The following is a 72089-nucleotide window of genomic DNA, read 5'->3' on the forward strand; positions in this document are numbered from 1 at the left end:
ACTAGTAGCAACTAAATAAATCTTCAAATTCCAGCACTTACCATGCTATAATCTGTTATTATCATGGAAACGTAATCTGAAGGTGTTGCATCATAGTTGGCATCAATAAGAGAATGCAGGGTCAGACTAAGTAAATGACAATTTTGGCATTGTATTATGTAAATAAAAATGCCTCACATCAGGTTTAGAAGTTGTAGATTTTCCGTATTGGCCCAAGCTTCCAAGTGATTGGCATCCTCTTTGCTCTGAACCGTAGAAGTGATGTCTGGATCACCTGTAAGAAAATCAGAGATGCATCAACCTTTTTCCAGACATAAGGCAAGAGCTCACTATAAGGCTCGTCATCTATCATTGTTTACATACCAAGTTCATTGATGCATATAGAATCATGCGGTACCCTTTCATGAAATTTATAAGCCTCACAGCATACTAAAATAGGGACACAGAATGCAAGGGCAACCATTGCAACACAAGCAGTCCCAACTCCTGAATAAATTGTTCCATTAGACAACACTGATGAAGCACCCAGAAAGACTCGGGTAACTTCATTCATTATGTAGGAAACAACATTTATATGAGTGTATGTACAGATACTTGGTGAACAATCTTTCATTCAAAATTTTTCTAAAATTTTGTTAATATAGGTTTCCTGTGATAGACATAAAATACCTTCAGGTCTATCTCTATGAATCTTAATGTCAATGACATACGATGCATCATGCATATTCTTCATGTAAAAATTCTTAGAGAGAAATTGTTTCACCACATGTAACAAATCCTAATCATTGGCTGCAAGTAAAATATCATCTACATATAAAATAAAAAAACATATTTTACTCTCACTGACCTTATGACATATGCATTGATCCATGGAATTTTCATGAAAATCAAATGAAGAAATTATCCCCATGAAACTTAAGATATCATTGACGAGATGTTTGTTTTAAACCATATATAGATTTTTTAAGCTTACAAGCCAAATGCTCACCACTGCTAAAGGAGAAGCCTTTAGGTTGTTTCATATAAACCTCCTTCTCTAAATCACCATTAAGAAATGTTGTTTTCACATTCATTTGTTGCAACTCAAGGTCAAAATGGGCAACAGATGTCAAGATAATACGAAGAGAATCTTTCTTAAATACAGGAGAAAAAGTCTCTGTGTAATCGATTCATTCTTTTTGAGTAAATCCATTAGCAACGAATCTTGTCTTATATCTGTCAATGTTTCCTAATGAATCCCTTTTGGTCTTAAAGACCCATTTACAACCAATGGTCTTTGTCCCATTAGGCTACTCTACAAGGTTCCAAATTTCGTTACTCTACATGGAATTCATCTCATCATTCAAGGCATCATACCATAAATTTGACTCTTTACAATGCATGACTTGATAAAAAGTTTTAGGATCATTTTCAAGTCCAATATTATAGTATGATTCTTGCAAATATACAATGAAATCACTGGGAATAACTAATTTTCTTATTCTAGTAGATCTCATTAATGTTGCATCAATATTTTCTTATGGATCATGTTGTTCAATTGGTTGTTCATCATTTTTTAGAATTTGATGATCAACTTGATCTACTGGATTATCAGCAACAGGTTGTGGAATGTCAGTCATTGATTGTTCATCATCCCTTTGAGCTTGAGGGGTATGAATTACAACCAATCTTTCACTTGATGTGGAAGGTTAAGACTCTATATGATCAATTTTAGAACCTAAGTCCCTCAATTGATCACTCCCACTGATCAAGTCATTTTCAAGAAACTTGACATTTCTTGATTCCACAATCCTAGTAATATGATACAGACAGTAAAACCTATAAACTTTAGACCTTTTGGCATATCTAATGAGATTGATTTACCTTTCTTCTCAAGCCATTCCTAGAATTTGGGGCAATTCTTCTTCATGTGTCTCTTCTTCTTACAGAAGAAACACTTTGCCACCTTCTTAATATCAGTTTGAGGTGGTACTCTACCATTCCCCTTCTAATTAGCTTGAGACTTAGTAGTTTTGTTCTTCCCACAAGCAGTTGTCAGCAATGCACTCTCAGTCATCTTCATTACAAGCCTTTCTTCTTTCTGAACACCTTATGTGTGTTGTAGGAAGTCTTAAACGGTCCATATTCTGATGGAAGGATGTTCAAAATGAAAGCACCAGGAAGGACTCAAACATATCAACCTCCAATTTCTTAAATTAAGCCGAAATATCTCGCATTTGCATTATGTACTCACACATACCTTTTACACTAGTGAGCCAAAGAGAGAGGAAAACTTCATGATCAGGGTGCTTTCTAAAGCCTTATCTAAAGTGATGAATTGGTCATCAATAGCCTTAAGCAAGTCTCAAACCTTTTCATGCTGGTCGATAGAACCACGTATCACAATCGAGATTTTGGTCTTAATGAACATGACATTGAACCGGTTGGATCGCTCTCATTGCTTATATAGCGCAACATCAGCTAGACTACTTTTATCATTGATTGTAGGTGGTTCGTCTTTTCTTATAGCATAGTCCATGTCCATCCACCCCAATTGTAGAAGAATTCTATCCTTCCATATCTTACAGTTATCTCTTTTTGAATTTGGGAACATAACATTGAATATGAGAAAAACTAATAGTTTGAGAATCTACAAAAATCCAAAGGTTTATGTAAAAATTTGAGGCATATTAATCTTTATGTTTTACCAATGTAAACATACTAGAAAATTGAATCTTGTGACATAAAAATTGCCCGTGGGCTAAAATTTTTAATTCAATAAGATACAATTAATGTTTATGATAGAATAATCAAATTGTATACTCAAATTTATGCTTTACAGGTACAACATGAAAATAATTTGATTTTCTATTGCAAATATTTACTTTATGATAAAACTGTCAAATTATATATTACCTCATAACCCCTATGGGTAAACTATAAAAAATAATGACATTTTATCCTAATTAATTATACAAATGTAATAAAAAGTGGGATAAAATTCATTATATAAATTACAATTAATTATCATATTATGTCTAATTCCTTACATAATCTTTAAACAACTTAATATATAATTTTAATCAAATTATAGATGTTGTGACTAATCCATAATTAATCAAAATTATAAAGATCACTTGAACATAAAACTTAGTCATATGAAAATAAATCATATTATGTACTTCAAGATTAAAATATAATACAATGATAAATAAAATTCTCGTATATAATTACATAATTGAAACAAAATATTATGCATAAAATAATTTTTTTTTCAGAATATAATCATACATAAAATAAATCAAAACTGTGCAAATTGTAAAAGTTAAAAAACACATAAGCATGTATGTGGGCAAATGAATAAATATCAAAGAACTTTAAATGGCCAGTGGCTCATGTGACATTTGGTAACTCTAACTCTAGGTCATTGGTTCAATACCTAAACAACACAAAAACCTTTCAACTTTTAAACTAGTGGAGTACTTGATCTTCTAAGTCCAAAATTATTACATCTTCCTTCCCAACCAATCTATTCGGCCGTGTTTTTGTGATTTGAGTTTCCCCTTGTTCGCAGTAAGACTCCTAGACCATCAATGATCGAGTTCATAGCGGTGGCAGCACTACGGAAGTAGCACGCCGGTGAGTCTGCACATGAGGGTCCGTTGGGTGTTAACATCTCGATGATTTCGTAAAGGGATTTTAGATCTCACCCGTGGCTTCAAGAACCATCATGACTCGGTGTTCTAGCCATGGCAAGAGAAGAGGGAGACGCAAAGGAGGGATTGTAGATTTCGTAAAGGTTTTGAAGGCTGTAGACATCCTTTTCTTACTTTCACATTTTACTGGTTGAAATTACAATTCATGTAGCTGGTAATTGCTTTGGTTCAACCAGTGAATAAAAGTGTTATTGGCCTATGGCATTGTTTATGATTCTCAATCTAAAAGAGAGTCATAAATAATGCTTTTTCTTTTGAAGAAAGTATGTTTAAGCGTGTAAAAGATATTGTTCTTAACGAGATGGTGGTAATGAGAAACTACCAAAGAAAACTTCAAAGAAATTGGGCAAGAGCTGGGCTTATTGAAATCATTAATATGTCATAGGACCACCACCTAATCTGGTATTTTCTTCCGTGGAAGACTACAAGCATGCTTTATTTGTTCATAAAATGATTATTTGTCGGGTTGACCCACTAAAATCTGCATTTTTTAAAATATCATCTCAATACTCATAAACTTCTATAGTTTAATTTTTTTTTATTCAAAGGAACTATGTATGATATGTATTAAGTACTCATCTACTTTTTTATAGACAATTCTCTTGTTCTCAACAAATTCAACAAACAATCGTCAATATGACGCTTGATAACAAAATGAAATTTCTCAATACACAAACAAAAGACAATAATATTAAGAAATCAAATGCTTTAATCAATTATCAATATATCCAAAAACACAAATTAATCCTTCAACACAAGTCTACTATAAATTAGTCCTTAAAAGAAATGAAAATTAAATAATAAAAAAAAATCTAAAATGGTGAGTTGATCACAAGTCAATCTATTAAGCTAGAAACAAGCCAAATCAAGTGGTTTACTAGCTAATTAAGTGGGTAGAATTACATAACAATCCGCCCCATTATGTTTTACGAGTTATGTTGTTTGACTTGATGAGTTTAACTTTAACCTGTGTTTGTCACCCTTGTAATCATTTTTTTAAAATGATATCTATTATTCCTAAAAAAAGAAAATACTGAAGTGTGTATAACTTTGTAATATAGTTGTGTAAATTTTTCAATATAATTATATAGATAAATAAATAGATCATTAATAATAAAAGAAATGGAAAATGTTTAGAAAAATTGCACCCAACTTTCATTTGGTATGATAATAACGAATTAGGGACATTAATTACTTTGATGACCAATTAAAAAAAATTAACAATTAAAACTGACCGATAAGAAAAACTTTGATGACCAATTAAAAGCTTCAACTTCACTAAAATAATATTTTGAGATATTCATCTACTAAATTTTATTTAGATCATATATATCATTTTTTTATGCTATACATTATTTTACAAGTTAAGAGATATTTATTTAGTTTTTTTTAATAACTATATTATAGAAGTACCTTTTAATGACGTTCTTAGTTGGTTTAATTTGTTGTATTTTTCACTTATATTATGCCAAAAACATATGCCATTTCTCATTTTTACTTTTGTCCACCGCATCATAGTTGGATTTGACTTTGACCTTACATCACTTGTCAAAGGCCAGGATTAGCAGGCCCATAGTTTTCTCTGGATTGAGGCTCTACTGCAATTCGTCTGCGGCTTACTGGACCTTACCAACATATTTAGGGTGATTCTATTTGATTTGTTTTTTCCACTTTACACCATCCAATTTTTAACATCTCCAAAAAAAAAAAAAATTGATTATTTTTGTATATTTCCAAAATACGGTTTAAATATCTTGGGTCTGTAATACAGGATGATGGAGAAATTGAAGAGGATGTGAATCATCGCATTCAAGCAGGATGGATGAAATGGAGAAAAGCATCGGGAGTGTTATGTGATGCAAAGGTACCGATCAAGCTAAAGGGAAAGTTTTATCAGACTGCGGTAAGACCGGCGATTTTGTACGGAACAGAATGTTGGGCGGTCAAGAGCCAACATGAGAATAAAGTAGGTGTAGCGGAGATGAGGATGTTGCGGTGGATGTGTGGTAAGACTCGACAGGATAAAATTAGAAACGAAGCTATTAGAGAGAGGGTTGGAGTAGCGCCTATTGTAGAGAAGATGGTGGAAAATAGACTTAGGTGATTTGGGCATGTAGAGAGAAGACCGGTAGACTCTGTAGTGAGCAGAGTAGACCAGATGGAGAGAAGGCAAACAATTCGAGGCAGAGGAAGACCCAAAAAGACTATAAGAGATGTTATCAAAAAGGATCTCGAACTTAATGATTTGGATAGAAGTATGGTACTTGATAGAACATTATGGCGGAAGTTGATGCATGTAACCGACCCCATCTAGTGGGATAAGGCGTTGTTGTTGTTGTTGTTGTATATTTCTAAAATTATTTTCGAGATTGCAAAAAAAAAAAAAAAATGTACGTACATTGAGAGAAAATGAGTGAAAAAAATTCTTGCATTCTTATCCATACACGTTGCTGACGATTCATGTTTTCTTAAAGAAAAAATATTCATGATTTATCATTCATTCATCTTCTCTTCCATTACACTTTCACCTCATTTTTCTCTCTCCACATTTTTTATTTTTCTTCCTATCTCTCTTATTTTCATCCGATCCGCCCCATTTTGGGATGTACATGCATCATCGTTACTCTATCGTAAAATTCAATTTTTTTATTTTATTTTGACTAATGGATGCTTAAGAATAATTAAGTTTAGGAAAATAATATTTTACACCACTTTTCTATAGTTGACAACAAAACCCCATAAAATCTACTAATATTCAAATTTCAAACACATAATAATTGGATCCCTTATTCAGTTTTATTATAAAAAACATTAGACTTCATATGTATATATGCTTCACTCTGTAAAATTGTACTGGTGTACTTGCTGTCAAACTAGAATCTCTCAGTCATGATTGTAGCAAAGGGTCATGACGCGTAGTTTTGGCTAAATTAATTTTGGCTTTGCTAATAATGAATGATAAAGGAGATTTTCATCATGGCCTATATAGATAGCTAGGGTTAATGTTTCTAAATTTAAACTTATAAAAGGGTTGTACACCAAGACGTATGCTTTGGTCAAAATTGTCTGATAGTCAAAGAAAAATAAGCTACTATATATATATATATATATATATATATATATATATATATATATATATATATATATATATATATATATAATTGCTGTTAATTAATGTACAAGATGGGGTTCATATTAAATTAAATAAAGGACGTGCACGGTGGCTAGCAGCTAATTCTCGTTTTTTGTCAAAGTTACTTGTATATCAAATATATCAAATTAAGAAAGATAAGTTCTTCTACATCTACACCAAAAATAGGATTTATGAATATCATTTTTCTTAATTTTCTAGTCACGTTCGTATAATTTCAGGATTCGAAATAGCACAATTCAAGACAAAAACAAACACTTACAATTGTATACATGAGTGATTTCGAAATCTCAATATTAGCAAGCCCATACGAAAGTTATGTGGATTGAAAATCCATTGATAAACTCGGAAAACAAGGGAAATTTGTGTATAAAGGTGATTCTGGAATGCATTTTTACCAAGTCATAATTCGAGTAAAAAAGAGTACGTGTAGGTAAAAGTTAACCAAGGTGTGTAGGTAGGTAAGCTGGATTAGGTAAAGAGTGATAAATAACGTGGGGTAGCTGAGCTAGTGATCTTCACATTCTCCTAATTCACATGAGACCCAGAAAAATAGCTGAAGATAGGGATGGGTCATGAACTACGTCTAGCTTACACAAACCAATGAGACAGTGCTGCATACATGTAAACGTACCAATTTCGAAATTTCTGAAGAACATTAGTCAGAATAATATCTAAGAAGATGATTTTTACCCCCAATATAATATTAATAGCTTTGCCGTAGCTGTGTTCATCAGAACACCTTTGCAGGAAGTTAATTTATATTTTATTCCTGTTACATACGGCCCAGAGAGAAAGAGAGACGTACAAATTCAGCAGCGGGGTATCTTCATGCCATGCACTGATCATCATTGTCAATGATGATATCTATAATAATTTTCTAAATTATAAACAACAAATTGCAAAAAACCAAAACTGGTTGAGTCTAGCTCAAGTTGTAACAAGCTGCTTGCATTTTTTAACTAAGTTGAAGGAGATTAACCATCTCTTTGAATAATAGATATTTCGTACTATTATGATGGTAAAGAAAATAATACAATAATAATTTGTAAAAACTACATCATAAATCATCCCCAAATTATATCCATCACTCTCTCTATCATGTCTCAACACTAACTTTTTTTCCTATATATGGTATAGGGACCCAGCAGAAACTTAGCTAGTAATGGTTGTTAGGTAGAGCATGCAGAAGAGATTACCAAAACATGCAGTAATCGGACACTTCTGCAAATAGTAAGTAACCTAACCTCATTTTCTATATACCTCTTACTGTTAGTACCCTCTTTGTTATCTCTGACTAGTGCTGAGGCTTAATTAGATCTTTATCTAAGTCTCACTCTCGCGAGGTTATTGCCACTGTTCTGCTATCATACTGTTCTTTCCAGGAGTTTTACTTGAGGTTATTTACGTACAGCACCAGCTACTTCCATATACTGAATATTATGCCGCTTCTGTTCAGCAAGTTCTTCTTGTAGGTAAACTACAACATACGTACGTTTTAACTTCTTTCTCATTTAATTTGTTAATTTTCTTTGGTAAATTGTACGAGCTAATGAGATCTATCATCTATATATGTTTCAATATGTGTATATATTGTTCAAGAACTTTATTTCTTAATTTGTTTTGTGAGACTGTGAAGACCTAATCGTTGAAGCTATATATATATATATATATATATATATATATATATATATATATATATATATAGCTAGATAATGTACTACATACTGGATGTTCAATCATGTTGCATTGTTTTACTTTGCCTCATTTTCTACTTATGGATGTGGTTTTACCAGGGTATTTTTTAAATCAATATGGGGATTGATGACAACTTCAGCTCGTTTCTTTGATTATAATGTATGAAATGTTAATCGATGAAGTTAAAAACATTAGTTTTCAGTTTTCAGTATCAAGTGTGTGATAATGGATCCAAAATTACAAGGGGAGTTCTTATCCCCCACCCCCACCTCCCTGTATGAGTCTCTTTACTCTTCATTGATTTCATATGAGGATTCACAAGTTCATTGTCATTTTTTTTAATAAAAAAAACCCACATGTATGCATCCTCTAGGTAGTTCTAGGTCATCCCATGCCTATGATGTCAAGCAATCTTTTTGTACACATCATCTATTTAAGCTCTTCAATTCATAAGAAAAATTTAAGTAAAAATACTTATCATTTTTAGTCAAAGAAATTGAAATAACTCATTTGGACCTTTAAAAGATTACACGGTACAATTGAATCAAATAAGTGCTTAAGAAATAAATATTCAAACTGTTGATTATGTGTCAAGATTAATTGAAATTATAATAGCTCACTCAAGTTAATTAAATATTATTATGAGTGATAATTTCTTTTAATTTTTAATATAATTATATACTCAAAATTTGAACTCAATAGTTGATACCACTTGTTGAATCAATATACAGTTTATCGTCATTCAAAAATAAAGAAAGGAACAATATTTTAATGTGAAAAATAAAAATTAAAAATTTAGAAATTATTTATATATTTAAATGATTATATATATAATTTAAATAATTACGTGATTGCTAACTAATTTTAATTTTAACTATCCATACATATTGTTGTGTATTGCCCAACCTTATATTTTTAATTTAGATGATTATATATGAACATCAATATAATAATATATACATATTTTTTAAGAGAATAATACATACTCTTAATAATTGATACTTTTCATTGCTCACTATATTTTCTTCTTATTACATTATATAATATGTTACATCTAAAAAAAATTATGTTCTATCTTTTCATCTCTTCCTTTGTAGATTAACCATTTAACCCAAAGTATCCATCTTGTAAAAAAAATATATCCATCAATAATTTTCCTTCTAATCACTGCGCAGACTCGATCTGTTATATTATATATGCTGTTATGCATTGATGGTATTTAAAGATCGATCTTCTAATTATTATGATTTTGTCTTACTTTCTTTCGTCACTAGCCAAACTGCAAATCTCTCTCTTACAACTTTTCAGGTGAAGATATTGACTTTTTGATGATAGAACGACGAGACAACAGGGAAGCGAGCCATGTATAAAGGTCACTGCAGCCATCTGGTAAGCAATGATTATCTTTTTTTTTTTTTACTTGATTAAAAATACTTTATTCCATACTCATTTTCAGTTCAGTTTTTATTATACGTAAAATTAAACCCTTTTATGAATAAGAATCAAATTAAAAAAAAAAGACAGGATGATATATGTATTAAATATAAAATACAGAATTATTTTAAAGACTTGGACGAGCAAATACTCTTTGGAACAATTTATATTGTTAAAATTAAAAACATCACACATATGGAAGAAAAGTTGAAACAAGCTATTTAATAATTGATATGTTGTGCACGTCAGGAGTTTGGTAAAGTTGTATGCTTTTATTACTGATTAACTGTCGCTGTCTCCGGTTTCCTACTTAATAAAATGTTAGATAAATTGAAATCAGTGTGAGTAAATTGTATTTTAGATTTTTAATTTATATTATAATTATAATAATATTACAATATTAGTTAATTAAGACCATGTTTTACCCCGTGTGATTTGGTTTTATATGTGCTGTTTATCGTAGTTCACTGTGTGTGTGATATTTTATATTGTACAAAGTACAATTAAACTGTGCATTTTGTATGGATGATGGTGGTTAGGTAGGATGCAATCCGAGCTAGCAATAGTAATCTAATGATTTTCGGTGACAATAAGATCATCTCGCCATCCTTACCTTTGAGTACCTAACATGCCTTCAATAGTACTGTACGTTTGTTGCAAACATAATATTTACCAATCTCCCTGTTCTAAATTAATATAGGCTAATGTTAAGTACGAATATCTTCATATATAGTGAAATTTTCACCCAAAAAAAAATCTTCATATATAGTGAAATCAGTCAATTTCTTCAAGCCTTCAACTCTCCATACTTAGCTAGTTTCTGTATTCATGAATTATAATTTTTCAAAACAGCATCCTGGTAACACCGCATTCAGCCATATTTACACTAATTAAACCAACAAAAGTAGTATTATAAACAATCTGATGAAGATTGCCCCCGGTTTATATATGTATGTTAAGTACATTCCCACACTTCCCTACCCCATTTTACACATGCAAAATTGCTTTGCCTTAAACAGGATCTTAAATAGCTCTCTTACATGTGTAAAAGCAATTTAAATAGCCTAAGTCCTTAATGTTCTCCTTTATCATTAAGAGGATTGGTAAATCTGTATAGAGACATAAAAAGAAATACCAGGAAGTAAACCAAAAAAGAATATAAAGAGGGGCAAGCTTAGTTATGTAATTTGTAAAGAAACAAACGCTTGATGGTAATGAAAAGTAGTTTTGCTGTGAGGTATGCAACTAGAGTTCACATAAAGGTCTACAAACAAGCTAATACGTCTCAAACTGTGATATTATAACAGAATGATATATATTACTACTAATGTGCGTGTGTTAAAAGAGAGTACTTTTCTGTAGTAGTAGTATATCTACGTACCCTTCATGTTTTTAGTTTATGTACAGAAAATACTTAATTTGTTTGTGTCTTGTTTGGGTATTACTCTAGTAATAGTCAAATTTCTCTTTGATTATAAAAAACAGGTAGATTCTTTAATAGACCAAGTGTATTATTCAATGATTTATGATATAATGTCAAAAATGAGTATATAAGCACCAGTGTGCAAGTATGATGACCGTAAATCGGTAAGAAAAAAGAGAGTAAAATGGATGCCTCAAGATTGTAAGAGTACACTCCTTTTTGCATTCTAATTTTTGTTGTACACATACACTCTTTTTTATCTCTGGATACACTCTTTGGAGTGTCAAACAATTTTTTTTTAAATTTTTATATCAAAGTGTATTGATAAAGTGGTAATCATATAAAAAATTAATGATTTAAGATTTTACTTTAAGATGTGGTGCTAAGAATATTAATTGATGATAAGTCACTCTTGACTCTTTAATTGAAACAAATTTCGTGTTTTGAGCAGTGTTCACAATAAACCTTGATATTTTCTTTCTCTTGGATTTCAGCAAAACTTCAGATCCAGTTTTGAAGTGTACTGGCCTAAAATTCTGAGTTACAAACAATGAATGCGTGTTATGCATTGACATGAGCTCTACTTCTATCTATGTAAAAAAAAAAAAAGCTTTATACTAGCTATATATATAAAGAAAAACCTTTGTACTAGATTGAGTAGATTCTATTCTACCTATTTTCCAAACCTAGTGAAAGTTCTATCGCTTTTTAGGGTTGTCTAAAATATTCTATTAGACCTTTTTTGCTGGGATATCTAGAGAACATGTTTAGGTGACTGAGAAGGTATATTGTATACACTGTTTTTTTCTCTTATAATTTCCTTACAGAAATGGACCTCTTTCTGTTTTTTTAGTCTGATGTGTGAATATATCTTTAGCGTAAGAAAATAAATAGTTAATAGAATACCTTTGTATGAGGCTAGAAAAGTTATAGGCACCCCTTTGAATGCTGTCTCTGAGCTTATTGGACGCCCAAGTTAATTTCTCCATCAAACGCAAACTATACTAAACTACAGGAAATCTTGATTGGAGAGTGGTATTGCTTTGTTAGAACTACCATGCAGGGGAGATAGGCAAATAAATATATGGATTAATATTAGGCTTCCACTGATATAATTATTTTACTTAGATCTACAAAAACCAGACGTGGCTATAAATTTCTATATATGTAAAGACCAAAGAATTTATGCAGCTTATTGTATCAACCCCACAATTTAGTTTGTTACGCTAGGCCAAGTACTTAACAAGGAAATTTTAAAGTCCGCATTCAGAGTTCTTGAATGTGATCCAGATTCAATTAGTCAGACGGTGATTATAATTAATTTCTTTTTTATATAAGAAGAAAATTATAACATGAACCAGTTTCTGCCAGTAGGTAGAAAATCAGCATTATAGAAAATAGTCTGTCTGACCTGTCAGACAGTAAATTGTCTTAATTTGTAACATGAAATACAAATGCCTATAATCACTACATCAGTAATCTGCTAAAGCAATCTAAGTACATTTCACTTCTTGAAGTTACCAACCTATTATTAATGATTGGAAGAGAAATTAAATAAGATAAAGAAAGTGAATAGATCATTGCTGCTGTTGTAATGAGAAAGGGAACAAAATAAAGATTGAATAGTTGCATCTTGAGTTAGCTCCTTAATTTCTTTCTTGTACTTAGTGAACAACCAGTCAAGGGTGTAGTACTTAATCAGATTGAATATATGATAATATTTATTTTGTTCACCGCTTGATATCGATCCATAAAAGTCTGATATTTTAAAAAAATTCTGACAAAGTCATTGTTAAGTCTTGAGTGCATGGACTCCGAAGTGCTAACCTAGTTATTATTTGGTTAGAATTACAAAATATGTAGCTGACAATATATCATAGTGGTTCATAAATTCAGTTCACTCTGTGAGAAAGAGATGTTACAATAATTACGTACTTGATGCAGCCAAGTCTTACATAAGTTGCAAAGATAAAAACGAATGCAAACTTAAATAAATAGTTATGAGATCATCCTTCACCCTGCTCAATGTGCCCATCAAGAAATACATATTGCTGTCGATTTTTTCTAGCAATAGGTATCTTAGAATTCTAATGAAAAATAACTATTATGTATGGACTGTAGAGACAAATATCCTTCTTAATTTTTTAGTGAAAATGTGCCAATAAAATGAAGACTTATAATTTGCACATGGATTTAAGATGATTCACATGTAAGACATTGGTGGAAATATATTTTTTTAATAAACACAACTAAATTATGTTTTTTTAGAGGAACAACTAAATTCTGTTAAAAATATCAAAATCATTTAATACTTGTTTTCTAAGTAATTGAAAAATTTGATAGTGTATTAAATTATTCTTAATAAATATACTTATGATACTTGTTAGCAAGTATATTAGGGTTGAAGTTTCTCTATTGCTTTAATTGGTGTATGCATTTAGCAAATTATCTTATACCACCAAGCCTTTGGATATTATATAAATTGACAATGATTAAGATGAATAAATTTACAATATGAAAACAAAAGGAATTGTCATATGCTTTTAACTTGAACCTTTTAGAACAAAAGACTGTGTTTGAATGAAGAAAAAGCTTCTTGTACAAAATTAAAAAAATATACAAAAAGAAGCTTACCTTGTGCAGATTAATTACTCTAGGTTTGGACGGCATTCCTGTGTGGTTTTTATTGTATCAGTTGTGAAATTTCTAGGTGGAAAATTTACATTCTTCCATGTGTGTTTCATTTATATTTAAGTGTTATACTATATATATGAATAGCTTTACATGAATTTATTGTCTGAAAATTTTGAAAATGGTTTCTTACAGCTAGGTTGATCGCTAAGGTAAATCAGCAGATGCATGTCTAACATTTATAGTTCAGTACTTCAATCAAAAGCAAAAATATCTTGAATTTTCTTCTGCACATCCTTCTCCTCTTACAATGACCAAAGGATACAGCTACTTTAAAAGTTACCAACAATTACTAATAAATATATATTGTTCATAAACTAATTATATAAATTAAAAACATTGAAACTTACTGGAAAGAAAGGTCGGTTATTGATAAATACAATAGACCCTTATATATAATATCAGCCACACTTAAAATATTGGTCAGAAATTATACACGCAGCATCCTTTTTTGCCAACTGTCACATGCCTTGGCTGAGATCTAGAGCAACAAAAAAATCAGTACATTGTAGAAAGGAAATATAGGACAGAAAAAGTTACAGGTAGAAAAACACAGAAAGATGCCTCCATGACCATGATATTCCTTGGCAAAACACTAGAGACAATCATCGGATAATACTGAAAACTAAGATATTAGCTTGGATGAGGATTGGTGCACTCCTCCCAAGATTTTCCAAAAATTTGAAGCCCTAAAATTCAAGACATATATAGGACTGTAAGTATCACAAAGATCACAAGCGGTTTCATGGGCTAAAAAAAATATCAGCTACTTGTTCATGAAAAAGAAAAACTTATGACTTACCTGTAGATAGATTCATGCTGGCTATTGCACAAAAGGTGGAGCGTCCATTAGCACCATTATTATTAGCTTCCCAATTTGGAGACAGATTGGGGAAGGAGTGGTAGTCACTGTTGTTTACACTTGCTTCCTTAGGGATCACAGCGTTTTGGTGATGAATGGAAGACATCAAAGTGTGTTTCAACTTTCTTCTGATGACAATGGATTCCTCAATAACATTGAAGTCATCATCTCTTGGCACTTCTCCACCCACATCTTGAGGATGAGGAGGCTGAAGGGGTGACCTTAATTGGTTCAGGATTTGAGGGTTTTCAGTTGCAGGGCATTTTTTCTTCAAGTCTTGCACCTTCCCTTCGCTACTTATGTTGCACAATACCTTGCTACTAGTCCTTTGCCTTGCTCTTGCCCTTGCTTTTTCCCTAGATTCCTTCATCTTTGCTTTAACACAATAAGCTGCAGGTTCTTTCAACTTTCCCTCTTCCAAATCTACCCCTTGTTGTTGGTGTAGGTCTTGGTGGATGGTAGAAACCACTTCACCATCCGAAGATGAGGAGAATTCGAAGCTATCAGCACTGTGCTTGCTTCGAGTAAGCTCCTTGATTGCCTTCTTGGACTTTGTGAAGAGCCAGTCAAGGGTGTTGCTGGCTTTGTCAAACCCTAACATGTCTTGAAGATCGAAGAACTTGCGTGCGATCTCAATGGACAACCTCACCCTTCTGTCCCTCAAACCCTGAGATGTGTGAATCTTGCTGTGCCTATCTTTTTTGGTTGCTTTCTTCTCTGGTTTATTGGTGATGCCATAAAGGGCACCACCGAGATCCTGATTCAGTATTGCACAATCTGCAACAGCCCAATTGGCTAGTGTTTCTGGGATTATTGGAGCATGGTAATGAGAGGGTATGTAGGTAAGAGCAAGTGGGTCACAAAGAAAGGTGTTGCTGGAAGAAGAATTTTCAGGATGAAGGAGAGTAAAAGAAGGGTAGGGTGAAGTGGAAGAAGACGATGAAGAAGGGAAACGAGGGTAAGAGCCTGAGGAGGTGTAATTAGTGGAAGGGAACATGTTTACATATGCAGATTTTGCTATTTCCAATGGGCAGAAACCCTAGACAGGTTCTGTGGAATAATGAGGACCACACCAAACACAAGAAGATGGTATCTTATCTATCTTCCCAGTTAGCTTCCTTAGCTCTAAGAATACACCTTTTTTTTTATACAATGTTTTTGTGTGTATATAAGGGAAATTAACTATTTGCTAAATTAATACTAAAAATCATCCGAGGGGGGGGAAGAAAGTGGTTTGAGAAAGTAATGATGGAACTGTGGTTTGCTTTGCATAGATTCCATTATACTGGAAATACAACTCCATATTTATTTATCAGGGTGTGTGTGCTGGTCCAGGACCATGCTCCCTCAAAGGGGTGGGGTGGGGTCTGGAGAGAGAGAGAGAGAGTAACAGTAACACATAGGATAAGACACACATAATTGGTGGATTGTGTGCCTCATTATGTGGAAGCAACGTAAGCAAGAGAGGGTCAAATCATTCAGCTTTTGAGCCCGTTAATATATGTGTATACGTATATGGGTGATATGTGCGTTGGGTTTAGGGTTAAACGTGGTTTGTAGAGACTTGGAAGAAATGGGATAAAATTTAAAAGTAGGTTTAGGTAAACAATAATGATTTCCATTAATCTTTATTAGTCTATGTATATATACTATCGTTTAATCACGTATCTTTTGTTAATGCATGAAAAATTTGTTAAGTTTTACTATAAGCATCTTAAAATTATATCGATAATTAATATTTTCTAAATAGTTGCACTACTAAAAAATACGCTTTTAACATTCATTATTAAAGACTTTTAACATCGATTATTAACCGATATTTAAACTATCAACGTTAATTTATCAACATTAACATCGATTGTTTAAAAATCTATGTTAAAATAACCAATGTTGTTTTACTCTTACCAACATCGATTTTTTTGAAAAATCGATGTTGTCAACAAACAAAACACAACATCGTAAGAAGAAAACATCGGTTTTTTTTCTTCTAAAAATCGATGTTGTTTTATGATTTAATTTTAAATATTGTATTTGTTTTTTTAATTAGCAACCTATAGTAATTTATTCTGATCACAACTTATCATTTAAAATTGTATAAAAACGCATAAATCAGTCATGCACCAAAAGTTATAAACAAAGTATATCAATATATCATGTACCAAGGGTAATTATAAACATTTATAAACAAAATAATATATTATAAATAAAAATTTACAAATTGATAATATATGAGAGTAGTAATATACTTTAATTACAAATAAAGTCAGAATAAAACAAAGTTAGAAGTTGCATTTGTGAACTCAAATATAATTTGAGTTCTAGGAAAAAAATTCTGTGTTTGTGCAAAAGTCTTCCATTCATTTCCAATTTTTGTAGTCTTTCTATGATGATTATAAATTATTCTACACTCCATTCCTTCCAAGTTCAGATGAGTGAATTTTACAGCTTTCATAAATGAGTACACGGTACTTGGCACATCCTGAAATGCAAAAGAAATTCATATTAGATAACTATAGTGGTACAAGGAGTGTCATTTAGGGAAAACTTTTGGTTCAAAGCTGCTTTTGAAGATGGTGAGGAGGAAAACACTCTGTCTATAGTGGGTCAAGGTGACCTAACGATTTCCAGTGAGCCCGTAGAACTCTTTAAGTTGCGTCCATCCAACAACTAGAGTTGGGCTCACCAAATCTTGGTTATATGTGACAGAGTGCATGTTGCCACTAGAGTGTAGCAAATGTCGTGTAAGCTCTAGTTCATCTTTTCATCTTATAGCAAATGACTTACTTCACCGTAAGGCTACATTTAACAAACAAATTAATATAAGCAAAAGTACTGTTATATATCAAGTCATGTTTATTTTATAATAGTCTTAAAATAATTTATAACCTGATCCATGACATGAACATTGTTGAATATTTCATTTGATTCTTTATTAACACTACTAGAAAATATAGATTTAACATCGCTAGGTTAACATCGGTTTTTGACAAAACCGATATTAACATAAACACGGTGACATAATTGTAAATAACGTGTATTAGTTCATATCGATTTTCTGAAAAACCAATGTTAATGTATGATAAGTTAACATTGGTTTCTTCCAGAAAACCGATGTTAACGTTAACATCACTTTATTAACATCGGTTTTCAATGAAAAATTGATGTTGAACTTAAATTTAAAAATATCAGAACACGAGCCCTATTTTCCTCGCGCTCTCTTCTTCTTCGACTCAACTTTGTCTTCGCGGCTCTGCCTCTTCTCCGTATGAGCTCCGTCTTCGCGACTCTGCCTCTCTGTGAGTAGGTATTTTTCTGCTTATTTTTCAAATTTGTGTCTTTCTTTGCATCTTTTTGTGTTGAATACCATGGCTGAGTTTGACTCACTTCGCATGGTTGAGTTTTTGCCAAGTGCCATGGTGGAGTGGCATGGCATTGCCTCGACTATGGTGGCCACAACATTCTTGGCTAGACCTCGCATGGCTGAGTTTTGATAATTACATTTAGCATGCTGTTGTAGTAATAATGTTTGTGCAACAACATGTTTAGGCTTTAGTTATGTGTGTGTATGTTTCTCTTCTCTTTGTTTGCATAACATTAACAACCCCTCACTCAGTCTTTTTTATTTCTGGGTAAAAAGTTTGAGTTAAATTGAGTAATTGAGTCTTGGTTAAAACATTTTTGGGTCTTACGTATTTGAAATATTGGGTTCTTCAATGTCTTTCACTACCTACTGTTGAAATTAGCATATGCATAAGTAGTATTACTAGGTTCTGATTGTATCCTTGCACTTTTATCATTGACAAACAAAAATGATCCATTGGTTTTATTTTATTTTTCAATTTTAATACATATATCAGCCTTTGTTGCTTGTCTGTTCAAGCTGTCATGGAAATTCTTGGTCTTCTACTTGTAGAATTTGGAATTCTCATAGGCTTCTAAACAGATCTCATCTAGCTCACTTAGTTGCAACTTCCTTTCCTCTCCAGCTTGATCAATAGAGAAGTTGTAGGTCTTTACAACCCAATAGGCTCTATGTTCTATCTCTACAGGAAGATGACATGTCTTGCCAAAGACAACCCGATAAGGAGACATTCTTATGTGTGCTTTGTAGGCAGTCCTATGCGCCCAAAGAGCATCATCCAGCCTGGTGCTCCAATCCTTTCTGTTCGACTGCATAATCTTCTCTAAGATCCTTTTTATCTCTCTGTTTGAAATCTCAGCTTGCCCATTAGTTTGGGGGTGATAAGGTGTGGAAATTTTGTGCACGACCCCATACTTTTTAAGCAAGGCATACATGGATCTGTTACAAAAATGGGTGCCTTGATCACTAACGATGGCTCTAGGGACTCCAAACCTGCAAAACAGATTAGATCTAACAAAATCCACAACAACGTTAGCATCGTTAGTTCTGGTGGCTTTGGCTTCCACCCATTTTAAAACATAATCAACAACAAGGAGAATATAAACAAAACCAAAAGAGACAGGGAAAGGCCCCATAAAGTCTATACCCCAGACATCAAACACCTCACAAAACAACATGGGTTGTTGAGGCATTTGCTGTCTCCATGAAGGTGAGTCGCCTGCTCTCTGACAAGGCTCACAAGTGCTACAGATTCTCCACACATCCTTGAAGATGGTGGGCCAATAGAAACCGCAGTCAAGCACCTTGCGAGCTGTCCTCTGTATGCCAAGATGGCCACCTGGTGTGGAAGAATGATATGCCCTAAAACTATATCGTGTTCTACAATGAAGTGACATTTTTCAAAATTCAGCACAAGGTTAGTTTCAATGCATCTATTAAGAACTTTATCCAGACTATCCAAACATGCATCAAAAGAGGATCCATAAACAGTAAAATCATCCATAAACACCTCTATGCAACTCTCTAAAAAATCACTGAAAATGATAACCATACACCACTGGAAAGTGCCAGGGGCGTTGCATAGGTCAAAGCGCATCCTCCTATAGGCAAAAGTGCCAAAGGGACAGGTGAATGTGGTCTTTTCTTGATCCTCAGGAGCAATATGAATTTGTAAATAACCAAAAAAACCATCAAGAAAATAGTAATGAGACTTACCTGCCAAGCGCTCAAGCATTTGATCAATGAATGGCAGGGGAAAATGATCTTTTCTGGTTGCCTGGTTCAGCCTCCTATAATCAATGCAGACTCACCAACTGTTCTGCACTCTTGTGGGGATAAGATTATCCTTCTCATTCGTGATCACTGTGAGGCCTATCTTCTTAGGAACCACTTGGACTGGACTCACCCACTAGCTGTCAGAAATGGGGTAGATGATTCCAGCTTGTAAGAGCTTGGTTACCTCCTTTTTCACCACATCTAGAATGACGGGGTTGAGTCGTCGTTGTGGCTGCCTCACTGGCTTAACTTCATCCTCTAAAAGTATCCTATGCATGCAGGTAGATGGGCTAATACCAGGAATGTCTGCTAAAGTCCATCCAATGGCTTTCTTGTGCTTCTTGAGCACTAGCAACAACTTCTCCTCTTGCTCAGCAGCAAGGGATGCAGAGATGATCACTGGAAAATTTTCCTTGTCCTCCAAGTAAGCATACTTGAGGTTTGCTGGTAAGGGCTTCAACTCTGGTGTGGGTGGTGGCTGAACAGTAGGAGACGAAGAAGGTTCCTTAGCCTGTACCTCATAAAGCAAGTAAGAAGTATATGTACTTTATGCAACATGGTTAGTGCATTCTGACTCTAAAAAATCAACATCAAGAGGTACAACACCCAAAAATTCAAAACCTGACTCAAATTCAAATTTACTTTTAGCATAAAAATCAGAGGCAGGATCAAATTCAAACTCAGATTCAGATTCATTGCATGAGGAATAACAAGTATGCAGATCAGATAAAAATGGATGTTTCCTACCATAAAGAGAATCAAAATCAAACACATAATCATCAACAATCTGATCAAGTATCTCAGCACGAAAAATAGATAGATCCTCAGAGGGGTGTTTGATGGCATCAAGAATGTTAAAATGAACAACAATATCACCAAATTCCATAGATAATGTGCCAGCATAAACATCTATCTTGGTTCAGGCTGTTTTCATAAATGGCCTGCCTAAAATAATTGGAACTAAACCATAGGAAAATCCCTCTTCCATATCAAGAACATAAAAATCAGCAGGAAAAATAAGTTCACCAACCCGAACCAACACATCCTCTATGAAACCTGCGGGGTAAGCAACACTTCTATTTGCCAAATGAATCACCACATCTATAGATTGCAAAGGTCCAAGAGATAAAGAATTGAAAATGGACAGAGGCATGACACTAACTGATGCGCCTAGATCTAGCATGGCATTCTCAAATTTGTTGTTCCCAATAATGCAAGGGACACAGAAAGTACCTGGGTCCTTACATTTCTCAGGAATGTGAGGAACAAATTTACTTATTAATGCTGACACATTTTTGCCCATGCTAATCCTTCCATTGCCTTTGAGCTTCCTTTTGTGGGTGCACAACTCCTTTAGAAACTTGGCATATCTTGGAATTTGCTTGAGGGCATCTAGCAGAGGTATGTTCACCTCTACTTTCCTGAAGGTCTCCAAGATCTCCTTATCCACTTCTTCCATCTTTTTGTTTGGAATTGCTCTAGGTGGAAATGGAAGAGGGACAGGAGGCTGCTGCAAGTCAAAACTACTAGAAGAAGGTCCACCTGCATGAAAAATTTTGTTAGCTCCCTCATGATCAGGAAGCTTTCTCTTTTGTGCAACTATCTCGTCCTATTTTTTTAGGTGTAGAATGAAGCTTGGCAGGTTCAGGTGCAGGTGTTGCTGCTGGTGGAGACACTTCAATTTGCTTGCCAGACCTCAAGGTGATGGCACTCACATTTTTCGGATTCTGCACAGTTTGTGAAAACAATCTGTCAGAATTTTGGGACTAAGCTTGGTTCAATTAAGTAGTCCTCTGCCCCATCTGATTTGTCAGACTCTGAATGAAGGCTCTTGTTTCTTGTTGAAATTGCATATTTTGGATGGTAATTTGCCTCACTAACTCCTCTAAGGAAAGTTGAGGAGGAGCCTCAGTTGCTTGTTGTCTTTGTTGTTACTGTTGCTGCGTTGGAGGAAGAACATATGGCCTGCTTGGACCAGCAGTATTCTGAAAAGGAGGGACAAACTATTGTTGTTGTGGAGGGCTTGCCCATCTCAGATTTGGATGATTCTTCCAACTAGGATTGTATCTGTTGCTTGAAAGATCATAATTATTATTCTGCTGTTGTTGGTTTTGCTGCTAAGGGGGTCTATTATAAATGTTTTCAGCATAAGCTTCAGGTTACTCATTGACTCCAGATTGCTGCAAAGAAGGACAGAGATTTGTATGGTGATCTGCAGAAGAACATAGACCACAAACTTTTGCAACAGGTGCAGATGTAGATTTCTGATTCATGGCAAGCTGAGTTACTAGGTTGACCAAGGCATCAAGTTTTCCCTCAAGCTTCTCATTTTCAGCAGATGAAGATGAATCCGTGGCCACGTCATGGACTCCTCATCATTTCTTGCACTGAATTGTTGGGAGTTGGAAGCCATTTTCTCAATCAAATTCCTAGCCTCAACAGGTGTCATATCACTAAGAGCTCCATCACTGGCAACATCAATCATACTTCTCTCCATGTTGCTAAGTCCCTCATAGAAATATTGCAGGAGTTGCTAAAAAATTTGGTGGTGAGGACAACTTGCACATAATTTCTTGAATCTTTCCCAATACTCATACAAGCTCTCTCCACTAAGTTGTCTGATGCCTGAAATGTCTTTTCTGATGGCAGTGGTCCTAGATGCAGGGAAGAATTTCTCCAAGAACGCCCTCTTAAGGTCATCCCAACTGGTAATGGACCTGGGAGCAAGGTAATACATCTAATTTTTTGCCACTCTCTCCAGAGAATGAGGAAAAGCTTTTAAAAAGATATGATCTTCCTGGACATCAGGGGGTTTCATGGTGGAACAGACAATATGAAACTCCTTAAGATGCTTATGAGGATCTTCACCTGCAAGACCATGAAACTTGGGCAGCAAATGTATTAGTCCAGTCTTGAGAACATATGGAACACCCTCATCAAGATATTGAATGCACAAGCTTTCATAAGTGAAATCAGGTGCAGCCATCTCCCTAAGAGTCCTCTCACGAGGTGGAGGTTGAGCCATGTTCTCAGTATGAAAGTTAGTAGTCGAATACTCAAAATCAGAATGTTCAGAATCACCAGCAACAAAATACTCAGAATGCTTAAAATGCACAGAATGATCAGGATGCACACTATGCCTAAGTAATCTATGAAAGGTTCTATCTATTTCAGGATCAAAAGGTTGTAAATCACCAGGATTTCCCCTAGTCATGCACTGTATGCAACAAATCATGTGTTTCTCAAACAAGCACCAGGGGAGGGTTAAAACTACAACTATAGTCAAACGATATCCAAATGAGCTGGAATTTTGTGAGCAACACCCTAAAATCATGAAAAGATAGCACAAAAATTTTCAGACAAAAATTCAAAGTCTAACTATGAATACTGCCTAAGGAAAGTTTAGAAAAATAGGACAATAATACTTGAAAAATAAAAAAAAAACTTGGTAAATTGCTGATTTTTTGAGTTTGGGAAGCCCCAACCGGCTAAAGCAGGTTGTCATAGTATGGGAAATTTTTTTCTACCCCAAATGCATATATAATAGTAGTCATTTTGATACCCGGAGCAAAAGTTATGGTCGTTTTAAGTTTTGCTAAAAACAAGTCCCAAATTTTTTGTCTCTCTCAAATACAGTCACACCAAGTGCTTCTGGTATTTTTCACACAAAATATGGACCAAAAGAACCCACCACACAAAAAATCAGCCAAAAATAACAACTCTAACTATCAAAACAAAAATCACCAATTAAATTGCAAAATCAGTCGCTAATTCTTAGTCGCTAAACATTGTTCATAGCATTACACAAAAAAATCAACATTACACAAAAAAATCAACATTACACAAAATCAGTCGCAATTTTGTGATCAACTGAAACAGGGAAACGCTAAACAAGGGACGCGACTGAAATGCGAAACAGAACACTACACAAAACAAAACTACACACACTCACACATTAAACAACAGAGCTAGACTCAAAACAACTAAGCACTATTATGAACCTTTGGACCACTGCTCCCCGGCAACGACACCAAATTTGATTGAGGTCGTATCCGAATCAAATAAACATTAAAAATGAAGTATCTAGGAAGTGATCCTAGGTTGTCTCTCAGTGAGCAATGATAAACCAAACGTTCATAACATATGTTAATCAAACAGTAACAAAGTGGGGGGGGGGGGTGTTTGTTTGTTTTTGTAAATTAAACAGCAAGCAAACTTGAATAAGAAAATAATAGAATTAAAATATGTTGTTTCCCCTTGATTCAAAAGCAAGTCTCTTATCCTAGATTACGAAAATTTATCCCTAATCAGTTCAATCACTTAATCCAACCCCAAATTAATTTACTAAGCAAAAATTAACATAAGGCTGTCATTATGTGATTAAGCAACACATACACCAATTATCACTCTCACATGTCCATTAAGCATGAACGAAATTGTTCATTAAGCATGAATATAAATTAAGCACAGAGACAATTAATCAAGCATTAAACATGCATGGATTAATAGCAACAAATACAGAGCAATTGGTGAAGGGGAAAAACTGAACAGAATTCAATAGTAATAACAAAACCCCAAAGAGAGTTGTGCTTGATCCTCAAGAGAAAACAACACTGGAAACTCAGCCTTCCATTAATCAGCAGAAAATGAAAACGAATTCAAGGGCAGAAGCAGAAAAATGAAATTGCAAATTGAGGCAGAAAATGAAATTTATTGCTACGTGAACAGTGTGCGTGAACAGTAACATGCAAAACCCTAAAATTCTTCTCCTATTTCCACAGTCTCCTCCCTACTAAAACCCTGATGTTGTTACATATGCCCTCAGCCCCAAAGCTTACAAATTTGTTTTAAAGTCCAAGCCCAAAAATGAAATAAAATAAAACTAGGCCAAATAAAATAAAATTGGACAAAATAAAATAAAATTGTCTACTCTCTTCAAGTCCAAGCCGGTTCAGCCCAATTCCGGATCCAAGCCTAATTGCTTATAATTCTCCTGAAATTAAATTTAAAACACAAAATTAGTCAAGTAGGCCCAAATGATAAAACTGCATAATTAATTTGACAATTAAGGCTAATCAGTAATTAAAATGGTGAAAAAAAGGTTAAGAAATAGGAGAAAATAATGACACATCATAGGCCAAGAAGATACTGTGTCCGATGGGTATGGAGTATTAGAAGATTTATGCTAGCCCTAATGATTGCATATTGTACATACATGAGTTTCAAGAAATGCACAAATGCCCTAGGTGTGGGGTATCACGGTACAAAGTGAAGAATGATAACGAGTGTAGTAGTGACAAAAACAAAGAAGGGCCCCCAGCGAAGGTGTTGTGGTATCTTTTGATCATTCCAAGGTTTAAGCGTCTGTTTGCTAATGGAGATGATGCAAAAGACCTTACATGGCATGCAAATGGGAGAAACTACGATGGAATGCTCTGTCATCCGGTTGATTCCTCCCAGTGGAAGAAGATTGATCGTTTGCATCCAGATTTTAGCAATGATGCAAGAAATCTTAGGCTTGGACTTGGCACTAATGGAATGAATCCATATGGCAGTTTAAGCACTCAACGCAGTTTGTGGTCAGTTTTGCTAGTAATTTACAGCTTGCCTCCTTGGTTGTGCATGAAGTGAAAATACATGATGTTGTCTATAATGATATTGAGCCCAAGACAACTAGGATCGATGTTTATGTAAGTCCCTTGATTGAAGACTTGAAAAAGTTGTGGGACGAGGGGGTTTCATGTTTGATGGGTTTCGAAATGAGACTTTTGATCTGCGTGTAATGCTTTTTTGTACCATTAATGACTTTCCAGCATATGGGAATTTGAGTAGGTACAATGTTAAAGCCATCGTGCATGCCTCATCGGTGAAGAAGACACAAGCTACATACAACTGCAACATGGTAGAAAAACAGTATACACTAGGCATCAACATTTTCTGAAACCTTATCACTCTTACCGAAAATTGAAAAAAATCATTTAATGGAAGTCAAGAGCATGAAAGTGCGCCGATACTGTTAACTGGTCACCATGTCTTTTAGCGGGTTCAACACTTGAATACTATATTTGGGAGGAAAAGGTCGATTTTGTTTGATCTTTCGTACTGGTCCGATCTAGATGTTAGACATTGTATTGATGTTATGCATGTAGAGAAAAAATTGTGATAGTGTCATTGGGACCCTTCTTAACATTCAAGGCAAGACGAAAGATGGTTTGAATACTCGTCAAGATCTAGCTGAGATGGGTATACGAGCCCAGTTACATTCAAGGTCTAATGGTAAAAAAATATTCTTGATACTTTGTCTAGAAAGGAGAAGATGAGTTTCTGTTAGTGTCTGCACCATGTCAAAGTCCTACAAGGATACTCTTCAAATACTAAGAGCCTTGTGCAGTTGAAAGATCTAAAATTGGTAAGCTTAAAGTCTCACGATTGCCACATCTTGATGCAACAATTGTTAGCCGTGGCCAAACGAGACATTTTTCCTAACAAAGTTAGGCTTGCCATAACTTGGTTGTGCTTATTCTTCAATGCCATATGTAGCAAAGTCTTTGATCCTATCAAGTTAGATGAGCTGGAAAACGAGCCTGCCATTATATTGTGTCAGTTGGAGATGTATTTTCCTCCTATTTTCTTCGACATCATGGTTCACTTAATTGTTCATCTGGTCAGAGAAATCAAATGTTGTGGTCCTATTTATTTACTGTGGATGTACCTGATTGAGTGATACATTAAGATCTTAAAAGGGTATACAAAGAATCTACACCGTCCGTAAGCATCTATTGTGAAAAGGTACATTGCAGAAGAAGCTATTGAGTTTTTTTTTAGAGTACCTTGAAAAGGCAAAACCTGTTAGGCTTCCCGAGTCTCGGCATGACGAAAGAGTGGGAGGTAAGGATTTAAAAGGACTGTATATTATCATTCCAAGTGTAGAAGATTTGCAACAAGCTCATTTATATGTATTGAATAACAGTAATGAAGTTTTGCCATACATACTTCGCCATGAAGGTTTAGTGAAGGAAAGTAATCCAAAAATGTCGAAGAACAAGGTGTTGAAAGAGCATAACAAGACTTTCCTAAATTGGTTTAAGGATACAATCTTTGGTGACGATAATGCTTCTGAAATGTTGAGAAAGCTAGTAGATGGGCCTAAAAGAAATGTTATAACTTGGCAAGGATATGATATAAACAAGTATTCCTTCTATATAAAAGCACAAGACGAGAAAAGTACAATGCAAAATAGTGGGTTACCCTAAGGGCTGAATCTCAACACTTCGCTAGTGTACATGATGACAATCCCCGTGTAGCTTCTATCCCTTACTTTGGTTTTTTTGAAGAAATTTGAGAGCTTAATTATGTCAAATTCATTATCTCTGTTTTCAAATGTAAGTGGGTTGATAACAATATTGGTGTGCGGACCGATGATGTAGGATTTATGTTGGTAGATCTTAAGAAACTCGCTTACCAAAATGACTCTTTCATCATGGCAGAACAAGCTAAACAAGTATTTTATGTTCAAGACCCTTGTGATGAAAAGTGGTAAGTGGTTCTACACAGGAAGACAATTGGTGTTGATGTTGAAGATGATGATTCACTCATTGATACTTATATTAGTCCTTTGTCCACACAAATCTCGCCTAATGTCATCAGAGAAGAAGAAACTGACAACATTCATGCAAATCGTAATGATCATGATGAAGGAGAATTAATTAACATCGTCTAATGTAACTTTTTTTTATTATGTACTTCATTTTAGTCCATTCAACTGCATAAGCTATTGAGTTTTGTGATCATCTTGAAAATTAATGGTTTTTTTCTTTACCGGAAAATTACTACACCACCCAACTCTCCTCCTCCTCCTCCTACTGATGCAGCATCACATTCCCCTTCTACCTTGAAGCGGACAAGAAAAGTCACATGCCTGAGATCATTGGTTACTAGACCAGTTGGGGTAGAGAGACCCCTAGTCCATGTGGATCCTGTGACCGAGAAAACCGACGGTCCCCACAGAAAGAAATTAAGAACATATTTGGGGATCGTCACTTGTGATAAGGTGGATGTGACATACAGAGAATTGGAAACAAGTCCCTGTTGCCGAGAAGGATTTGATATAGGAGGATATTCAGGAATTTTACTTAAATGTTGCATGTTGTTGATTAATAATAAAATTGTAATTTAGTAACAATAAAATTTAATATCCCATTAATAATAATAAAATTTAAATGTGTCAGGCTGAATTTGATATCCCTGAAGCATCTGATTTGAAGACAAAAAAAGAAAATACAACATTAACAAAGAGAAGTGGACCCAATTTTGTCAAAACTGCCGAGACCCTTCATGGGAGGTAACTTTGTGATTTTCATTGTTTTAAACTTTAAATTTACTTATTATTGTCAGTAATAATAATTTTGGATAAAGTTTAAGTTGTAAAGGATGTGCGAAAGAAGGCACGGGCCATTCATAAATAAAACACTTCCCCTCACGTGTTATCTCGTGGGGGTTATGAATGTCTAGAAAATAAGTTGATGGAGGAGAAGAAAAGCAAACAACTGGATGAGCTGCTAAATCCGGAAGCACTGACACCATCATTGATCTTCCATCTTCTATCAAACGACACGTGAAGTGGAAGATGACCCGCACCAAGAAAACTGACGAAATGACGTTTGAGGCAGCAAAGAAAATTGATGACAAGATTGTAAGTCACTTTCAATTGTCAATTGCAATTATTTATATTTATTGTTTCATTGAGTAAACCAATAAATGTGTTCGTTACAGGATTCCTTGGAGGGAGCATGCCTTACAGGGTTCCTTTGTCGCCCATGGACGTCAGGATGTACTGACTGTTGTCATTGGGTGACCAGAACACTCTGGTCGTGTTCATGTTGCTGGAGCCAGTGTCACGATCAAACAATATTTTGGACCGGCTCTAAGGACCTCTCGCACGTCTTCGTTTATGGCTCCCAAAGCCCTGGAGCAGTTGACGCAAAAAATCAGGGACCAGCTGGAGGAGTCGATCACAAGAAAAGTGACTCGAAAACTAATGTTGTCCTTCAGCCATATACAATCCCAATTTCAATCATTGATACAATCATAGGGACTCACAGTGCCTCCTGAGCCCGAGGTTGGTCCTTCAACTGCTCATGTCAACACAAAGGAGAGTTGTGTTGATCCCTAAGGGAATGACCCAGACATGGGTGACTCAGAGAAATGTAGGTTGAACGTCGAAGAAAATCCTCCTCGCCTTGTTTCCCTAGGAAGACTTTATGAGGGATCGAGAATTGTTCACAACATCCCTTTGGGCAATGATCAACTCAAGGTTGGTGTTGAGGAAGTTAGAGATGCAGATGCTCATATTCCTATACCCACTCAAGAGGTTCAGTTAGTTGGGCAGACACTTAACACCTTTATTGCTTGGCTGACACATCTTGTGAAGCGTTTCTCAGAACAGGTATTTCACTGTCACTAAATGTTTTTTTTTTCAATTAAAGTGTTCACTGTCATTAAATTATGTTAATCAACTGTGTTGGATAAACAGGGAGTTGTGGGACCGGTGAAACCTGCAGATAGGTCAGATCATGATGTCGATGATCCCCTATATCTGATGACATTGACCATCTCACAACTTTTTCTAAAGTCGTTGCAAGTTATGTGGGATGCTATCGTGTTTGGGTTGTTTGATGACAACTTCCCCTTGTACATAAAGCATGAAGATCTGTCTGAAATAGTACACGGTGGTCAATGTCTCAACATCTCTATTATACAATTGTGGATTCTGCAAGTCACTTTACATTATTTTTATTACCTAACTTATTGTTTTAAATTCATACATAATTTACTTTATTTTAACAACAATAGGCATATGATTGAGACAAGTCTGCGAGCGGGGAATTCCGATGTGTATGGATTCCTCGAGCCACAATCCATATAGAGATCTGGGCAATCACAATTTAAATTAGAAAGTTATATTAAGAACTAAATGTAGAATTCAAAGAGGGATGTGTACCTAGGAGCCTACTTAAATGGGTAAGTTAAATTGAACAAATGAATTTAAATAATGTATAATAGTATAATAACTTATATTTTTCTCCGCTACAGTGCACATTGGCAAATGGTCGTCATTTTGCCTAAGAAAAATGTTGTCATCTAGTTTTGTTCGTTGCACAATAGGCCAGACAACTACCTGAAAGGAATTATTAACAGGTTAGTTATATTTTTCAATACATTTACATTATCATTACTCGGAAACATCAATATTTTAATTGTACAATATGCATCCATGTTTGTATTGAACAGTGCTTTGAAAGGATTTGACGATAATCCACAAAGTAAATCCAAAGCTGCTGCTAGGTGGATTGTTGTTAAAGTAAGTCACTTAAACAATGCTTCTAATTATATTTTATTATTGTGTAGACTAATTTGTACTTAACATTGAATATCTAAATTTCATAATGTATTTAGTGTAATAGACAAAAAGGAAGGACCGAGTGCGGATATTATGTCATGCACTTGATGTCAACTATAATCTTAGGAATTTTCAAGAATAATTGGGAAACAGTAATTGTTTAATTCAAACGTATTTCATTTTGTTATAATTGGTATTATATATTATTAACTTATGTTTTATTATATCATGTGGTATTTCAATGATGCTAGACAATTGGAATCAGAGATATTGAAGGCGTTTCGCATCCAGTGGGCAAGCTACTATTTGAAGGTTAAAAATGAAACAATTAGTGTTCAAGTAATTTTGAAATTGTAGTTTAGTTAATTTACATTTTTTACAATTCATGTAATGTATGCACATTAAATATTCTTTTATTCATAGTAAATATTCAATTTTTATGGAATTTTTGCTAAAAATTATCTGAAAAAAGACTGAAATTTATCTGTTGTGATTCTACTTTTAAATTTGCAGGTTAATTTAGGATAATTAAAAAAACAGACAGTATATTAAAAAAATCCAAAAAGCAACATCGGTTTTTAGTAAAAATCGATGTTAGTTTGGACTCACAACCGATTTTTAAAAAACCAATGTTGATTTGTACTACCCGACATCGATTTTTTTGAAATTGATGTTTTTCACAAAAACCAATGTTGGGTAGTACAAATCAACATCGATATATTCTAAAAACTGATGTTGTATGTATAAGTTAACATCGATTTTGGTATAAATCGATGTTGATTTGTGGATATTTGACATTTTTTTTATAATTCTCACTATACAACATCGGTTTTCAAAAAATTGATGTTGTCATTTTTATGTTAACATCGGTTTTCCAAAATCGATGTTAACGATATTACTTTCAATGTTAGTACTTTCAACATCAGTTACTAACCAATGTTGAAAGTCCTTAACAACCAATGTTAAAATCCTATTTTCTAGTAGTGTAATCTTCATCATTATGCTAGTCATTTTCTTTCAGTTCTGTTGATGTTCATCCGTGGTCGTTTAGAATATCAACATGACATTAATATGCATGATACATTTGACATACCAATATGATATTCCTATTTTGGGGGCCTAAGGCTGTGACATAATTCTCACACCAGCACAAAGTCCCATTAACAAGCACATACACATAGAACCATGCAAACAAGAAACAAAACTGTGCAACCAAAGTCTATTTTCTAGCCGTATGTACATGAAGCTACTACCATATACATGACCCAAAAGGCCACAACAAAAATAAAAAACAAACAACAACATTACCATAGCTTACGAACACAAGCTGCATTAGAGAATCACAATAACATTTACACCATTATCAATTTCAAAGACCACATTTTTAGACATAAAGCAAACGCGTTGCGATGCCATCACCACCTCACCCATGTTTTGTCTTCTTGAAACCAAATAGGGCTTATTTGTTGCGAGGTATGGAGAACACAAAATGCGGCTAAGGTGGTGATGATAGAATGTTGGAATGCGAGGAAGAGGGGGCACGAGGAAGAGGACGTGCTGACAAACTTACCTACTAACGAAGCAAACACGGTGAAAAGGCACGAGGAGGCACGAGAGGAAAACAGGCGAGGAGCCGAACAGACAAGAACACGAGGAAGAGTGCACGCGAGAGAAAATATGGCTCATATAGGCACTTCAGATATTTTTAAATGTAAGTTTTAACGTCGGTTTTTAGTAAAAACTGATGTTAACTCAGTCATGTTAACATCGATTTTTCGAAAAATCAATGTTAATGAAGTCACATTATTTACAATTTTGCCACCACGTTTTTGTTAACATCGATTTTGTCGAAAACCAATGTTAAGGTAACAATGTTAAATGTATATTTCGTAGTAGTGTTGACATTATAATTTTTTCACACTACTATGCATAGAGTTTAAACTTTATATTATAACACTTTTTGTAACTCTTATTTTATATTTTTATTTTCTATTATACTAGTATTTTTTATTTTCCCATATCTCTTTCTTAATTATAAAAATAGCTATAAAATATTATTATAGTAAAAGTTTTTCTTTTATTTTTTTCCTTCACTTTTATTATATCTTTTTTAATCTGTTTTTTATTTTAATTTTTTTTAATTATTTTTTTAACTTGGATTGGAGGACATGCATGTTTACACAAATATATATACATTATACTTATATAAATATACTAATAAACATTAGTATTACAACTAAGCCACATATTGTAAAAAATAATGTTTTAAAAAAAGTTGTAGTTAAATTTTATTCAATACCTTAATACAATACTCATGCATAAACTCTTTATATTTTTGTGCACTTCAAGAGTCATAAAATTAGTAATTATACAATTGATACTTTTACAATTTTTCCTTTATCAACGTTAAATGTGTTGAAAATCATTCTTAATGAAAGAAAGGGTGTGGCTATCGTGGACCAATCTTAAGTGATCCACCGGTAAACCACTTTATTTTACTAGTAATTCATAGCATAGAACATTGTAACTAGAGTTAGTTAATTGGTTAATTTCATGTAACTATCGTTAGTGGAGTTAGTTAAGAGTTAGTTATTCTTATAACTAACTATATAATTTGTTGTCATAACCAATTTCTGTAGGCCAATTCATTTTTTTATTCACTTGCTTCCTTCATCGTTTTCTTTCTCTGCAATCTTCTTCCATAACTTAGCATTCATCCATGGAAGACATATAGTTTATTATGGTATCAATGAAGAGCTCTGCTGTGCAACTCTTTGTTTTCATCCATTGAAGAACTCTATTGTGCAACTTTTTGTTTTCATTTCTTCTCTAGCTTCCTTTCGATTCCTTCATCATGACAGACAATTCATCAATGCAAGATCAATCTTTAAACATACATAGTCCATATTATCTTCATCCAGGAGAAAATCCTGCAACAACATTGGTTTCTCCAGTGCTTAATTCAACAAATTACAACTCATGGAGTAGATCAATGCTTATTGCATTGAGTGCGAAGAATAAAAGTCAAATTTATCGATGGATCAATTCAAGGATATCCATTGAACCATACACTTCATACAACTTGGAAGAGGTGTAATAATATGGTTGTTCTTGGCTTGTTCACTTAGTTTCACATTCGTTTAGATAGAGCATCCTTTGGATGGATGATGCACGAGACATATGGAAATATTTCAAATGGAGATATTTACAGGGGGATCTCCTGAGAATCTCAGAATTGCAACAGGATGTGGCATCCATCAGGCAAGGTGATCAAACCATAATTGATTACTTTACAAAATTACGTGTTATTTGGGATGAATTGGAAAGTTACAAACCTGATCCAGTGTGTTCATGTGATCCAAAGTGTATGTGTGATGTTCTCACTAGTGTTATGGAGAGAAAGAAAAAAGATTGGGTTATGCAGTTTCTTAGAGGTTTAAATGACCAATTTAACATGTTAGGTCCAATTTATTGATGATGGATCCATTGCTTAGCATAGCTAAAGTTTTCTCATATGTTCAACAAGAAAGACAACTAACAAATAATGATGTGATGGGAAACATAAGCTTGATAAATGCAGTTAACACCAATTCATCCAATTCAGGTAGCTCATGTACATATTGTGGTAAGGAGAATCATACTGCTAATAAGTGTTACAAGAAGAATGGTTTTCCTCAAAATTATTTTTCTAAAGGAGGAAGAGGAAACCAAGGTGGATTTGGCAGAGGCAATTCAGGAGGAAGGGGAGGCGAGCTTTGTACACATTGTGGTCTCACTAACCACACTATGGATGATTGCTACAGAAAGCATGGTTACCTTCCTGGACACAAGTTTTATAAGTCCTAAGGATCTAACATCAATAATGTCAGTACTATGAAATGTTGGATCAAGTGGCCTTGGAATAATTAAGAAGGGCGGGTTGAATTAATTATTAACGAACCTTTACTAATTAAAAAATCTATCCTTCTTAATGTTACCAAAAGTAAAAGCAATAATTAAAGTGCACATTGGAAATTAAAAGAGTAGGGAAGAAGAAGACAAACACAGGAGATTTATACTGGTACGACAACAACCCGTGCCTACATTCAGTCCCCAAGCGACCTGCGGTCCTTGAGATTTCTTTTCAACCTTGTAAAAATCCTTTTACAAGCAAAGATTCACAAGGGATGTACCATCCCTTGTTCTCTTTGAACAACCTAGTGGATGTACCCTCCACTAGAACTGATCCACAAGAGATGTACCCTTTCTTGTTCTCAGTCACAACAACCCAAGTAGATGTACCCTCTACTTGTTCCACAAAGGATGTACCCTCCAATGTGTTGAGACAAAGTTCTCAGGCGGTTAGTCCTTTGAAACTTTGTGAAGGGGGAAACAAAAGAATTCTTAGGCGGTTAGTCCTTTGAAATCTTTTGTTTATGGGAAAGGGAAGAATCAAAAGAATTCTCAAACTGTGTCATTTTGAATTCTTTGACAAGGGAGAAGGGAGACACAAAAGAATTCAGGCGGTTAGTCCTTCGTTCTTTTGGAAAAGGGAGAAGAGAGACACAAAAAGAATTCAGACGTTTAGTCCTTGGCGAATTCTTTTTGGCAAAGGGAGAAGGGAATGAAAAAGATGAATAGCACACGTTTTGTTTTCAAGGTTTGGAAAACCATAAAAATTTAGAAAGCTTTTGGCAAAGGAAGAAGAAGAATAAATTCAAGAGGATGCTTAAAGAGATTCAAAGGTTGTAAAGGATTGTAATGATTGTACTTAAAAATGCAAGTTAAGGACTAGCTTTTATAGATTCTTCATGTCTGGTCAAGAAAACCATTAGAAGAGTTATAACCTTTAGAAAAACTTGAAAACCATTGGAAGAGTTACATCTTTTGATTTTTGTTCAAAACTTATCACTGGTAATCGATTACCAAATCATTGTAATCGATTACACAAAGCATTTTTGTGAAAAGATATGACTCTTCACATTTGAATTTGGTTTTCAATGTTCAAACACACTGGTAATCGATTACCAATATATTGTAATCGATTACACCATTTTGAAATTGATTGGAACATTATAATTCAGTTGAAAGCTTTTTGAAAACAAAACTTGCCACTGATAATCGATTACAATAAACTGGTAATCGATTACCAAAGTGTAAAAACTCTTTGGTAAAAGGTTTTGTGAAAAATTCATATGCTACTCAATGTTTTGAAAAACTTTTAAGTACTTATCTTGATTGAGTCTTTTCTTGATTCTTGAATCTCGAGTCTTGAATCTTGTTCTTGATTATTCTTGATTCTTGATTCTTGATTCTTGAGAACTTGAAACTTGAAACTTCTCTTGAATCTTTCTCTTGATTCTTGAATTGTTCTTGACTCAATCTTGAAATCATTCTCATAGGCTTTTTGTCATCATCTTTGTTATCATCAAAACACCTTGAATCAATCTTGATTCATCATCATGAAGCAATGAAGCTTACTTCTACATGAAAGAAAAAGGTGATGGCTCAGCTCAAGAAAGAAACCAAGAAACACAAAATGAGGATGTGGAGTTAACCTCTCAACAGTACAAGGCTTTGATGGAACTACTACAATAGCAAAACATGAATCACAACAATTCACATGTGAATCAGATTGGTATTGTCAACAAAAAAGGTAGTGTACTGTCCATTACTTGTTGTGTAAGCAAGACCAATCAAGATGAGTGGATCCTTGACTCGGGTGCCACAAACCATGTCACAACCTTTCTATATTTGTTTTCCATATGCAGAAAGATAAATCTTGTGATTGTTAGACAACGTAATGGTCATAGTGTCACTGCAACTCATGCAGGCAGAATCTAGTTTTCTCAATTTTTATACCTAAAGGATGTTTTGTACATACCTAGTTTCCTATTCATTTTGATTTCGGTATCCAAATTGATATCTTTTTATCCTGTAAACTAATTTTCATAAATGACAAATGTTTCATACAAGATATGCATAACCTACAGATGATTGGTACAGTTGATATATATGGTGGACGGTCTTTATAGACTTAAGATGGTTCCACTTAAGCCTAATAAGAAGTATAACTCAAATTCTGTTGATGTTTCTGTTAGTCCTAGAGTTTCTACTATCTCAGCTTTTTCATGTAATAGGACACCCATAGATTTATGGCATTTTAGACTTGGTCATCCATCTTTTGAAAGATTGTTATTGTTAAAACAACCTTATCCCATTCTCACTTCTAATAAACAATTCATTTGTGAAACTAGTCATCATTTAAAATAGAAAAGATTATCATTTCCTAATAGTGATTCTCATTCTTCTCGTGTTTTTGCTCTTATATATGTGGATATTTGGGATCTTTGCAATGTAACTTCTTTGAATGGTTAGAAATACTTTCTTATTGTAGATGATTATTCTATATTTCTTTGGATTATCCTTGCAATGTAACTCCTTTTTAAAGAAATTTTTTGTCAATGTTGAAAGACAGTTTGAATTAAAAATAAAGGCCATTAGATTAGACAATGAATTAGAGTTCATTATGAAATATTTTTATAAGGATACTAGTATTATACATCAATGTTTTTGTGTTGAAACTCCCTAACATAATGTGGTCGTAGAAAGGAAAAACCAACATCTATTAAATGTAACTTGATTATTACTATTTTAGTCCAATTTACCTCCTATTTTTTGGTCCTATGCCTTACTCCATTCTACTGTTATTATTAACCATTTGCCTACTTTTCTTGGTAATAAAACTCCTTATGAAAAATTGTATGGAACCAACCTATGACATTGAATCCTTAAGAGTTTTTGGTTGTCTGTGCTTCTCTAGCACTTTAGAAGCTAATAGAAGAAAGCTTGACCCAAGGGCCGCAACTTTAGTCTTTTTAGGTTTCAAGCCACACACAAAAGATTATATCATTTTTGACCTTGAAACCAGAGCCATTTCTATCTTTAGGAATGTCATATTTTTTTAGGACTGTTTTCCATTCACAAGTTAGAATAAACCAAATCCTATTACTGTCCTACATGTGCCTACTTCTTCATTCCAGATCATTGATTAGCCTAATGATTCCCTTTTGGAGTCAAGAAGTGATTCTGTCAAGTTTGTACCCAATGATAATTCTAATTCTTCAACTCCTCAGCAGACCATTCATACACCCAGAAGATCCTTGAGAGAAATACATTGACCAAGTAAATATAAAGACATTCGTGTTACATATCCATCATCAATTGCTTCCAATCCCTCTACAGGTAATAGTCTATATCCTCTTAGTTTTGTTCTTACTTATCATAGACTATCTCCCTCCTATCACAATATTTTTTCCTCTATCACACAAAGTGTTGAACCACAGCCATACAGTGAAGCATCTCGAGATCCTAATTGGATTGAGGCCATGAATGTAGAGATCAAAGCACTAGAACTCAATAATACTTGGGTTCTTACTGATCTTCCTAAGCACAAATCAACAATTGGTTGTAGATGGGTGTATAAAGTCAAGCATAGATCTGATGGTTCAATAGAGAAGTATAAAGCTAAATTGGTGGCCAAGGGATACACTCAAGTAGAAGGATAGGACTATCTAGACACTTTCTCTTTAATGGCTAAATTGACCACAATGAGACTTTTACTGGCTTTAGCTGCCATCAATCAATGGTATCTCAAGCAATTGGATGTGAACAATGCCTTTTTAAAATGGCCAGACCAGGGCTGTTCTACAAGCCTCAAAGGTCATTATATGGTTTGAAGCAAGCTAGTAGACAATGGTATGCCAAACTCTCATCCTTTATGTTTTCACATGGATACAAACAACGTGCTTCTGATCACTCTTTGTTTATTAGACATGGTTCCAACAGAATTTTTGTCTTGTTAGTCTATGTTGATGACATTGTCTTATTAGGCAATGAATTATCTAAGATTCAAAGGATTACTTATTTGTTGGATGATACTTTAAGAATAAAGGACTTTGGAGATTTAAGGCATTTCTTGGGGTTTGAGGTAGCCAGAAGTTCTAATGGTATCAATCTTTGTCAAAGGAAGTATGCACTAGACATTCTTAATGATTCTGGCATCTTGGATCTAAGCTAGTGTCTACTCCTTGTGATTACACATCTAAACTGCATCAACACTCAGGACTTCCAATTTCAACATAGGAAGCATCTTCTTATAGGAGATTAATTGGGAGATTGATTTATTTGACTAATACTAGGCCAAATATCACTTATGCAATGCAACATCTAAGTCAATTTGTTGCTAATCCCACTTCTGATCATAAACAAGCTGCTTTTCGAATACTCTGATACCTCAAGGGGACTCTAGGTGCAAGGATTTTCCTGTCTACTGCTAATTCATTTAAAGGGTGTTAGTGATTCAGATTGGGCTGGTTGCATTGATACTAAGCAATCTATCATTGGCTATGCTGTCTACATTGGTGATTTATTAATTTCATGGAAGTCTAAGAAACAAGCTACTATTTCCAGAAGCTCCACAAAGGTTGAATATCGCGCTTTAGCAAGTGCTACTTGTGAGCTACAACGGCTTACTTACTTGCTCGAAGAATTGAAGATCCAATTTCAGAACCCTATTGTCCTATATTGTGATAACAAATTTGCTCTTCATATAGTAGTTAATCATGTTTTTCATGAGAGGACCAAACACATTGAGATTGACTATCATATTGCTCATGAGAAAGTACTGAATGGTCTTGTGAAGCTTCTTCCTATTTCTTCTGCAAATCAGCTAGCAGACATTTACACTAAGGCTCTTATGCCTGATGCATTTCAGTTTTTGTATTCCAAGCTATGACATTCCTAGCTTGAGGGGGAGTCTTAGCACATAACATTGTAACTAGAGTTGATTAATTGGTTAAGCTCATGTAACTAAAGTTAATGGAGTTAGTTATCCTTATAACTAACTATATAATCTGTTGTAATAATCAATTTTTGTAAGCCAATTCATTCTATGGTATTCACTTGCTTCCTTCATAGTTTTCTTCCTCTACAAGCTTCTTCCATAAGATTAACATTCATTCATGGCATACATGGAGTTTATGAGTAATAGCAGGTATGTTAATCGGTTATCATATATTTGCATTAATCATTAAAAATAAATTTTAAAATAGTTAAGTAATTAACAATTAATTAAAGCTTTAATTGTTTTAATTTGAATTCTCTCTCTTTCATTCCCGTTTCCTCTTTGGCACTGTGGTCAGCATCCCCTCTTTCCCCTTTTCCCTTTCTTCAGCAACAACACAAACACAAACACCAATAGAGAATCCAAAACACAACACACGCGCTGGAGTGTGACGATTTGTTGGTATTTTTTAATCCCTCTTTCATATTTTTTCTACTTTCTTCCTTCCTTTATCTTTCCTTGCTTTGTTTATTTTGCTCTTCTGTTACAGGGACGAACGCTACGGTGGGGCCGTGGTGCTTATGGGAACGGCACACCACTTGCGACAACGATTACTTTTTTTATTTTCTGATAGTGTTTTTTCTTGGATTAAAAGATAACCGGTACTTAACCTTTTATTGTAAGTAAAATAAAGTGATTAACCGGTGCACCACTTAAAACTGGTGCACGGTAGACACACGCTCAAAGAAAATCGGTAATCGTAAGAAATTTTATTCTTTTGACTAGGTCGTATTGTATCACCTACTGTCATTTTCAATCTAGCTAGAAAGCTCTTTCAATGCCTGACACACATACATTGCTTTGCTGTACAGCGGGGTGGGGGTTACTTCTTCCTTCTCTGCAGTCAACACAAATTACGAATATTTTAAGACTGAAATATATAGTCACAATAAGAAATGAATCAAATGAAATATACAGAGTAATACTTTTGTTTCCCAACATGAAATCAGAACTGTGCATTGGTAAATGGTACAAACTATAAATATGTTTGAGCGGATACAAAGGCTTTGATGCCATTGCACTAAAACCCAACTATCTAAATAAAGTAAAGGTATATATGAAGGATTTCAATTTTCATGTTACGTTTCTCCAAAGGCATCCAAAAACGGGATATAACGGTCTCGATCTTGACCTCATTCTTTTCCCTACCATTAGTAGTAAACTAGTAATCCCATTTTCACCATTCACTTCAGTGTTTCACTCTTCACTGTTAAGGGCATGCAGCTATCGCATGATTTTAGGGTAACAAAAAAAAAATTGTAATTTAAAACAACAGGTCATAATAGTAACTATCCATCAAGATATACATCTCTATCTTTCTTTTATATATATATATATATATATATATATATATATATATATATATATATATATATATATATTCAAGCTGTCAAAAAACAGTTCATTAATCATACATGACTATTTATTAAAATAACTTTGTGATAATCAACCATTAAAATATTTCTTAATATCCTTCCACTTATTTTTCAAACAATTAACCTTTTATAAAGTCTTAAAATCTTAAATCAACATATTTTAAAATATTTAAAATTATTTGAGTTACATAAAACTAGTGTATTAAGTAAACCTGTTTTTAGGTTTAAATTTTTTAACCTTATTTCTCCAAAACCTTACCCTAAATTTATCTTGATTTGTTGTCATGCCTAAATAATAGAAAAGTAAAACAAAATCGCTCCTTAAATTAATTTCTCTCTATTCGAGTGGTACTACTACTATTTATGAATCAGGAAAACCAAAATGTGCCCCTAGCTGATATGTAATGCTCAGCAGTGAGGCCTTTTTCAGCTTTTAGCTTTGACATTTTTATGTTAGGCTGATTGGTAAAAAGAACGTAGGAAAAAAAAAAGTGAAAGAGAAATAATAATGTATATTTTTAGTTAAAAATTGAGTTCAATTTCTTTTTTGTTTTATTTAATTTAAATTTAAATTTTATTTATTTATTTATTCATCTCAAACTTTATACACTGAAATAGACAGGATGAATAAGTATTGTTCCTTAAAAATACATAAAATAAAACTGGTTGGGTCCCTGATAACAACTCGACGTAATACAAATCGGATCATTGATACATGTTGAACCTAATTAAATGTGACCCATAATAAGTATGATCTCTTTTTAGGGCTGAATGACGTTGAAAATATACTACTACTCAATTTCATTGTCGGTAGCGGCGGGAAGGGCCCCGCTTCAATTTTTCTCTTTCAATTAAGGTTACTATACCTAACCAAAATAAGTAATTTCATTAAGACTGGCACATATCAAATCCTTATCATGGCAATGACTGATTTACAAAAGGTGCATTAAGACTGAAATACCTTACTCCTCTTCATTGGCGGATGCATGTATGCTGGGTGTAGGGGCAATTGTTTCTATTTATTTATTAATGTATATAAAAAAATTGTTCTCATAAAAAATTATATATTGTCTTTATTTGATTTTTTTTAACCTAAAGTCTAAATAAATATAAAACATTCAATATAAAAATTACATCTTCGAACCCAAATAGTACAATTCTCATTATTGTTACAGTAACAAAAAAAAAAAAACACGCACACACACCCCACACTCCTTAGAGAATATTGTTTTAGACACTAAATTAGTAACTTGTTGTACATGTTTGATTACAATGTGCATTGTCCCTCACTACCATCTTTCATCTTAAATTATTCTTGTTACTTACACATTTTTATTCATTTTTCTTAAATCTAATTAGATTTAATTCTTAAACTTATTTAGTTATTCATGTTCACGAAATCACGATGGTCTCACTTATAGACGTGTGTGTTATGTGCATTGGTAGCATTGCAGTCTTTGTGGAATTGCAGTTTTTGCGAAATTACGGTAAGATTTTTATAAAAAAAAATAATATTTTATTCTTTTCAAATTTTGAATATAAATTATTGATGAGGCTTAACATAGTGTAAGGGGTTTTATTTGTAAGTAATAGGGAGATTAGCTTTATTTTGTTCTCTTTTTTTTTTTACCTTAATTAACTTTATTTTTAGTATAGTATGCTAAAAATGAAGAAATTTTTAAAAAAGGAGTCCACAACACCATTAAAGTCATATGTGAAAAAAAGATTCTTAGAAGTTGATTTGGAATATTTTCATGCTAATCTAGGAGAGAGGAAACAAATATCATGTTATCATCCTAATAATTGGGATAACATCCGAAGAGTTTATTTGCAAAAAGAACCTTGTCAGCCAAGAGAGCATGATTTTCCAAAACAACAATTTAAGACTCTAATTTGAAAGTTTAATCCTGATTGGTTTTTGAAATTTAGCAATTGGTTGGAATATAATATATCAAAAGATGCTACATTTTGTTTGTATTGTTATCTTATGAGACCTGGCATTAGAGAACAAAAAAATGTTGACTCATTTTGGGTTGATGATTTTTCATATTGGAAAAAAAAAGATAGGTTGAAAATCTATATTGGAGAATTTGATAGTGTTCACAATCAAGCTTTGAGAAGTTGTCAAGCATTAATGAATAGAAAACAACCTATTGAAGTTGCTATTAACAGGCAACCAGACTTGGTGAAAAGAGAATATATTATTCATTTGAATATAGAAGTTGTTCCCACAAAATGCGTAAGAATTTGTTTTTTTTTATTATTAATGAAGGAGTGACTCCAATGGCAGATCCAAAAAAATTCATATTGAATTTGTTAGAAATTATTTCTTGCCCCCACTAAGAAAAATTTATGGATTCACCACTGCTCCTTTTGGTATATAAATCCTTGGACTACATTTTATGATTATTTGATGTTTTAGGGGTATACTTTTTGGGATGACTCTATAAGTATGTAAGGAAGTTAGTACCGAGGCAATTTTTTTTTGCCTCTTATACTGTATACCTTGTACATGCTTATTTTTTTAAAAATTCTCTTTCTTATTAATGTGTGTGTGTATGTATATATATATATATATAAACAATTTTGCCTTCCAAAAAAAGGTAATTTCATTATCAAAATGGTATACTAAGGCATGATATTGGGGAAATGAATCCTAACTATATTGGCACCTCAATTCTTAAATTCAAAAGAGACACAACTAAAATATATTAATAAGCAAAGAAGGAACAAATACTTGGGGACTAATCCAAACCCAAGAAAGCAAAACCATTTGAACCTATAAGATGGGAGTCCTTAATTGCATGTACCTAAAGAGCTCATATCAATCAAAAGCCGATGGAAAATTCCACCAAGTGTAACCATTGTTCAGTGCATCAGATGACACCAACTTGTACAATTTAACCAACGATTCTAAAGACACTAGTTAGGGAACTGAACTGTCCAGGATTCACAAAATACATGTGGCACCCTACATGGCACTCTGAGATGCATGTCAACCCTCCACGCTAGTCCTGCAACAAGAACGCAAACACTCAGCCTTAGCAGTCGGTCTCCCTAACTGACAAGTTATTTCTAATCTATTAATATTTGAATATTTATATCTATTACCAGGTAGTTAATTATCTACAAAGTCACTCATTATCTACAAGATACAATTATCTTCTAACTTTTATTTATAAGCTACAGTTTATCTCTAACATTATCTGCAAGCTATCGGCTATTATCCATAAGTTGAGAATTATCTGCAAAGGCTATAACAGCTCCTACAAACAAGGACCCACAACTACGCTTCATTCCTATAAATACCAAGTTCCATTGAACCCTCATCACAATCCCACGCACATCTATACACGAGCAACAAGTTTGTGAACATCTCTCTCTATTGCTTACTCGAGCTTCATTCAAGCATATACTTGCTTTATCTCCTAACTCATATATTTACTTGAGCGTTGGAGTCCTTTGTTTTGCAGGTCCCCCCCTCCTATACTCTCAACAATGGCCATCCTTAAAGCCGACTTGTGAAGTCCAAGAGCCCACTTTGGTCACGTCCACCCTGACGTGTCCTAGCTTCGGATTTTGGTAAGTATAGGGACCATATATATTTAATTTGAACATTTGAAAGCTTGAATAAAGCATACTTGAATTTGATTCTAACTAAAGACTCCTCCACCCTATTTTAGTTATTATTTCTATAACAATAATGGCAATCGAGATTTACAAATTGCAATTATATATAAATTCAATCAAACCTTCATCATTTACTACAAGTGTATTTTATATAATCTTATTGGATATATACACAATTGAAAAAAAATATAAATATCCCTCTTTCAAACTATAATCCATCACTTTGCAAAAGACTAGCTTTTTTCTATTACACTATACCTCATTGATTCAAATTATAATAAAATCTATATGCATATAATAAATAATAGGTTTAAATACATTTTTCGTCTTTTCAATTTAATGTTTTTTTTTCATTTTCATTCCTACAAAAAAAAATCATCTTAGTCCTTGCAAAATGTGTACGTTTTGTTTTTATCCTTAAAGTATTTTTGATAATGCTTTGAATAGTACAAAAATGTTTTGAAAAATGAAAAAAAAACATTATCTAAAGTACTTTAAGGACAAAAAACCAAACAAACATATTTACAAGGACTAATATGGCAAAAAAATTGTAGGGATAAAAATGAAAAAAACTAAATTGTAGAGACACAAAAAATATTTAAGCCTAAACCATAAAAGGATAAATACAAATACCGCTCATGAGGTTTGTTAACATGACCACTATACCCCATTCTTAGACACAAATTGCATTCTTCCCATTTAGTAGATGCCATTCTTCCAATTATGCTTTTACTTACAAACTGTAACCAAACTCATCCACCTATATGGTTAGCAAAGTGACCCGCCTCATCACTACGATATCACTACTCTAAAACGTGTAAATTTTTCACGATACACTTTCATCAAACAACGCACAAATACTTAATTGAATATGTATGTATGTATGTATGTATGTATGTATGTTAACCCAATATACATTATTCACATGACGAAAAATAAATTAGTTCATACATATATTTAAATCTGTGATTTACATCCCCAAATAAAAAAAAACTACGAAACCAGCTACAGAGAAGTTGATTAACAAAACACAACTCTCTCCCAAAATAATCTCAACATCATAACGTTGGCTTGGTGGTTCCAACAAAAAGAATATCCCTTCATGTAATCTACTATTGTCCATTTTCTCCCACAAACGAAGGTTCGCGATCATTACAGGTACCAACTACATGGTACAAAATTGCAAGGGTGAGTTTATTATAAAAGAAACCAACAATTATCAAATGACTATAATTAGCAAGAGAAATAATAACTAGTACCATGGTCATACACAATTATCCATCAATTCAACATACACTTAACAACTATTCATCAACTTTTCCACAATTCCAATTAATCAGGCTTAGTATGATGCATACATATGACCTCGACTCTCAAATGCAATGTGATACCATTCGTCAGGAAATAGCCTAAGCGTGTCCACGCGACACTCACACTTAGGAAAATTAGGCAACAAGTGTCGAGGTCACCCTGTCGTGCATAGGCACCTCCCCCCCCTCCCCCTGCCCCCCATTGTGATTAGCTTTAGTCACAAAGGAGTTCCAAACCAAGTGACATGCCCTTAAGTACAAGTATTTTCCCTCATGAAAAACTACAAGTACCTACTGACAAAGTTTATACTATTTTCATATAGTATGAAGTATAACACATGGGCACCATCAATGTACTGACCATGGATAATTAAAGATTCTAAGTCATTCCTTCACTCCAGAGATGCTAACAACATCATCTCATGTCTATATTATCATAAACACCAACATCGTCTCATATCAGTTATGATCATTAATAACAACATCATCAATAATCACATTCCACACATACATACATATAAATTTCATGCCTAAAATTCACATTCCCTAGGTCTTTAGACAACATAAGTCTAATAAAATGATAATGCCATTTATCAATAATAGATGTATTGCATCTCATTAGTCAAAAACATTGTCTTTCTTGAAAACCAACATGCACATGGACAGACATACATTTTCATAATTGGCTTCCCTAACCCCAATTATGGTATCAAAGCCATAAATTATAATAAACTCCCCTCACCTATCATGAACTCTCTGTCAACTCCTCTCTCACGTTCACATTCGTCGATCCAAACATTAAGTTCTATATACCAAATCGAAGATAATTTAGTATAGGTTTCAAAAACAAGGTTAATATCAACATTTAGGGTCAAATACCCTAATCAAAATAAAAGGGGTTAAGGGGTGTTTCGAGTTCTACTACAAAGATAAGTCATTTTGAAATTCCGATCACGCTAATGTGATCGAGGTTTAACGAAGGTCACAAAAATAACATCAATTTTATAAAAATGTAACTTTTACAATGTCTCATTTTCAATGTATTTTCAAAGGAAGTGTAAAAATATCCTATTACAGTACCAAAAACACAAAGGATACTAAGATAAGCTCAAACTAACTAGGAAAAATGCATAAAAGTCAAGGTTACCTCAGAGAAACTAAGAATGAAAGGATTAAAAGCTTGCTTCTCTACAGAATCTAAGGATTCCGCTCCGATTAAAACATTCTTCTCTGTGCGGTGGTCCAGTGGCAAGCGATAGTGGGTTGTGGTGGCCACCGGTAGTCATGGGTGGTGGAAAAGGTGTTAAGGTTTGGGTGGGTGTTTGGAGAGAAGAATAGTAAAAAATTGTGTTTTTCACACTTAAGAACATATTTATAATATGCAGATCTCACTTAGTGAGCTCATCTGGTTAAGAGAAATTCAACTTTGGGTTTGAGCGTAATTTCTCTTCTGGTTGGAATTGTGCATAGTGCGCTTGTCTCACTAAGTGAGATGTCTAAAAGTGTTATTTTCCAAATCTCAACGGTCAAAGCATGAAGATGTGTGTTACAAACCTACAGTCCAAATTTTAAGGCGATCCAACAGTTAATAAGTCTGGGATCATAATTTTACTATAATAGATTTGGGTAAAACATGAAATCTCACAATTCCTTATGGGCATACACAATGTACTATTTTAAAAATGATTAAGGGGTATTAGCATAATGTATAAAGGAGTGTCAATGTATTGTTTTTGAAAAAAATTAAATAAATTTGTGTAAAAATAGTAAAAGGTAAAGTATTGCACTATTACAAATAAGGGATTCAATAAAGGTTATTTAGGGCCTTCCATGACGAATTTTAACCATCGTGGAAACCACCATCATAGAAAGTTCATCGCTTTCCACAATAGGTTTTAAACCGTTATAGAACATGTATTTTTTTATGATGTTTTTTAAAAACCGATGTAGAATTCATTGCGTTTTTACTTTAAGTCTTATTTATGTGTGTTTTATAATGATTTTCTTAAAAACCATCATAGAAAATACATGTTGTATGATGGTTTTTTAGAAAACCGTCATAGAAAATTCATGTTCTATGACGATTTATTAGAAAAGAGTTATAGAAAGTTCTTATTTCTATGACGGTTTTTAAGAAAACTGTTAAAATTACATGTTCTATGATGGTTTTTGGGAACCAATGTAGATTTGATTTTTTTTTTCAAAAAAATTGTTGTACAGTCAACCCAACCTGTAGTTTAATATAGAACAGACGCAAGCAGACCATCACAAATAAATATTAAAGATACACCGAGATAGTCCAGACCAAATCATAAATAACTATTGATATTTACAACTAATTAATATCTCAATATCTAAATTACACTTAAGTTGTCAAGAACATTCTCAATATCTCAATAACAACAAAAAGGGTTTATTTGTTAATATAGACTAAACATCAAAATTATTCTACCGACTAAATAAGCAAGCAAACACTACACTACCAATACTAGATGAAAAGGTTTTCCCTACATTAAGACCATCTTTTAATATAGACTAAATGAGTTGCAAGTCCCTCAACCATATAGGTTTCAATTCTCTGAGAAGGCGCTCCCTGAATTGAGACCATCTGTTGGAGATTGTTTCTCATAGATGATCCTTCCACTTCATCTATTTTTGAAAGTGCAATTGCACATTCATAAAGCAACTTCTTGGGGGTCTAAGAAATTTGTGATATTTCTTTGGTGATGACGATGTTGATATTGAAATATGATCCTGAGTTTGACTAATAAGCATCATGATGCCTTGTAGACATGAAAGAAGAATCAAATGGGTTATTGACAACCATAGAAGCTCCTGAACAGGCTTTGAGCTAGTAAGGAAAGTCTACATCAGTGTGAATTTAACTTCCAGAGATGTTTGAACTAGATGGTTATATTAGTTCTTTGGTTTATAAGTCATGGAAGTACTTCTCATAACTCTTGCCGGAGTAAGTATCAGTCATCTACATGCTCCTATGCTGATTAGGGCCAAAAATTTGGGAGGACAAGCCTAGACTACTGCTTGCAGGCTACATTGTGGCATATAAATCAACTATTGCTCTGCATCATGGACTTCTAGCATGTACAAAAACTATTTCCAAGTTAAAAAGTTGTGCATATAGTCATTTACCAGCCAATTCACACACATGGTAAAAAGAATTCCTAAGCAACTAAAATGTGAAATTAAAGCTGCATTTTACCAAGATTTCATTGTCAACTCCAAGCTATAGATAAGGAGTTCACATAATAAAAAATAATATGTGTGACAAGTAAACCTATTGAATATTTGATAATAGAGACTTACCTCATGAGTTTCTCAACACATGTAGCTACTGTTAAATAGTAATGAAGGATAGTTTGTTTCGTTAATAATAGCCATGAAGTTGTGACATGTAAAAATATGTATAGTTTTGTTTAAAAAAACATCACTCATGCTTGCACAAGATATATTAAGATCAAAACATTACATTAAATTGACACACAGAAGGAGAAAATAAAATGTGCTATGAGCCCTTCACATACAGTTTCAATAACCATAAAGTTTCAACTTCATAGAGCACTTCCCCGGGAGAGATTTTATCACCTTCTTTCTTCAACCATCTTGCAAGCAATTTTACCTTTCATATCATTGGGAAATAATTTAGGAGAAATCATGACCCATTATACAACAATTTCATAAGATTCAATAAAGTAGGAACATATGTCATTGTAGATGAAAGAGAAGGCATTCCAATTTCCTGGTGTGGGGGAGATCTAAAATATATTCACTAGTGTTGGTGATGAAATCAAAAAGTACACTATTATTTATATTGATATTCTCAAAACTTTATCTCTTATAAAATAAAAGAAAAAGGAAGGCTTAATAAGGAGAGGTGTAAGACTGTTAACTTTTGGAAAGATACAATACCTGTATCTAAAAAATATATTATTAGGTAACAACCAATCAAATGCATAGAATTTTCCATAAAGGACAGATACAAGGTTCCACACAACATGAATGGTACAAGGTTTTACATTTCTCAACTGCTGACAACTTAAAAAGAAAGGTTCACATTTAGTCGTGCAATGTTAGAGAAATGTAAAACCCTCCATTCTTGTATCTCCATAGGAAAAAAAAAACTAAGGTTTTAGGAGAGTTGAACTTTGACATGGTGTTAGAACACCTATTACCAAGTGGTTAGGAGTGTGATTGTTCCACTCTAGTCTTCATAAATAAGTTAAATGTAGCATAAGTTAAAGCTTGTCTATGCACAGTGCGTTGCCATGTTTTATGCTAAAAGAGTTCTTGTGTAAGGGGGCACATTAGAGATATAAAACCATTCTTGTACCTTGACTTAACAACTTTTAGGGGACTTGGTCCTCGCTAAACCATGCCTCATATTATGAGATTATTATCATATTGTAAAAAAAAAAAAAAAAACCCATTAAGAAAAGCCTTGGCTCATCCAAGGTCAAGGACACTGAGCACATTTCCTAGTAGTTAGAAACTAGGGTCACATATTTACTCAGGTAGCTATATATTTGCAAAGGCTTTTCTTAATGGGTTTTTTTTTGCTAGTGTTATTTACAAATAGAATAGGAAATGTGTATTACTTCATAAGATTCCAAGCATCACATAGGTATCCCAATAAAAAAAACTGCACATATTCCTAATGCATATTACTTCATAATATTAATATTTCACATACAAATAAGATTCCAGCAATTAAAATATAAACGACTAGTTAATAATTTTTATAAAATTATATATATATATATATATATATATATATATATATATAATAAAATCTAAATTGTTAACCAATAGTTACTGAAACATCTTAGTAATCTATGTCCATTTTTGCTAATTAAAGTAAATAAAGAGACTAATCTTAAGCTGAAACATAACTACGCATGTCTGAGCATAGCTACATATGCATGCCAGGTCAACCATTAATGCAAACTCATTGCATTTTCATTTTCTTGCCTTTAGCATGTTATAGAGCTCAAACCCAATGCTCAGACAGGTTCCAATGCGTAATCCAATCTGGCAAAAGTAACAAAACTAAGGGGAGTATGATTTTATAATAAAGAAGATGCAAAGATATGAGTTATATGATTAGGCTTTGATGAATCTCAGAGAGAGAATTTGAGGGTTAACTTTATATACAATAATCAAGAAATTATTTTGCTCCTAGTTTCAGAGATCGGAGTAAAATTATAGGTAGTGAACTTTAAGATGAAGTGCTCGGAAATAAGACCATCTATGGAATTTCCATTTTAAGGAGGGAGAAGCTATGTACCTTCTTTTGCTCGCGATGTGAAAAGGTCTATAAATGTTTCTCAAAAGTCCTAAAAAAATTACAAAAAAACTAAAATAAAATCAATAACTTGAGTTGTCAAGGCATATAAAACACTGCACATCCAAAACTGCAGTTATGTTAAAACAAAAATATTACTTTAGAAGATTAAACTTCAATTAACAAACTTTCAAACTCAATTTTTGTAATAACTAAAAGCGAATGATGATCCCAACTCGAAGGCCTTGTTGATTTCGATGATTGGTATAAACTAAAAATTAGGGAAAACATAGATGAAATTTATTGAAAGGTTGTAAATCAATTGACAAAATTTGCTATGACTTCAAAAAGGTCGAGTCCAGCCCCAATATAAACCAAATGAGTCCTATCAAATTCCTCCATAGTAGGACAACCTGAAATCAAATACAAATTTCATCACTTTGTACAACAACAAAAAAAAAATCCCCATATATATGTGAATAAACTATTGAATTTTTTTCTTCTTCTAGAGATCACATATCACTTTCCACACAAAGTTCAATCTCATCTTGATCATTCCCTGAAGAACTTCTTTGAAATCTCCTTCGAGAAGGAGTAAGAAAATTGCATAGATAACATCACCTTTGTCTCCTCCTCCTTCAATATCAAAGCCACTATGTGTTTCAACAAGCAAGAACTCCTTTAATAACCAAAACAAGCTTGTAGTTGCTATCTTTCGTGAGTCTTATGTAAAATTCTTAAGGGGTTTCCTAGACTATCAATGATAGGAAACAACAGGATCTTGAAACCTATGGTTCTCACAAACAATTAATAAACAACAATAGATAATGATGTGTACCTTTCTCCATAGGAAGACTTGTACCTTTCTTCATAGGAACTTTTCTCCAGTGCACTTTGATTTCCTTGAAAGAGGAGAGAAATAAGATTTCACTTCCTTAGGCCTTTCTTTTCTGCCTCTCTCCATTCGTGATGGCTATGGGTGAGAGAGAACACTTTCTGGTCAGGAAGGGGACCTTATTTCACGTTAGTGGGTATTAAGCCCATTTTATAACCACTACTCCCATCAAGTAGCAGTTAGTTCTAGAAACTTCTCCTATTAAGCCCAATTATAATTTAGCCCTTAATCGTTAATTATTTACTTATTAGTCTCTACATAAGTCACATGTCTCTCACATGAGACATTAATTCTTACATTCTCCCACTTGACTCATGTGACATTAATAAACATTATGGACTAAATAAATAAATAGATTAACTACCATAATGCGCATTAAAATTGACTAAATTGTTCTATACATTGGGTACATCATAATTTCATGATTAAGAATAGGAACCAATTCGAGTCATGGCGGTTGTATATCATCTAATCGACATAGTCCCTTCCATGTACTACAAATTAGTCTTCTCCTTAATATGACCATTAGTTAGGAGTACATAATTGGTCCAACATAATGTCTTCATTCAAGACAAAACCTGTTAACATTACTCTAACACAAACATGCATGCAAACATAGAGAACAGATAATCAGAAACATATCATAATTGAGCTCAGAGTGTCAGCAAAATTACATAAGGTAAATTACTCTTAATGATCATCAATAACAATAATGCCCATACTTTCAACATGTTCTATAATGTCTTGGACAATAATCCCTTATTCAAAGGGTCAACTATCATAAGGTTTGTGCTGATATATTCTATTGACACTCTTTGCTTCTAAACTTCTTCCTTCACGACAAAGTACCTCAATTTCATATACTTAGCACCTTTAGAGTACTTGTCCTTCTTACAAAAAATATTGTTGCGGAGTTATCACAATACATTTTCAGCGGCCTAGCAATACTGTCGACAATTCCAAGCCCTGAAATAAAGTTCCGCAACCAATTAGCCTGAATTGTAGGCTCAAAACATACTACAAATTCAGCTCTCAGATGCAACAACAACTGATGCATACAAAATTACTTTCATTTGTTTTCGTTCCATATCATTTCTAGGACATTGTGCGAGACTAACTCTGTCTCATTTCTAAATTAGAATAGGCGATGTTAAACACCTTTCCATCTTGAATCTCTCTAGCACTTTATCGATATATATACTTTCTGAGATAAGCCTAATAATCCTTGTGATCTATTATGGAATATTTCTATCCCTATCGCATAGCTTACCTCACCCATATCTTTCACTTCAAAGTTTCTAGAGAGAAATTTCTTAGTCTCATGAAGAAGACCAAGATCGTTAGCTGTAAGCAAGATATCATCAATATACAGAATTAGAAAATAACCTTACTCCCACTGACCTTCAGATACATACAGTGATAAACAGTATTTTCCTTAAATCTAAAGGAAATAATGGTATCATTAAACCTCAAATACCATAGGCGGGAAGCTTGCTTTAAGACTGTATATTGATTTCTTCAGTATGCACACCATGTGTTCATTTCCTTTAACTGAGAACCCCATTGGTTGGTCCATATAAATATTCTCCTCTAAATCTCCATTTAGAAGGGCGGTTTTCACATCTATTTGATGTAGCTCCAAGTCATAATGGGCTATTGTCATGATAATCCTAAAAGAATCCTTTCGTGAGACCAGTAAAATGTCTCTTTATAATCAATGTCATCTTTCTAAGTAAATTCCTTAGCAACAAGTCTAGCCTTGTAACGTTCAAGGTTGCTATGAGAGTCACGTTTAGTCTTGAAGACCCACTTACAACCGACTCTCTTACAACCCTTTGGTAATTCTACAAGGTCCTAAACGCCATTATGTTCCATGGAATTTATCTCTTCTTTCATGGCATTTAACCACTTCTCAGAATTATCACAACTTATAGCTTGTGAAAACAAAACTGGATCATTATCATTAATGCTTAAGTTTGATTATGTTTCATGTAAGTATACCACATAGTCATTCGAAATAGCTGGTCTTCTTTCTCTTTGAGACCTCCTTAATGCTACTTCTTGTGGTTCTTCCACAATGGGTTCATTATTGTGTTGCTCCTCTTCATTAATTTTGTAACAATAACTAAAGGAGCAATCACCTTACTGTTAGAGGCATAAGCTAAAAGGACTTACACTCTAACTTCTTTAATTTCCACTTCTTGTGGAACTGTACTCCCACTTATTTCACCATTTTCAATGAACCTTGCATTTCCAGTTTCTACAATTCTCATACTATGATTAGGACAATAAAACATATACCCCTTTGACTTTTCTGGATAACCAATGAAATATTCACTGATTGTTCTTGCATCCAATTTTCTTTCTTGCGGATTGTAAATTATTATTTCTGCCTGGCAACCCCAAACATGCAGGTGCCTTATACTAAGTGTCCTATTTGTCCACAGTTCAAAAGATGTCTTTGGAACTACCTTACTAGGAACCCTATTCAACAAATACATGGCAGTTTTCAAGGCATGCATCCACAAAGATACGGGTAAAGTCTAATTGATTAACATACTCCTAACCATATTCATTAAAGTTCTATTACGCCTTTCTGATACACCATTTTGTTGTGGTGTACCGGGATATGTGTATTGCACACAAATGCACGTTTCTGAACAAGCTTAGCAAATGGACCTGGGTGTTTCCCAGTTTCATCATATCTTCCGTAATACTCATCACCTCTATCATATCTAATAATTTTCACATTTATGTCTAATTTCCCTTTTACTTCATTGTAGTAAATTTCTAAGGCATCCATTGCCTAAGAAATCTCGGGCAGTAAATAGACATAACCGTAACGTGAATAATCATCAATAATGGTGATAAAGTATCATTCCTTTCTGAAAGAACTAACATCAAAAGGTCCCCAAATATCAGTATGCACAATTTCAAGAAGCTGAGTGCTTCTTGTAGCTCTTTTCTTTGTATATTTGGCTTGTTTTCCCTTAATACAACCCACACAAATATTTAGATCCGTAAAATCTAGATAAGGAAGAATTTCATTCTTTATTAATCTTTCTATCCTTTCTCTAGAAATGTGACCTAAACGTTTATGCCACAAGAAAGCAGATCGTTCATTCACTAAACTATGTTTAGTGCCAACATTATGATGCAGAGTTAAAACAGTTTCAGCATACAAACTGTTTAATTTCAATTTATATAAACCATCACAAGAATACCAGTACCAATGAGATGATTATGCTTAAATAAATTGAAACATCCATTACCAAAATTAAAAGAGTATGCAGTAACATCAAGTTTAGATAATGAAACTAAATTCCTAAATAAACTAGGTACATAAGGAGTTTCCAGTAAATCTAAACGATGTCCAGTGTTGAGTTTTAAACAATAAGTCTCAACTGTTTCCACTGGAACTTTCATTTCATTCCCCATGAAAATGAACTTCTCATTTGGGCTTATGGTTTGGATTGTAAGGAATCTCTGCATAATGTTAGAAACATAAGTCATACATCCAGAATTAATCCATCATGTATCATGGGAAACTTCAGTTAAGTTTGATTCAAAACATACATAAGCATTAAGCTCACCATTCTTTTCGAACCAAGACTTACACTTTAGGCAATCCCTTTGGAAATGCTTTGATTTCACAAAATTGACAATTATTGCCCTTTGATACCTTTCTTATGGATTTGCAAAGAGTCGTCATTATTCTTTAATGACCCTTTGCCTTTATCATGCTTCTTGATAAATTTCTTTTCAAGCTCCTTGATTCCCTTGGTGGTTAACATAATGAACTAAGTGACTTCCTTGATTCTTAAGCCTCGTTTCTTCTTGAACTAACATACTGTGCAATTCATGCACATTTCATTTATCTTTCATGGTATTATAGTTCATTTAGAGCAGGCCAAACTCAGACGATAATGAGTTTAGAATAAACTGAACAAGAAAGTTCTCATTCACAGCCATTATATTCCCAAGGTCTTAAGTCTTGTTGCAATGTTTGTCATCTTAATGACATGTTCATACATAGTACGTGAACCATCAAACTTCATGGTGGTCAATGTACTCATTAATGTCCCAACAACGGACTTATCAGATGTTTGAGAGTACTCTCCCACTGATATAAACCCTAATGTCACAAGGGCTGACTTAGGATCGTCTAGGATTAAACCTTGATGGAAAATGCGAAAATTGATTAAGGAAAGGATGACGAATAAGGTGGTTAATTTCGTGGGTCTTAATAAGGTGGTTCTTGGCATAAAATGGAATAATGAGATGAGAAAACGTAGGTTAAGTGGTGGCTGGACAAAAATATAGAAATGGTAAAAACTCAAGCTATAGGGCTCCAAATGAGGTGATTCCAAAACGAGGTGAAAGGTCTCGTCTTGAAATTCAATTTAGGCTCAAGAATCACTTAATTTGAGTGCGTAAAACGGGAGTTATGGCCACGAGATAATTCTGGGCAGAAGTGGATTTTCTGGAATTGTGGTTTGAAAGAACAAGGTTGAAGATGAAAGGAAGGAAAGAATCACTCTTTTCGGCGAGGGCAACACACAAAGGTTGTGAAAGTCCTTTGATATAGCCAGGGTATTCTTGAATCACTCAAGAATTTAGGAGAATCACTCTCACTAAGATAAAAGAGATAGACTCTAATTTTCTGAATAAAACTCAACTTGTCTTTATTGATAAAATGGTTCAGCTTATATAGAAGCTTTACAGCAGATTTTAGTAATGACCCACTAACCTAGAATTAAAATAACTTAATGCCATTAGCCTAGGGAATTAAAAAAAAACTTAATGGCTGAGTGTAACTGAAATTGTGGCAACCAAAAGTCACCCCCAACAACCAACAAGTCAGCCACCATTTGGTCTCCCAAAAGGTTGATGCCTAGGTTACCAATTGGGCCCTTATTAGAACTTGAACTAAACCTACCTAAAGCCCTTTTAGTTGATTAACCCAAAACATATTTTTGGTCAGCCAACTTTACAAGGATTGGGCCATTATTTAGACAAACTAAACACTCTAAAACTGAGACAAAGTGGTGTCATTTAGTCCTCCTCCATTTGGGCCATGATACAACTCACAACCTTGGACTTTTCTCCTTGAAGCTTGGGCTTGTATTCAAATAGTATGGACAACACTTGTTGAAGAGCTTCTTTGGCTTTCCTTGCTCTAGCCCTTGTCATAGGTCCTCCAAGTCCTTCAAGTGGATCCTTGCCCTTGCTCTTGGTCACGTCCTCATCATTCTCTCCCTCTTGAAAAGGATTTGTCCTCAAATCGGATTCTCCATCTGCATCAAAAAGAGATAAATCAGAGACATTGAAGGTGGAACTAACATTATACTCACCGGGAAGCTCAACTTTGTAAGCATTATCATTGATTCTTTCAAGCACTTGAAATGGTCCATCTCCCCTTGGTTGAAGCTTTGATTTCCTTTGTTCCGGAAACCTTTCTTTTCTCATGTGCACCCAAACCCAATCTCCGGGTTCGAAGACAACCTTTTTTCTCCCTTTGTTGGCTTGTTTAGCATAGCTTTTATTTTTCCTCTCAATTTGATCTTTGACTTTCTCATGAAGCTTCTTCACATAGTCCGCCTTTGCTTGACATTCTTTATGCTTAAAAACAGAAACATTAGGCATAGGCAAAAGATCAAGAGGAGTTAGTGGGTTAAAACCATAAACAACTTCAAAAGGAGAACAATTAGTGGCGCTATGAACAGCTCTATTGTAAGCAAATTCAACATGGGGTAAATAAGCTTCCCATGTTTTTAAGTTCTTCCTCAAAACTGTCCTAAGCAAAGTTCCCAAAGTCCTATTGACAACTTCCGTTTGCCCATCGGTTTGTGGGTGACAAGTGGTTGAAAATAACAATTTAGTGCCCAACTTGCTCCACAAAGTCCTCCAAAAATGGCTTAGGAACTTAGAGTCCCTATCACTAACAATGCTCCTTGGCAAACCATGGAGTCTCACAATCTCCTTGAAAAACAAATCAGCCACATGGGAAGCATCATCAACTTTTTTACATGGAATAAAATGAGCCATTTTAGAAAACCTATCAACAACCACAAAAATGGAATCTCTACCATTGCTTGTTTTTGGCAGCCCCAAAACAAAATCCATGGATAAATCAATCCAAGGATACTCCGGAATTGGCAATGGAGTATACAATCCATGAGGCTTTACCTTAGACTTTGCCCTTTTACATACAATGCAATGTTCACAAAATTTCTGCACATCCGTTTTCATATGAGGCCAATAAAAATGTTCTTGTAATGTTTCTAGAGTCTTTTGGACCCCAAAATGCCCCATTAAACGTCCTTCATGTGCTTCACAAACAAGCAAATTTCTAGTAGAACATTTAGGCACACACAATTTGTTTTCTTTGAAAAGAAAGCCTCCATGTCTAAAGAAACCATTTTCTGAAATTTTTTCACAATTTTTAAAAATTTCTCCAAAAGTTTCATCATTTTCATACATGCTTTTCAAACATTCAAGACCAATCAATTTTGTTTCAAGCATAGAAAGTAAGGCATGACGCTGAGAAAGAGCATCGGCTACAATATTACCTTTTCCCTTTTTATGTTTGATAACATAAGGGAATTTCTCTAGGAATTCCACCCACTTCGCATGCCTTTTGTTAAGCTTGCCTTGCCCCTTGATATATTTGAGGGACTCATGGTCACTATGAATGACAAATTCCTTGGGATAAAGGTAGTGTTGCCATGTTTTCAAAGCCCGTACTAAGGCATACAACTCCTTATCATAAGTTGAATAGTTAAGGGTAGGACCACTTAACTTTTCACTAAAATAAGCAATTGGATGGCCTTCTTGCATCAACACAGCCCCAATCCCAACATTTGAAGCATCACACTCAATTTCAAAATATTTTTGAAAGTTTGGCAACGCAAGTATAGGGGCATTAGTTAGCTTTTGCTTAAGAAGATTGAAAGCTTCTTCTTGTTTCTCTCCCCATTTGAAACCAACATTTTTCTTGAGCACTTCATTTAGAGGTGCTACCAATGTGCTAAAATCCTTCACAAACCGTCTATAAAAACTTGCTAAGCCATGAAAACTCCTCACCTCGGTCATGGACTTAGGTGTAGGCCATTCTTGAATAGCCCTAACCTTCTCCTCATCAACTTGCACTCCTTTTGAACTCACAACAAAACCAAGAAACACAACATGGTTAGTACAAAAGATGCATTTTTCAAGATTGGCATACAATTGTTCTTCTCTAAGCACAGTCAAGATAGATTTTAAATGATCAATATGCAAATCAAGTGAAGTGTTATAGATAAGAATATCATCAAAGTACACCACAACGAACTTTCCTATGAACTCTCTCAGGATATGGTTCATTAATCTCATGAAAGTGCTAGGGGCGTTAGTTAGGCCAAAAGGCATAACCAACCATTCATACAAACCATATTTTGTTTTAAAAGCAGTTTCCATTCATCCCCTTCTCTAATCCTAATTTGATTGTATCCACTTTTTAAATCGATTTTAGAGAAGTAACATGCACCATGCAATTCATCAAGCAAATCATCAAGCCTAGGTATAGGATGCCTATATTTAATGGTGATGTTATTAAGGGCTCTACAATCGGAACACATGCGCCATGTCCCATCCTTTTTAGCGACCAAAATCACTGGGACAGCACAAGGACTCATACTATTTCTTACCCAACCTTTGCTAATGAGTTCATCCACTTGTCTTTGAATCTCTTTGGTTTCTTGTGGATTACTTCTATAGGCTGGCCTATTGGGCAAAGAAGCTCCCGGAATAAGATCAATTTGATGCTCAATTCCCCTCAAAGGTGGTAGTCCACTTAGCACATTTGGTGGAAACATGTCTTGAAAATCCTGCAAAAGAGTTTTAACACTAGAAGGCACTTCAAAATCATCAAAAGTGTTAGTGGTCAAAATCTGATTTTTGCAAAACAAGATATACAGTGATTGTTTAGCACGAAACAACCTCTTGACTTCACTTTTTGTGGCTAAATAGCTCTCCCTCACTTCAAGTGTTTCACTCTTCTTTTGTTCACTCTTTTTTCTCTCAAGTGTTTCCCTCTTTTTCTCACTCTCAAGTGTTTTGCTCACTTTTTCTTTTTCTCTTTTCTCTTGAAGAAGTTTTTCTCTCATTTTCTTTTGATCCTCACACACTTCTTGTGGACTCAATGGCTTGAGCACAATCTTTTTGTCTTAGTGCATGAAAGAGATCTTGTTGGTGTAACCGTCATGATTGGCTCTTTTATCAAATTGCCATGGTCTCCCCAAAAGTAAGTGGCTGGCCTCCATAGGAACAACATCACAAAGTACCTTATCATTTTATTTCCCAATGGAAACGTCCACTTCAACTTGCTGCCTCACTTGCACCTCCCCATCCTTACTAAGCCATTGAAGTTTGTATGGCCTAGGATGTGGTTTAGTAGCTAAATTTAGCTTTGACACTAATCTAGCACTAGCCACATTGGTGCAACTACCTCCATCAATGATCACCATGCACACCTTGCCATTGATTAAACATCTAGTGTGAAAGATGTTTTCTCTTTGGCTCTCCTCCTCATGCTTCAATTGACCACCAAGTAACCGTCTAATCATCAACAAATCTCCCTCCGGAGTCTCCTCTTCCTCTATGTACTCACTCTCATCTTCCTCTTCAACATCAGATTCACTTATATATTCTCCATCTTCTAAGAACCATGGACCTTTTGTTAGGGCACTCATAAGCATAGTGTCCTAGGCCTTGGCACTTGAAACACTTCACATCTCTACTCCTTTTAGAGGGTTCCTCTTGGGACTTTGAGCGAGTTTTTGATGGGATAGGTGTGGAACTACTAGAAGTAGCAGCCCCATCTTTCTTACCTTTGTCTTTCCAACTAGAAGAACCAAAGTTGGTAAAACTCCTCTTAGCCACTCCCTTCCTTTTTAATTGTTGCTCTACTTGGATTGCTTTGTGAAGCAAATCATCCATTTCAACAAACTCCTGCAGCTCAACAATATCACGGATATCATTAGTCAAACCATTAAGAAATCGAGTCATAGTTACCTCCTCATCTTCTTCAATCTTTGCTTGAATCATGAGCACATCCATTTCCTTGAAATACTCCTCAACCCCCTTGTTGCCTTGGGTTAGTTTTTGGAGCTTGAACTTCAAGTCCCTTGAGTAACTAGCCGGCACATACCGCTTCCTCATGATCTTTTTCATCTCCGTCCATGTATCAACCATTGGCTCTTCATTTCTTGCTCTCTCTTTTTGTAGCTTGTTCCACCACACAAGAGCATAGTCGGAAAACTCCGTGGCGGCAAGCTTCACCTTTTGGTCCTCCTCATAGTTGTTGCATGAGAAAACATGCTCTATTTTCATCTCCCATTCCAAGTAGGCCTCCGGATCATTCTTTCCTTTAAATGGAGGAATGTTGAGTTTAATACCATCAATTCGGTTTTGTCTAGGAACACCATTATTCCCTCTTCTCCTCCTTTCTTCTTCATTATGATCTCTATTCTCCATTTGATCCAACCTCTCATGGAGCGCATCATCTCGTTGTTTCATTAACCTCTCCAAATGTTGCATCAAAGCTTGCATTTGGAATTGCGAAAGCCCCACTCCATCATTAGGATTAGTACCTGACATCTCAAACAAACAAATCAAACGTAACAAGACAATTATAGTTGTTGTTTGAATACCTCACCCACTCAAGTGTATCACACAATTATGGCTTTTCTCTAATGAAACACTCTTGCCTTTTACCACTCTAATTCCCCTTGAGTTCTTAGGCAATTCAAGAGATTATGGCCACAACAAAGAAAAATTCACCAATATGTGTAAGATAAGGCTAGAGAGACAAGGAAAAGGTTAACCAAGAAAAAGGCTAACAATGTTTTTAGGCACAAATGAAGGAAATAAAATTCAGAATTTAGGAATTCAAGTAACAATCCTTCATGCAACCAATATATTACCTTAAAGAGATTTTTTTTTAAAAGTTCTTCAAGCATGAACCATTCAGCCCAATTTTTTTTTTTTTTAATTTTTGCTTATACGAAATTCTGCTTCTTTTTTTATATATAACAAAGAGATCAAAAGGCTTAACTTTTGCAATGGTTCAGCCTAAAAAAAAAATATATGAATAAGAAGGTAATATAAATGGCAAAGAGAATAAAGAAGGATGTTACCCAATATTTCCAGCAAAGGAAGTGTTGATCCTAGAACCGGAGCTCTGATTACCAAATGATATAAACCCTAATGGCACAAGGGCTGACTTAGGATCGTCTAGGATTAAACCTTGATGGAAAATGCGGAAATTGATTAAGGAAAGGATGACAAATAATGTGGTTAATTTCGTGGGTCTTAATAAGGTGGTTCTTGGCATAAAATGGAATAATGAGATGAGAAAATGTAGGTTAAGTGGTTGCTGGACAGAAATATAGAAATGGCAAAAACTCAAGCTATAGGGCTCCAAATGAGGTGATTCCAAAATGAGGTGAAAGGTCTCGTCTTGAAATTAAATTTAGGCTCAAGAATCACTTAATTTGAGTGCGTAAAATAAGAGTTATGGCCACGAGATAATTCTGGGCAGAAGTGGATTTTCTGGAATTGTGGTTTGAAAGAACAAGGTTGAATATGAAAGGAAGGAAAGTATCACTCTTTCCGGCGAGGGCAACACACAAAGGTTGTGAAAGTCCTTTGATACAGCCAGGGTGTTCTTGAATCACTCAAGAATTTAGGAGAATCACTCTCACTAAGATAAAAGAGATAAACTCTAATTTTTTGAATAAAACTCAACTTGTCTTTATTGATAAAATGGTTCAACTTATATAGAAGCTTTACAACATATTTTAGTAATGACCCACTAACCTAAAATTAAAATAACTTAATGTCATTAACCTAGGGAGTTAAAAAAAAACTTAATGGCTGAGTGTAACTAAAATTGTGGCAACCAAAAGTCACCCCCAACAGCCAACAAGTCAGCCACCATTTGGTCTCCCAAAAGGCTGATGCCTAGGTTACCAATTGGGCCCTTATTACAACTTGAACTAAACCTACCTAAAGCCTTTTTAGTTGATTAACCCAAAACATATTTTTGGTGAGCCAACTTTACAAGGATTGGGCCATTATTTAGACAAACTAAACACTCTAAAATTGAGACAAAGTGGTGTCATTTAGTCATCCTCCATTTGGGCCATGATACAACTCACAACCTTAGACTTTTCTCCTTGAAGCTTGGGCTTGTATTCAAATAGTATGGACAACACTTGTTGAAGAGCTTCCTTGGCTTTCCTTGCTCTAGCCCTTTTCATAGGTCCTCCAAGTCCTTCAAGTGGATCCTTGCCCTTGCTCTTGGTCACGTCCTCATCACCCACTAATCCCATAAACTTTTTAACACTTTCGATTTTAGGGAGAGTTATCTTAATACTGTCTGCAACAGTCATTCTCATCAACATTAGGCTGAGTCTGTTAGGTCTTTCCCAAGTTTTATAATGAACTTTCTCTTCATTGCTACTAACATCAATAATAGTAACAAACTTCTCTTCCAACATAGCAAGATTATGATCCAAAACACCGAGGTGAAATTGGATTTGCTCATTTCAGTCAGAAAAGTTAAGCCCATTAAAATTGGCTCAGATGATACATAAGAATCCAATGAATTCAAAACATGTATTACATAATAAAATTCACATAAGTGTTTTGAGACATAAAATACATGTCATACAAATGATTCATTCAGATAATGGACAATGTATATTGATGTTCTCCTTTGGGTGATACACCAACATACAACATACAAGCATAATGATGCTAATAAAATTTTAACATTATTTGACAATTAAATATGCACCAATTAGTAGTATTTATTTCCTTTGGGCATATAAATAAAACTAATGATACACACAAATTGCCTACAATTATATTCATTAATTATAAGAACAACTAATCAACCTTTGGGCGATTCATAAATGCCTTATAACAATGAATTTCAATTACCCATAAACCAATAATCATATAATTTAGCATCCATTATTCTATGAGTAATTGGAATAATCATTAAGTTGGAATTAAATAACCTTACAAATTTGGCCACTTTGGTGACTAACAAATTCAACATACATTTAATTTCAACCAAATATTATTGAAATAATCATTAATTTGGAATTAAATAACCTTACAAATTTGGCCACTTTGGTGACTAACAAATTCAACATATATTTAATTCCAACCAAATATTATTGAAATAATCATTAATTTGGAATTAAATAACCTTACAAATTTGGCCACTTTGGTGACTAACAAATTCAACATACATTTAATTCCAACCAAATATGTATGGCATGCACATACTTATTGCTATTAACAATTCATAGCCATTCTATTAATTTCATTCCAGGCCATAAAATAATATTTGCATTTGTTCGTGTTTTTGCATTCAAACACGTTCAAGCAAATATGTAGCATATACATATATTTACTGCTACCAATAATTGCAAAACATTCACATTAATTTAATTATAGAACATAAACTTTCAATCCTTTAATCACGTTCAACAATAATTTTTCGGGAAAAAAAAAAGATCAAGTGGGATTGGAAATAACAAACATAAGGTTGCAAATAGCAATTTCCAAAATTTCATATTCTTCCTACAACAAACGTACCTGCGCAGCTTTTCAAAATTGAAATTGAATCTTTACGTTTAGGCATGCTTCCTTTCTTTCAACATTAGAAGTAAAAACTTTCTCCAAATTTAATATATACATGTTGTGCAGCTTTCTCTCCGATAATCATAAGTTTTCAAATAATCTTTCTCCAAAAATTGGTATTCAACAATAATAAAATATTGCCAATAAAACAATACATGCAGCGAAAAATAAAATTCCTAAATTTCATAATTAGGATTTATGCATAAGTGAGAGAAATTAAATTATCCCTAAATTTCATAATTAGGGTTCATACATAATTGAAAGAAATTAAATTATCCCTAAATTTCATAATTAGGGTTTATGTATAATTGAGAGAAATTAAATCATTCTTGGAGAATCATAAATTTCATAACACATGCTCTGATACCACATGTAAAATTCTTAAGGGGTTTCCTAGACTATCAATGATAGGAAACAACAGGATCTTGAAACCTATGGTTCTCACAAACAATTAATAAACAACAATAGATAATGATGTGTACCTTTCTCCATAGGAAGACTTGTACCTTTCTTCATAGGAACTTCTCTCCAATGCACTTTGATTTCCTTGAAAGAGGAGAGAAATAAGATTTCACTTTCTTAGGCCTTTCTTTTCTGCCTCTCTCCATTCGTGATGACTATGGGTGAGAGAGAACACTTTCTGGTCAGGAAAGGGACCTTATTTCACGTTAGTGGGTATTAAGCCCCTTTTATAACCACTACTCCCATCAAGTAGCAGTTAGTTCTAGAAACTTCTCCTATTAAGCCCAATTATAATTTAGCCCTTAATCGTTAATTATTTACTTATTATTCTCTACATATGTCACATGTATCTCACATGAGACATTAATTCTTACATCTTGGGCACGACTCTCTCATCCACCCAAAACACGTGCCATTTGGACCATTCAAGAGTATCAACATAAGGCGATTCCAGCAGTTTCCTAAGACCCCAACACACAACAACACATTCACATTAACCCTAATCCAATCCAATTCAATTGAATCAATCACTATTAGGTTTAAACCAAAAAACAATAACATTTAAAACCCTCACCAAAGATATCAGTGAACAGTGAAAGCCCCTCTTTCGAAAGTGAATTTGTTTGAGAGAACAACGTATTTGGCTAGGGACACGACAAGATCCTCTTTTTCGAAGACCTTGATGGCAATGTTGTTGTTGGTCTCTGCCATTGACGCTTTCATTGCGGGGGAGGTCTCTTGGGATTGATGACGCTAACGCTTTTGAATTTGAGGGGGCGAGAGAGGAATAGGTGTGTGGAGGGTGAATTAAGAAGGAAGGTGCGGTTTGGAAGGAGGCGAGTGGGAATTAGAGTGTTGAAGAGGAGTGTACAATGAGTATGGGTGGGTGGGACGAAATTGGGAGCAAGATGAAGCAAGAGAAATTGAAAAGAAGGAGCTTTGACGGCGACAGCGGCACAGGAGAGGGCTTTGATGACGACATGAGATGGAAGGAGAGAGGGGACAAGAGATAGGCCTAAGAGAGTGAGAGATTAAGAGAGTGCAAGAATAATGAAACACTTGATATCTATGACAGTTTTATAAAATCGTCTTTGAACACTTAATTTCTATGACGATTTTTATAAAATCGTCATTAAAAAGATTCAATTATTTACAAAAGTACTACCGAGTTTTGAGCGATGACAATTTAAAAAAAAAAAACGTCTTAAATCCAATGTTGTTGAAGATCAATGTTATAGTAGTGTTGTGTGCAATCAAGAAAAAAATAACTCTAAGATACAAGTATATATTACTCAATATATATAATATATATGTATATATTACCTTTAGGATTATGTACATATAATAACTCTATTCGATTTTATTTGTAAGATTGAATTACTTAATTAATTAAGATTAAAGAAAATAATAAATATGTCTAAAATTATAAATAGCCACTAAAAAAATTTATGAGTATTGATTAGGAAATTTTAGAATATTTGCTTTTAAGTTGATCATGATTACCTTTTGAATTTAACCGGGAGAGCAACTGCCTCCAAAAAGATATGCAAATACGGAAATGATAAGAACTAGACTTACTACAATTTGGACTTTTGGATCATGAGTATTTGTTATGATGAAACATATTCAATTTGGTATTGAAAATTGAAATAACGCCGCTATAGTTACTCATATAATTTTTAAAATGTTACAATTATATATAAAAACAATATAATATGACAACGTGTATATCAAGTTTTACAAAGTTATTAATTATTGACACTTGATATATACTATACGCACTTTAAATATCTTGTATAATTTTTAGACATATATATTTATAGATGTAAGAAAACTATATATGTGTATCAATTATAATCCTAAGCATGCATGCCAAATGAAAGTTGTCCCACTGGTCATTGGTTGAAAGAGACTGGTACGTTTTAGTCCTTGGGAGAGCAACGAAGAGAAAAAGTGGTAGACAGTGTTAACGGGAAAGAAAGAAGTTGTTAATTTCTAGCTTAGAATCTGCAGAGCACAAGCCAAAGAAGCACGGTTTTGTGCGTTTCATGTCATGTGCCAATGGCTAAGATATTTGGTTCTTAGAGGTAGAGCGGTCCCATAACAAAACTTGGATCTGCTAATCGATCTCTTGATTTGTTGTTGCCACTGCCATGCATGCATGCATGCATGCCCCACCAAGAAAGAAACCCCGCAGACAAGTATTCATGTGCAGTGAAAAAGCATTTCTCATGATCTGGAGACAGTTTGGTACGTTGGGACTTTTGGCTAGTGTCAGGTAGTTGTTTCATCGCATTCATGCTAGCTGGCTTCGCTACCTGCTGCATAATTAATTAATTAATTAATTACCCGCTTAGACTCACATCACATGTATCAAATATTCATTTAATGCCCAGGGGTCTTAGCATTGCATACATTCTATTTCTCAAATATTTTCTTTTTTCTCAAGTATTGTTCCGAAAAGCATTTAATGATATCTTCTGGGGACAAAACTTATCGAAGCATTGAATTGAATCCCCACAATTTCAACACAGAGAATATGTAAATTATACAAAATAATGAGTGATCTAAAATTGATGAACTACATAATTTCCTTCCATGTAAAGATCAATGATTAAAAGATGACGGCAGATCAATGGCCTCCAAGATACCGTGGCGGTCATGATCATGGCATTGCGTTACTCCCTTAGCTGAGAGTCAAAGACACAGGCGTGGATTTTCATTGATAATGATAATGATAATTGTCATATGAAAAGGAGACTAACGTACGGAAACATTACCTAGTAGCTAAAACACTCCATCCTTCACTAAAGAAAACCTTTATTAATTCTCTTAAAAGTTGATTATGATAATCAAATGATGCAATAATAATTAATAGTTAAATATGTAATAAATAATTAACATCCAATCAATTCAAGTTTAATAAAATTATATTTCTTTTAAATCAATTCAAGTTTAATAAAATTATATTTCTTTTATATCAGCAAAAAAATTATATTTCTTCCTTACTTATATAATTATTATAAGAAACAATTTTTTTATATAAATTTCAATTTGAATATAAATAAATTTTAATTATTTTAACCTTATTTAATAATATCATTCCAAAAATATCTTTAAATTAAATGATATTCTATTTCTAATAACTCCAAAAATACCCTTAAATTAAATGATATTCTATTTCTAATAACTTTAGTAAAAAATATATTTTAAATTTTATTAATAGAACTAAAGGATACTAACTAATTTTCTTACGTAGTACAAAAATTAATTTTGTATATATTTAAGTCTCGGAAAGAATTTAATATTGTACTCCTTTTCAACACTACTAAATATCCTCTTTCAAGTCATGAGAAAAAATAAGAAATGAAGGGGAGTTTGCATTAACAAAGGACGTTTGTTGTTATTTTATAATACAATTGAGAGAAATCTATATAAGATAAGAAAAACTGATATTAAAAGTGTAACTTTATTAAACTTTAGAAAGTGTAAACATAACTATCCTTCACAATATCGATAACAATAATTATGACTTCTAGTGACAATAACGGTGGCAAAAAAAAAATAGTTAACAATTTCTTAATTTCAAATAAAAAGCATAGAACAAAATTAAATTTAAGAATAATTACATTAAATTTTTTAGTTAATACTATTTCTTTTATTTTTATTTTCACATTATACATATAATCTCTTAGAAAATACTAAAAAACATGGAAAATATAATTTTTTAAATGAGAAGATATAAAAGTCATTAACGCTAACACCAAAATAAATGGTATAGTTACCTCTTGAATTCATTATTTTAGAAATGATGTATTCTTAAATATTGTCCACAAAGAAACATTCTCAATAATAATAATAATAATAATAATAATAGTACTAATGCCCAATGAATGGAGACACAATTACTTTTACAAGCCCCACGCCTCCACCGATGGTGCGCCCGTGCACGCGCAGCAGGGTCCTTAATTTGCGATACTGATGTTTATAACAAGAGCTCCGCCAGCTTTTGAACTCTTAAACACGACAATCATTTTAAGAAAATTATCCTAAAATAATATTCAATTTTTATTTGGTTGCTACACTATTTTTTTTATTAACTAGGCTTATATTAAAAGTGATTTATGTACATAGAGAGATTAAATCAAGGTACATACCTTATTATTTGGGCGGCTTGTGGGGGGTGTCCTAGTACATACCCATTATGTTAGAGTATGTGAATTTATCGCGTTATGGGAAAAGGTTCAGAAATTGGGCTTCTTAAAATGAGGGGTAGAATAGAAAAGAGGTAAAGGAAGGGGGATGGGGCGGAGGATGTGAAGAAAGGGATAGAATAAATTTCACAAAAGAAGAGAAAATTTGGGGGTAGAAAGAGGAAAATGGAGGTGACAATAGCATTGTCTTGTTATCAATCTATCATTTGAAAGTTCCATGGATTATAATGACTCAAGTGTCCAAGCATCTGGACCAAAAATAAAGTGTTCAAGCATTGTCATAGGCCCAAGGTGAGAGGCTAGCGGGACACACAATCCTGGTGTGGGATATGCTAGGTGCACCCAGCAATTTAGTGAATGGGCCATTTTGCCCTTAAATTAAAATTTAAAAAAAGCGCAGCTCCCTCCTCCCCCACCTTTTTGGCTTCTTTCTTTTCTTCTTCTGCTCCTTCTTCTTCCCCGCGCCTTCCTACTGCCATTTCTGACCAACCGTCGTTGCTGCGTTTTTGCCATCGAGGTTAGTCTCCCCTAACTCCCCTCCCCTTTAATGTCTAATGGTCTTGTAGCATTTAGCCTAGGATAGTGGAATCTTAGGGTAGAAGACGTTGTCGGAAAAAATGGGGAAAAAGCGGACTTGGAATGTTTGGTTCGTCCAGAAGAACCTTCTTTCGGAAACTTTCCGGAAGAACCACTTCTTCCGAGAGTTCCGGAAGAAGTTGTTCCAGAAGTTTCTCCGGAAGAAGGTTCTTCCAGAAACTTTCTGGAAGAAATTGTCCCGGAAACTTTCCGGAAGAAGGTTCTTATGGATGACCATTTGGTTCTTCTGAAAGAACCTTCCGGAACAACTTCTTCTGGAAGTTTCTCTAGAAGAAGTGGTTTTTCCGGAAGTAGGAATTTTTTTTAAAGAATTTTGTTTTGTTTTTTTTTAATAAATGAAGTTGTTATTTTATTTTTATAAATTAAGTAGTGTATGTTTTAGAATTTTTTTTTAAAAAAATTAGGTTTGGTTTTTTTATGACAAATGAAGTTGCTTTTTTTTTATAATTTAAGTTGTGTATGCTTACTAATTATTTATTTTTAAATTATTTGTGTTTTTTTTTATAAATGAAGTTGTTTATTTTTATAAATTAAGTTGTGTGTGTTATGGAATTTGTTTTTTTTAAATAGTGTTTTTTTATAAATGAAGTTGGTTATTTTTATAAATTAAGTTGTGTATGTTTTAAATTTTTTTAATTAGTTTTGTTTATTTTTTATATAATTTTAGTTCTGTATGTTTACTAATTATTTATTTTTAAATTAGTTGTGTTTTTTTGTTTATAAATAAATTTGTTTATTTTTATAAATTAAGTTGTGTGTTTTGGAATTTGTTTTTTTTAAATAGTTTTTTTTTTATAAATGAAGTTGGTTATTTTTATAAATTAAGTTGTGCATGTTTTGAATTTTTTTAATTAGTTTTTTTTATATAATTTTAGTTGTGTATGTTTACTAATTATTTATTTTTAAATTAGTTGTGTTTTTTTGTTTATAGATGAAGTTGTTTATTTTTATAAATTAAGTTGTGTGTGTTTTGGAATTTGTTTTTTTTAAATAGTTTTTTTTATAAATGAAGTTGGTTATTTTTATAAATAAAGTTGTGCATGTTTTGAATTTTTTTTAATTAGTTTTTTTTTATATAATTTTAGTTGTGTATGTTTACTAATTATTTATTTTTAAATTAGTTGTGTTTTTTTGTTTATAAATGAAGTTGTTTTTTTTTTTTATAAATGAAGTTGTTTATTTTTTTATAAATTATGTTGTGTGTGTTTTGAAATAAATTTTTTTAAATTAGTCTTATTTTTTTTATAAATGAACTTGTTTTATTTTTATAAAGAAAGTTGTGTATGTTTTGAAATAATCATATGAATAGTTTATTTGACCCAAAAAAATACATGTTCTACATGATTTCCAGATCATGGTTAGAACACGAGGTTTAGGTCGTCCTATAGGTAGGGTTATAAGCAGAGATAGACAGGATGAGCATGATGCAGTTGATGTTCCCCAGAGGCATAGGCCTATTGCATCAGCCCGTAGGCAACAGGTTCATCAGATGACTGAGGATGTTCCTCACATGACTGAGGATCTCCCTCATATGGCTGAGGATGCACCTGAGATGACTGCGGACGTACAGGCGACTGTTGTAGAGGACTTAGGTCGTGATGGTGCTGAGGGATTCTCAGATGGGCCACGTGACCCATCAGTGCTGACTTCATTTGCAGACCATGTTGCACATGTCATTTGGAGTGGACAGGTATTTTAATTTGTTAATTATTTCTTATTGTTGATTTGTTTGTCATTAATTTTTTTATATATTTGTATATTTGGAATGCTTTGTACTTCAATTCGGGAACGTCCTGAGTTGAAGTTGGTGTCGCACGGGAGGAAGGTGACGTTAATTGAGAGGCCAGTGCTTGAGATTGAAGGACTGGTTGCTGCCACAGGATTAAGTCCATTGATAGGGTGTTCAGTTGTAACCGGCGATCCTGGACTTATATCCGCATTTGTGGAGAGGTGGCACAGGGAGACCAGCACCTTCCACCTTCTAGTAGGAGAGTTGACGATCACACTAGATGATGTGTCATCACTCCTCCATCTGTCTATCAGTGGCGCCTTCCATAGCTTTCATGCTCTTTCTATGGACGAGGCGGTATTTTTGTTGATAGAGTTGCTTGAGGTGTCTACTGAGGAGGCTAGAGCCGAGACAGCACGATCACACGGGGCATATGTACGACTGGGATGGGTTTAAGACATCTATGAGATGAGATGTCAGGCACGACGATGGGTTGTAGCAGCT

General features: G+C 33.9%; 1 protein-coding gene, 1 non-coding gene and 1 pseudogene across 2 annotated transcripts; 1 reads left to right on the forward strand and 2 right to left on the reverse strand.

Moving 5' to 3' along the window:
* Nucleotides 1–14293: 14293 nt before the first annotated feature.
* LOC100792572 (transcription factor DICHOTOMA) lies at nucleotides 14294–16377 on the reverse strand. Its single transcript, XM_003530425.5, has 2 exons — nucleotides 14895–16377; nucleotides 14294–14781 (listed from the first exon to the last, which is right to left on the reverse strand). The coding sequence occupies exons 1-2, from the start codon at nucleotides 15949–15951 to the stop codon at nucleotides 14726–14728; spliced, it is 1113 nt and encodes a 370-aa protein (XP_003530473.1). The 5' UTR covers nucleotides 15952–16377; the 3' UTR covers nucleotides 14294–14725.
* A 6254-nt stretch (nucleotides 16378–22631) lies between these two features.
* LOC113002442 (small nucleolar RNA R71) lies at nucleotides 22632–22738 on the forward strand. Its single transcript, XR_003268004.1, has one exon. It is a non-coding gene; the product is annotated as a small nucleolar RNA R71 (small nucleolar RNA).
* Nucleotides 22739–57137: 34399 nt separating this feature from the next.
* On the reverse strand, nucleotides 57138–61202 carry LOC106799657 (uncharacterized; annotated as a pseudogene).
* Nucleotides 61203–72089: the final 10887 nt, after the last annotated feature.

This window comes from Glycine max, chromosome 8 (genome assembly GCF_000004515.6).
Source record: "Glycine max cultivar Williams 82 chromosome 8, Glycine_max_v4.0, whole genome shotgun sequence".
NCBI lineage: Eukaryota > Viridiplantae > Streptophyta > Magnoliopsida > Fabales > Fabaceae > Glycine > Glycine max.

Excerpts from the sequence above, each read along its gene's own strand:
- LOC100792572 (XM_003530425.5), bottom strand. The coding sequence starts at position 15,951 with ATGTTCCCTTCCACTAATTACACCTCCTCAGGCTCTTACCCTCGTTTC. Across the intron at positions 14,782-14,894 it reads CAGCATGAATCTATCTACAG|GGCTTCAAATTTTTGGAAAA; the intron begins GTAAGTCATAAG and ends CTTGAATTTTAG.